This window comes from Pseudochaenichthys georgianus, chromosome 16 (assembly GCF_902827115.2).
Source record: "Pseudochaenichthys georgianus chromosome 16, fPseGeo1.2, whole genome shotgun sequence".
Taxonomy (NCBI): Eukaryota; Metazoa; Chordata; class Actinopteri; order Perciformes; family Channichthyidae; genus Pseudochaenichthys; species Pseudochaenichthys georgianus.
Window position 1 is genome coordinate 13,937,306 of NC_047518.2, and position 72,089 is coordinate 14,009,394.

General features: G+C 41.9%; 1 protein-coding gene and 1 long non-coding RNA gene across 2 annotated transcripts; one reads left to right on the top strand and one right to left on the bottom strand.

The window, feature by feature from the left end:
- Window positions 1-23,248: 23,248 nt before the first annotated feature.
- Window positions 23,249-34,102, bottom strand: LOC117461538 (uncharacterized). The gene is made up of 3 exons (XR_004553709.1): window positions 33,999-34,102; window positions 33,813-33,876; window positions 23,249-23,473 (listed from the first exon to the last, which is right to left on the bottom strand). It is a non-coding gene; the product is annotated as an uncharacterized lncRNA (long non-coding RNA).
- A 2,050-nt stretch (window positions 34,103-36,152) lies between these two features.
- Window positions 36,153-51,051, top strand: LOC117461468 (sal-like protein 3). The gene is given in 6 exon segments (XM_034103347.2): window positions 36,153-37,313; window positions 45,312-47,614; window positions 47,616-48,459; window positions 48,712-48,890; window positions 48,893-49,048; window positions 49,411-51,051. Coding segments are annotated over 6 exon segments (3,996 nt in total). The 5' UTR covers window positions 36,153-37,231; the 3' UTR covers window positions 49,843-51,051.
- The last annotated feature ends 21,038 nt before the right edge of the window (window positions 51,052-72,089 follow it).

Here is a 72,089-nt window from a genome sequence, read left to right on the forward strand (position 1 = left end):
ACTGGGGATATGCATCAGCTGCTTGTGTGAGTCGGACAGTGAATACTTTAGAGCGGCCGCTGCAGTGTGAGCTAACCGGGAGCTAACGGGAGAATAAACTCCTGTGGAAGAGCAGCCAATACTGCAGCGGTCGGTAAATGCTGCAGAAACACATTAATAAACAATGAACCACGGCACTCTGGAGCAAAGCATAAGGTTGGAGAAGTCGTTATTCAATTTATTCTGGCTTCGTGTTATTAACAGCAACACGATCATCGACCCGACGCAGTTGTTGTTGTTGTTGTTGTTGTGAGCGCCGTAATGGCTGCCGTTGGGGAGAAAATCAGCGATGTAAACGGTGACGTCATGACGCAGCAGGGGCAGCTCTGGGGCAGCTCTGGGGCGCCAGTGGGCGGTGTGAACAGAGCGGGAGCTGAAAAGGGAAACCGGAGCTGAACCAGAAAAGCTCCCGCTCGGAGCTTTAAAGGGAAAAGCGCTGGTGTGAAAGCCGCATAAGAGGGGAAACTACAGGTGGACAGGGCAAACATATTAGGTAATGGATACCAACATTAACTTTGGCAATTTATTTGTTTTTGTATGACAAGTTTTTTTCTGAAATGTGGTGATACATATGCAAATTAGGCAATATACTATGGGCTAATTTGCCTTACATATACACAAGAAAGATAAGATAATAATTGTTGCCATATTTTTAGAGAATAACATGTTTTTAAATGAAGCTATGGATTATATGAACATAGCCCACTTAAAAAAAAGAAAGAAAAAAACGTAAATAACTTAAAGGATAAAGAGAGGATTAGAACAGGAACGATTGGTGCTGCTGCAGAATGAGGAAACTAATATTTTTGATAAAACAGCATTCAAGGATCATTAAAATATTGAGTAGTAAAACTCCATACCTTTTGCAAGACACTACAGGTGAATAAGTAAAATGTTTTACCTTTTTTTAAGGTGAACTCTAAGGATGCAAAAGTTAGTTAAATAAATATAAATGTGTATTTTGGATGTTTTTCCTTCCACTAGTCTGAACAAGTTTTACTTTTATGGAGGCAAAATCTTTAATTTGATGTTTGAGTTCTTGAAAAGACTGTTTTTTCCCAGGGTTGTCTGGCCTTAAGCTAATATGAAGACATCTAGACATAATTAAATGAGAAATAATCTAAATACTGTGAGATCTGACATTTAGACTACATACGTTTACACTTAAATGGTGTACTTCTCTGTTTCTCTGCTGTTGATCAAATCCTTCTTTTACATAACACAGCTTACTTTGCTCTTTTCTACCTAGACTACACACAGCTATCTGTCCCAGCTCATAAAGACCTTCCAGCGTCCCATGATCTACACTCACAGATATTAAATGTCATAAATCAGCTTTATAAAGGGTGTCTGAGAGATCCTGTCTTTAAAAAAGGAGAAAATAAAAGAGAAAGAAACCTAAATCCTCGTGATTAATGTACTCTCAAACCCCCACATAGCCATGGTAACCAGGGCACTTTGCCATGGCAGTTAGAGGATCCCGGCGCTGACATTAAAGCAGTATTTTTTTCCAAAGTCTCTCACTGATGCATCTCCTTAGCTTATAAGTCTTAAACAATTCCAAGTCCCCATTGTTGTTTCAAGCAGGGAACAAAACTTTATTCAACTGTTGCATAATAATTTAATAAACAGCAACCGCCTTTATTTAACTTTCAGAGCTCAAATGGGAATGAGAGGCCTTGTGTCTTACTGGAGTCACAACATATTAATCTTTTGAAGGAGGAGAACATTACTGTATTGAGTAAGAGTATTGGATTTGACGTTGGTAATTCTTAATAATCGCATACAGACTAAAACAGATGGCAGACCTGAGATATTTTGGGGAGAATTTTATCAAAGACTAAAAGGCTTTCACAACAGGGAAATGCTGTTGTAAGAAACAATCAGGTAACATATTGACAAACAGAACAGCAAAATATATTTTTTAACCTGAATTTACAAAAAAGTCTTCAAATCTTTTTGTATAAAAAAAACACGTTCGAGAGAAAAAAGGGCAAAAAATGCCAATAAAAATCTATAGATACTGTTTACTGGTAATATATGTCCCTACACTATATACAGGTTTATCAAAAATAAAAGCATTTATGAATAAATTGAATAGTTTGTGTTAAGATTGTGTTAAATTAAGAGCAGTTGTATTGTTTCTTTTTCTACACCCAATACAACGGAATATGTATGCCCACTAAATGCGTGCATTTGAGGTAAAAAAGGCGACATATACGCCTCATAAAGTAGGACATTCTTGAATGGAGAAGGGAATCACTTGGTGTAGAGGCAGAAAAGAGAGGTATAGACATAAAAAGAAATAAAACAGAGGAACTCGACTGCTGCGATTATAAGTTGGAGTTGATGCCTGTGATCTGTCAGCCACCGAATGTGAGTCTCTTTTCATTTACTATGTCAATAACCTCACTATGGAAACCCAGCCAGCATGATAAATGGAGACGTTTTACACAGACTTCGATCCAAAGTGCCAATTGTTGAAAGTAGCAAAAGTTAATAAAAAAAGTACAATTTCTACATCACCGTTCATGCCAACACACTCTCACTCCCTAAGCGTCCAATAGCGACGTTTGGTCAGTGTCCGTGGCGTCCAATTGTGACGCTCCTAGGCTCCTTCAGCGTCATAAAGGGACGCAAATAGCTTTCAACTGATTGCAATGTATTCCCATCTGCGTCGGGATTTGACGCTCATGGTAGCACGGCATTCGTTTATGTCGGCTGCCCTTAAAGGCAATGTGAGCGTCCATTCCCATTGGATAACGGAGAATTGTACACCCGGAAGTAAGTATTCCTCTTACTGTCGATTGATTTTACAGTGATATCTGCACTACTCATCGACTAAAAAACACCAGATTATCCTTGTTAATTACACAACATTGATTGGTTTAAATTGTGTGCAATGCTTTTGTATTTTTCCCCTTCGATTCGGAGAAACAAATATTTTTTCTGAGTAAAGGATGGCAGAAGACACTACACTACCCAGAATCCCCAGCTATCGTTTGGACTACACCATGTGCTCTGTTTGACAAACCCCGTTTTTTTCACCATTCATTCATGGCTGGCGTCTATGTCACATGATCTTCAAATTTTTCCCTGCAGAAAAAGAAAACATGGCCGAACTTCGTTTTATTCTAGGTGGAAAATGCCTATTTTAAAGTTAGTTTGGCCATTAAAATGCGTTTCGATGTCATTTGATGCGAGAAATATGAGTTGTTATTTCAGATTATGTGTGCAGTGGATGTACATGATCTTTAGTTTGCTAGTTATTACGAAGATTACTTCAGGAAATCGCGACGTTTTCATTGTTACCAAGGTGGTTGCTAGGGACGCTGCTATCGATATTATTTCTGTTATGTTGTGTAACTGTTTAATGGTGTTATCTTTATTGCTACCCCCTTCCCCGTCAATGTATAGTGTTGGTCCACAGCCTAAACATATTAGTTTAACAAAATCCGCATCTAAAGATAGCCTACGTTATTTTCCCCCTGTGCAATTCCAGTCTCACATCTCACAGCACATCGTCATTAACAAATACCGGAAACAGACCGAAAACATTTAAAAAAAAATAATAATACTTTATTCCGAGTGTGCTTGCTTTTCTCTTTGAAAGTCATCACATAACGGCATTGTAATACACGGTTCGGCTGCATTACATATTACATATCTTCCGTAGTTCTGTATTTATAGAGCCCTAATGAGAAGACAAACATGAGGAACTGAAAACGTGACGTGGATCATAAATATATCAGCCATTAAACAACATCTTACATTTCTTTTCACACAATACGTCTCCTTGCAGTATCAACACTAATTCGGCTCACTTTTATATTTGATCCAATTGGTAGATAGGCTGTATTTACACCATAAAGGTGCACAGCTGATATAAAGGGACACCTGGTGGTTAAAGCATGTTATTGAATTTAATTATTTTTATTATTAGATATTAATACGATCCCTATAAAGTATATTCATTACTCGTTATTCTCTACTAATAGTTAATTAAAGACTGTATGTAATGACTATTTTGCACATCCCTTTCAAGATTTCAAGATTTCCCAAGGTTTATTGACATATCATATAGGCCTACACAACTGTGGTGTAGTTCTGCACTGAATGAAAAACTTGGGTCGCAGGTTCCTCAATAGTGCATTACAAGACATCTATCAATATTTGTGCATACCTCCAGCAATGTTAACTATGTTGAAGCACTTATTTTAACTGATATTATACATCATTTATTATACTCTTATAAGATGTATGTAGATATTTAATCTCCGGCCTTGTCAGGTATTGAACAATCAATAAATAAAGAACACAGAATTGTTGAATATAAAACACAGAATTTGTGTGATTATACTAAATGATTTTCAAATAAACACAACTGCATATTTAACTGTTACACATGCTGATGTAACGCAAATGTTCCAACTTGGGATCAATAAAGTATATCTTATCTTAAGCTGATCGATGGCTACTGCCATATTTGCAAAATGTACCTCTGAACCTTGACAAGTGCATGTTTCAGGCTTATCAATTAATGTAATGTAATGTTATCACAGGGGTCACACACATAAGACCAGCTGTTAAATAAAGCTATTCTGACCTTAGCTGGCATGTGGGTATATATATTAATACTGCCCATAATGGGCACAAGCAATTTTCACCCATTTATTAATTATATGTTTTAAATGTGAGTGTTTCCTGTCCCCTAAACCTCCAGGGATGTACACAGTTTAATACTGGCAACTTCTTATTATGGGAAATACGAAAACGTCTTTTAAAACTACAACTCCCAGTAGAGACGTGCCACAGAGAACATGTTGCGAAACAGAATAGTCAGCATGTGTAGTTCTGGGGACGGGGTGGGGGAGGGGGGACGCGGTGGACCCGTTCAAATCCAGTTTTGGACAGTCTGCCGTGGTTCCATCCCATTTCAAGTGCTGTTCGAGAATCGGCTTAACCTTCGGAGCACACTCTCCAATCACAGAGCTTGAGGACTATCACGGGGTTTGTCAAACAGGTGTAGTCCAAACGATAGCTGGGGATTCTGGGTAGTGTAGTGTCTTCTGCCATCCTTTACTCCTGGGAATGGACGCTCACATTACCTTTAAGGGCAGCCGACATAAACGAATGCCGTGCTTCCATGAGCGTCAAATCCCGACGCAGATGGGAATACATTGCAATTAGTTGAAAGCTATTTGCGTCCCTTTATGACGCTGAAGGAGCCTAGGAGCGTCACAATTGGACGCCACGGACACTGACCAAACGTCGCTATTGGACGCTTAGGGAGTGAGAGTGTGTTGTTCATGCCGGTGTTCAATTTGAGCTCTTTCCATTTAGGAGACAGCTACATTCTCTTGCAGTAATTAGTAACCACACTCAAGGGTGGATTTAATGCTGTTTGTTTTGAGCTGTACCTGAATAAGTCTGTAGTTTAGGCTGTCGAATTGAAGATCAATGATTAAACTTGAGCGTTTACGTTGTCTGCCGGTTTCTTTGCTAATGATACATAAGGCAAGTAAGGTAAAAACTGTAGGTTATTTACGTAACCCCAGGCATCAGAGCAACATGAAGTGAGATGTCTCACTATGGGATGCGCCTCATCGCGGAGCAAACAGAAGCATCAATCTCATTACGCCAATCCTGATTGGCTGGTAATCTTGACGTCAGCGTCAGGGGAAATCACCCCCTATAAGTAGCTTGCGCCACAATGCATGCGTCATTCAAAAATAAGCACCTCTTCTCGCTTCACCATAGCAAGGAGGGCCGTCTGGTGAGACATCTCACTTCATGTTACTCTGAGCACTGGGGTTACGTAAGTAACACTCTGTTCGATGTCTCACTATGGGAAATTGTAGCTCCCGTATTGCCAGACGAGCTTATCTCGAAAATCACATATCAACCAGAATGTAACAGGTAGAGTCCCGACTCAACAAGGTGCCCAGCACTGCTCGGGCCACGCTTGGAGCGGAGACGTCTAGCCTGTAAAAGCGGACAAAAGTGAGCGACGAGGACCAGCTCGCCGCTGCACAGATGTCTTGGATGGAAACACCCTTGAACAAAGCCCAGGATGTAGCCAGGCCCCGAGTCGAGTGAGCCCGCAGACCCGAAGGTGCTTGCAAATTCTGACTCGTATAGGCCAAAGCAATCACCTCCACAATCCAGTGGGAGGGCCGTTGCTCAGTAACAGGCTTGCCCTTGTGAGGGTTAGCCCAGGACACGAAGAGTTGGTCATTAAGACGAAGCTCCTTTGATCTTTCCATATATGTGTGTAAAGCCCGGACTGGACACAACAGATCCTGCTGCTGCTCCCCGGAGGAAACCAGCGGCAGAGGAAATGCCTCAATGTCAATTGGGGTACACGAACCAACCACCTTTGGTGTAAAGGCAGGGTTGGGCTTCAACAACACTCTCGTTTGCCCTGGGGCGAACTGAGTGCATGAGGGATGTACAGACAGTGCATGAATATCGCTGACCCGCTTGGCGGATGCCAGAGCCAGTAACAGCACTGTCTTGAGTGACAGATCATGTCAGCTCCTTCCAGGGGTTCAAATGGGGTCATTTTAGGAATGATAAAATCACCCCGACAGGACATTGAAAAGAGATGTGTCCTTCTTGAAGGCACCACTCCTCAAACACCCTCCACTTACAGTCGTAAAGATACCTGGTGGAGGAAGCTCTCGCACTCTGAATAGTGTTTATCACCTTCTGAGGGAGTCCCACTGTATTCAGATTGTACCACTCAGGGGTCAGGCCCATAGTGCCCCGCGCTCTGGGCGTGGGTGAAGGATCGCCCCCCCCCCCGCCTGAGACAATCTGTCCCTGCGTGGTGGGGGCTGCCATGGCTGCCCGCACAACAGCTGATATATCTCTGCCAGCCCGTACGTTGTGGGCTAGGGCGGAAACATCAGAGTAAGTGTGTGGCGTTGCTCCTTCACTCTGGCCAGAGTTGGGGGTAACAGAGCCAGGGGTGAGAACGCGTACAGAGGACCCGGAGGTAAATCGTGTACGAGTGCGTCCCCGCCTAACAGTGCATTTAAATCGTGCATTAAAGAGAACAGCTGTCATTGAGCATTTTTTCTTTATGCGAACAGATTTAACGCGGCTTTGCCGTAACGCACCCACAGCGGACTCACGATCCTTGGATGAGGAGTCCAGTCTGCATAGAGTGGTTCACCTCTGGACAGTAGTTCTGTCCCGAGGTGCATCACTCCCGGTACCTGTGTCGCTCTCAGAGAGAGGAGACGTCTGCCGCTCCAAGGGATCAGTTTGTGTGCCAGTGTGTGTGACTGGAGACAATGCAGCCTCCCCTGGCGGTTCATACACAATATCGTGTTGTCTGTCCTCACGAGGACATGGTGTCCTCTGAGAGAAGGCAGGAAGCGTTTTAGGGTGGAGAACACCGCTAAAAGCTCCGGGTGATTTACGTGCGCCCGCTGGAGGTCTCTGCTCTAGAGACCTCTCACCGGGCGACCTTCGTAAATACCCTATCAGCCTGTCTGACATGCGTCCGTGGTGACCACCTTCCGTGAAAGGACAGCACCCGTAGGCGCGTCCCGCACTAGAAAAGTCGGGTGTAGTGCCACTACGCATTACATAATAACCAATACTCTCCGCACGCCGTGGCGCACGGGGTTTAGTTTTATTATGAGACCCATGTTGAGCGGGTGCTTTACGAGGACATTTGTCTGCGTAATCTGACTCTGCTCGGCGGGCATTATAGGGGCATTATCTTTCTAGGAGAGAGAGAACGTCTCTCTCCAGAATATGGGTTGACTCTCTCTGGGCTTGTGAAAACAGATAATGTGTAACTGTTTTGAGAAACCCAGGCAGATGTCGTGAGTATCTCCTGCTGTATGCTCCTTACGGCCCCTATACACGGCGGCGTGCGTTGCCGCTTGGCGGTGGGCGTGTCTTGAGCTTGGGGAGTCAACGCGAGCAGCCCGACCAACAACCAACCACATGAATGTCCCGCCCCGGACATACAAAGCAAAGCATTCATGCTACATCCATGCTGGCTAAATATACTGTCTATGCTTGCTAGCTGTCCATTCAAACGAAATACACTGGATATAAACTCCCCAAACAAGCGAAAACCTACCAGTTTCCCCCACTGTCTTTGCCACCTCCCCCCATGCCTGGCTCCTCCGGTTTGTATCCCTGTATGTTCCCTACCGCCACGATCATTTTCTCCTCCTTTTGTTGACATATGGGAAATAACTGCGGTCTGGCTCTCCCAACATACACCGGTTTGATTGGCTACTGCTTGTACTGTCAGATTTACATACGAGGGATTTGATTGGCTGACGCCTCCGTCGAGGCGGCAAAAGTAGAACATTGCTCTACTTTTGCAGCGAGCACCTCGAGAGAAGCTACGCTTTGCTCCCACAATGCAGTTCGGCGAATCGTGACGTCACCCCATTCAAAGTGAATGGGCAGAAGCGTTGAAGCGGCAACGCACGCCGCCGTGTGTAGGGGCCGTTACGGCCCGTCCACACAGCGGCGTGCGTTGACGCTTTGAATGGGGTGACGTCACTTTTAGCCGAAATGCATCGTGGGAAGCGACGCGGAGCGTAGCTGGCGTGGCTCGCTGCAAAAGTTGAGCAATGTTCAACTTTTGACACCTCGTCAGAAGCGTCAGCCAATCGAATCATATGCCAGTACAAGCTCTAGCCAATCAAACCGCTGCTTGTGTGTCAGGGGCGGGAGATTCATATGATTGGTTGTTGGTCGAGTTTCAGACACGCCCGCCGGCAAGCGTCAGCGCACGCCGCTGTGTGGACGGGCCGTTAGAGCCAGCTGAGATGTCACGCTTACGGCTCCAGCTGGCACTGCGCTTGCGTGTGCCGGTGGTGCCTTTACAGCAGTGACCACCAACTGGCGGCCCGCGGGCCACATCCGGCCCGCCAGACATTCTCATCCGGCCCGCACGACGGGGGTGACTGTGGCGTTGGCGGAGTGGTTACTGCGTTCGCCCCCCACCCATGTATTTGTTTACAACGTCTCGTGAGTAAGGTGCAGTACCGTAGTCCAACAGAGAGGCAGCAGCTGCGGGAGAGTAGACTGCGTACTGCGAAACCTTCCCTCCCCTGAAGAAGAAGTTATCCTTCGTTGTGAAGAGTCTGGTTAATGCGCTCCGCACCACAGCAGTAGCCCCGCTGCGACAGAGTCCAACAGAGAGGCTGGAGCTGCGGGACAGTAGCCTAGAAGCAGGGTTGGGTTGTAACGGAATACATAACGGCGTTACGTAATCAGAATACAAAAATCAAGTAGGTTAACTGTATTCAGCTGGTGTTACATTTGAAAAACGAGTAATCTGATTACAGTTAGTTTCGTAAACCTGAAGTGAATACATTTTGGAATACTTATTGGAATTATTGGTGGAAAAGTTTCCTCACAAAATGTAATATTAATTACCGGCAGAACTGTGTGCATGCACACCGCACAGCGCTGCAGCATGTCTGTGAGCGAGAGAGAGATGCAGCGTGTCTGTGAGGCCCCGCCCCCGCACGCAGATGAGAGAGAGAGATCTCTTTTAAAATATATTGAAAGTTAGAAACGGAGATGGTTGGATAAAATGTGCAAGATAACATTTATGTAGCATTTCTTTATTGTCGAAATGATGACATTTCATAACGGGATGAAATCAAAGTGAATGGCCTGCTGCTGCTGAATGCATGGGGCAAGTGACTGGAAAAAGTTTTAAAAGTTATTACATCGTTTCAGATAATAAATAATAATGATAATTCATTCTATTTAGGGGCGCCTTTCAAATCACCCAAGGACACCTTACAATTCATATTCCAAGGAAAGGTTTTAAGACAGTACAAAGAATGTAGTCCGGGTGATGTTTTTTATGTGGGGTGCAGATGAGAGAGCTGTCCAGAATGACACCAAGATGTCGTGTTCTTGATAAGCCATGAAAACAGTACAAGAAGTGTCTCCTGTTCACTAAAACATACCCATCTGTTATGGAACAAAAAAGTATTCCAAAAGTAATCTGAATACTATTTATACAATTCTGGGCTATATAAAAATCGCTGGCCCGCGATAGTGTCTATTGGTTACATGTCGGCCCTTGGACAAATGTAGTTGGTGATCCCTGCTTTACAGCTCCAGCTGGCACTGCGCCTGCGCGTGCCGGTGGTGCCTTTACAGCTCCAGCCGGCACTGAGCATGCGTGTGACGGTGGAGCCTTCACGACCCCAGCCGGCACTGCGCATGTGCGTGACGGTGGTGCCTTTACAGCTCCAGCCGGCACTGCGCATGCGCGTGGCGGTGGTGCCTTCACAGACCCGTCAATAATCCGCCTTTTGAGAGATGCCGTAGCTGCTCTCAAAAGGGGAAAAAATTGGCGGGCTGTTTATTGGTTTTATTGATTTTCTTTTCATCTTTTTGAGCTGCGCCCTCGGCCTGAAGCCTGGATGCGTCAGCGGCAAATGTTTTATGACAGAGGAATCAATCAACGTGTGACATGTGTTTGTGCGGACTTGAGGATGGTGTTTAGGCATCTCTCGAGACGGCGGGAACACATTCACGGAGGGAAGAAGGAGGGGCTGTCACGCCGCTCGCTTCTTCTTCCTCAACTGCTGGCCGAAATTCTGGGTTGGCTGAGCCTGAGGTGCAGCCGGAACCGGAGAATTTCTAGGCCAGCTTGCCCCTTGTCTCCAGCCTGGGTTGGGGACTCGGGGTGGGCTGCTGCCTCTGCGTCTTCTGTGCTTTAAACCGAGCAGAGTTCGAGGCAGCCTGGGCAGAGGACTGCCGCTGCGAAAGCAGCGGCTGGACCCTTCGAGGGAGGCAGAGGTGGAGTGCCTCGTCCTCCCTCTTTTTCGTCTCACACCTCCTTTGCATGGAGGCGAGAGCGGAGCCGAAAATTCCCTCGGGAACGATGGGCATATCCAGCACATCCTCCTTTTCCCGGTCTGGGTGAGTGGTGAGGTTGAGCCATCTCGCTCTTTACTGCACCACCATGATCCCCATTACCTTGGCTGGACGGCGCAGCGTTGGACACAGAGACAAATGTCCGTGACTGCTGCCATCTCGTCCAGAGTGGCTGCCCCCGGGTTACCCGACAGGTCCTCGCAGAGCTTCGCTTGGTAGGCGGTTAGCAGCGAGGACACATTCAGGGCCCTGGCGGACAACGCTGCAGCTTTGTAGGACTTTTCAGTGATTGTAGACTGAAAGCGGTCCGACTTTGCTGGCAGCATGGGGTTCCTGCTTGGTGACGGGCCCACCTTTGGTAGAAGGTGAGCCGCTACCAGCGGTTCCATGGGCGGCATACGGAGCAGGCCGAGCTTCTCCATTCCGTCGCAGTCTAGGGAGGAGGCACCCTGGATTGGGACCTTGTTGCTGAAGGGCCGGTCTCTCCACGAGACCGACACTTCATCCAACATTTCCGGGAAGACCGGGAGGAGTTGCCTCTTTTTGCCCGCTGCTTGGGGAAGGTGTTTCCCCTCGTAGCGGGACCTGGAGGTCTCCTTGGCCATTTCAGGCCACGGAACGTTGAGTCTGACCGCAGCGCGTTTGCACACGGCCTGCAGGTCCAAGCTCAGACCGGGCGAAGCTGGTGCGCTATCGCCCGGGAGAGCAGCACTTGCCTCAGGCTTTGCAGCCTGAGCCGGTGACATGAAGGTGTCCTCTTCCTGTTCATCCGATTCGGACAGGAGGAACGCCAAGGCGTCCTCCTCTTCGTCCTCCTCGTAGTCCAGCCCGAGGACATCCTCCGCGGGTGAGACCATGGTGAGGTCTAACCGGGAGCCCCAGCTTGGTGGAGCTTGGTGTCTTGCCGTCACCGGGTCCCGGCCTGCCAGGGCGCGGGATTCCGGTTCTATAGCCATAGCAGATAGTGAGCCCCAGACCGACACGGAGAGGGGTTCACTCTCTGTGGCGGACGCCCCCATGTCTTGACTGCCGGCCGGCGGGTCCGTGGACATGGGGGGGTCCTGTTCCGACAGGCTAGCTTGTCTTGCTAACCGTCGCCGGAGGCTCGTAACGGTGAAGCGGACACAATGTCGGGGTTGTCGATCTTTGTCGATCGCGCCTCGGGCGTGTTCCAGCCTGGTGTGTGTCTGTGCCCGAGATCTTCAAGCCGCAGAGTCGAGCCACCGAGTCCCTGACTCCTCTGGTGTGAGAGAGAGGGGCGTCCATCTTGGTCGCCTCGTGGCGTGGAGAGGGCCCGCTCTCGACAGGTGGGACGGGAGAAAAAGGTATTACCACCTTGTCCTTAATCTGGAGAAAAAGGACGGTGTGGGTTTTTTATTCTTGGAGAATACTGACTGGTGTGGCAGTATGCTCCTTTTTAATCCTTTTCCCCTCCGTGGAGAAGAGAAAAGAGAAAACTTCCTCGCTACCGTGGTGTCGGTAGAGAGGGAGCGAGCTAGCAACAGGTGTGCTGCTAGCTTAAAAAAATCGGACCTACCTTACTTTCCCGGGAAGAAAAGGGCGAGGTCGATTTTAAATACTAACAGCGTTAGTACTACCGTCTTCCTGCGAAGCAGAAGGAGTAGCCGGCGAGCACCCGTTGACCGAAATGGGTATTTGGGTTCAGTCTGTGGACAGTGAAGCTTGCCCGGCTACTGTGAGATGTGCTCTGAAGCGAGAAGAGGTGTTTGAATGACGCATGCGTCGTGGCGCAAGCTACTTATAGGGGGTGATTTCCCCTGACGCTGACGTCAAGATCACCAGCCAATCAGGATTGGCGTAATGAGATTGATGCTTCTGTTTGCTCCGCGATGAGGCGCATCCCATAGTGAGACATCGAACGGAGTGTTATGAATGAGAACAGGAAAAGTCCTTCATTCATTTGTGGGAAAATGCAGAAAATCTAAAGTGAAATTGTTTAGATGCCGACATTACTAGCCACATTAGGTTGACTGAACATCGCCATGGCAGAAAGCAGTTTGAAAAGTTTGATTTACCTCCATTACGGCAAAGGATAGGCTGTTTTTCTTAGTCAAAAGGTCTTGACAGGCCACAAAGTTCAATTAAAGAGTGGACAGGTGTGCATTGATTTAAAAGACTGTATTTCAAACTGCACCCCAGAGTACAGGGCAGGACCCTCACACTGATGACACTAATTATTCTGGGAAATGCATGTAAGTTGGTGTCTAGACGTTTTATTACTTGGCCAAAGCACCAAACAATGGCTATCCCCCTATTTCAAAGATTGTGCAGCCTATAGAGGCATTCAAGTTCTGGAATAATTGACATCTTCAATCCTTCATTCTGTGCAATTTAGATTTCTAGCTATTTGAGAATCAGAGGTATCCTGATCAACTTGTATACATTTAACATGAAGTCCTCAGAAGATTGTATGCTACTGTTAAACCACCAGAACTGCAGTGAGATTATGTCCAATCATTGTGTTATATATACATAGTCAACACTTCTGCAGGTAGACATCTCACTTTCCTCATTTGAATTTTAGTCTTGTGTGGACTGCACACATGTAATCAAATATTGGAGGTAAAAACTCAGGAAAGCATGCTAAAGGACCACCAACAAACGATGTATGATAATCACGTCAATGATGCAGCAAACTTAAAAAAAAAAGGTTGGCACTAGTCAGGTTTCGATTTGAACTGTACATTTAAATTAATTAATTAATTTAACATAGATAACATACTAGAAACTCAAAGTATGACCAAACCAGGTAGTTTTGTTAACCAAAACTCGGACTATTCCAGGAGAAGAAGTCAGTCAAACAATACAGTGCACAATGAAAAACAAAGCAGTAAACACAAAACACTATTTTTGATCTATGTGAATCATACGTTTGCGTAACAAAGAAGTTACATGCTTATGCCCTATGATCTATGCCGCATAATGTTTTTGCGATACACCAACTTTTCCCCCCTATCTGAAGCTAAAAACTTTGCAATAGCTCCCCACTGTGTTTGCCTGTGCAAATGTTTGTAGTACAAAGCTCATTTCTAATTGTGACCCCTTGTGTCTATGAGTGGTGACCATGTCAAACAAAGTGAGGAAAGTGAGGCCTTCAAAGGTAAATATGGACATTGTGTATAAAGAAATAGTAAAGACAATTTAGAAAAGAAGCCATTTACTCTTCCTTCATTCTCGCATCAATCACAATGTAAACATCTCTTGTATACTTTTTATAAACAACTAATGTACTGGATGCCAATGGAAGTCTCTTTCCAGACTGTTTGCTTAGGCACTTAAAATTAATTTTTTTCGGAAAGGAGTCTTTGGAAATATAAAACACTTTGAACACAAAAAAGGATTTAAAAAAAACTATTATCAACAATTCCAACAACAAAGTACTCAGAGTTGTATTGCCACTAAGAGATTGAAAAACACACAGTAATTTAGGAAATAAGTTGAAATGTGGCTTTAAATAGAGATACCATTTCACTAAAGGCTTTCATTTATTTTGTTCATAGAGAGACACAGACTTCAAAACACACACACACACACACACACACACACACACACACACACACACACACACACACACACACACACACACACACACACACACTCAAGTTGATTAGCCGAGCTCCTGTGAGAGTGTGTCACGTTTTAGTGGAAAATTACAGCTCTTTTAACAATTCCTCAGTCGGAATCCCATTCTAAAGTGGATTTTATCTGCAAATCACAATTATTTTGTTCATGCTCTGTTTTAATGGGCCCACCCGCTGGGCTGAAGAAGACACTTCTCTATTCATAAATGTATTACTGCTGGGGAATCATTAACTTATTGTTAGCGGTGCGACTGATGGCTTATTGACATGACTACATTCAAGCAACACTTTTGTTTTTGAGCCGTGCATCCATATCAGTGAAAACAATGTCATCTACCCCATTTTCAACCCTCCCCTTGTGTGTTTGAGCTTAGTGGAAGGCTTTTCAGTGACCGGGGGGAGAAAAAAAACAGCAAGAGATAAGTGTAGGCTGCGTTTCTGGAAAGACTTGGAGAGGTTTTTCTTTATTACGAGGAATAAGAAAAACAAAAGCACCCACAGTAAATAGAACGGAAGGGTGTGAGATGATGGTAGACAGGAATCACCGTTTGGAGAAAATGACAGACTACCTCTGTTTGCCTCGATTTAAGAGAACAGCGATAAAAGCCTAAATAGTGGCAAAACAGAGTAGAGGACGATAAATTCCCGTGTGTGTATTATCTGAGAAGTGAAGCGCCGTCTGATATTTATGGCTGGAGATGCAGGAGAGTCATAGAAAGCAGACAGTTTGCACAGATGGTGGCCATCCTCGGTCAACATTCAAATAAAAAACGGAATGAGCGTCTCCCTCTGTGTCCAGCTATTCCTCTTGCTCTGAGAATGCAGACGCAGATAAAAGGAGGGGTGTAAAAGTGTTTAAGTAGTCAGAAGTTGTAAAGGAGAAAAAAGCAGAATCGCTATTTGCTGCTTGTGCAATCCTTTCTGCCTTGTTGAACTTTATTAAATTCTGTCGTTCTCTTCTTCCCGTCTGGCTCCCTTTGTCAGCTTCTTCTCATGCGTAACTCTGATTTTGTTTCTTTACAGAGGTGTTGTGGAGGGCATTCAGGCTGAAAGAATGTGTTGGTGATAATCATACCACAGTGTACCAATAAGAATCCCACTGAGATGAATCATCGTCAAATGGTCTGGAGTGGGGAGTTTGAATGTGGACTGCTTATTGTTAAAGAAATGTCTGACTTACTGAGGGTTTCTTTATCTTAAAATATACCAGGGGCTGGGTTCTACATGCTGGAGTTTTTTAAGAATAGAATAGAATCGGAGGGATGAAACCCTCTTTAATGGCCACACATGCAGAGCACACAGAACACACAGTGAAATGTGTTCTCTGCATTCAACCCATCCTAGTACCAGGAGTCTAGTACTAGGAGCAGTGGGCAGCTATTGTACAGCGCCCAGGGAGCAATGTGAGTGGGGGGGAAGGGGGTTGTCCTGTGCCTTGCTCAAGGGCACCACGGCAGAACAGGAGGTGAACTGGGACGTCTCCAAGTAGCAGTCCACACTCCATATTTAGGTCTGGTCCGGGACTAATAGTCCAAGCCCCTACCGACTGAGCTACTGCCGGGTAATATTGTACCTTATGTCAATATACTTCACGACAATTTTCACCAGATGGACATGCAAAGGCCAAAATAGTAATGAAAAAATAACACATTTGTACTTGTTTTCATCACATTTTCAGCATATGGCATCTCGTTTGGATGACTCAAGACTCAACTGAAATTAAAAAGATGTATCACTCGTTAGGGTTAGACTATGGGTTAATACTGAATGCATGTTACCACTAACTTCAAGATACCAATTTCTTATCATGACAACATTGATTACTGCATGACTACTAACATGATAATTGGTGTCCAACACATTAAGTATCACAGGGAATAAGCGCCATTTAATGCAAGAAATGTTTGAATTAAATTAGACAATCGCGGATTGGTAAAAACTCAAAATTAGGGGAAAAAAACTATAAGATTCTCTGAGAATATGAAATCATAAAAATGCTGGTTTTTCTTTAGAAATTATGTGTTTTTTTAGTCACTTCACTTTGCAAAGTTGGATAGTTAACATAGAGGACGTGTTAGTATGGGACATGTAGAAAAAGTGTCCATTTGTAGTCTTTTCTAGGCAAACTGTAAATACTTAAAAATGAGTCCATGAATATATATTTTCCTAGTGGCCGTCATGTTTATAAAATTAACATTTTACCAAAATAAACGGATATCTCTCTTCCCAAAGTAACTATAACTTATCACATATTGCGGATTTGAACCCCACTTCTCAGTGTCTGATCTCACCGCCTCTTTGTGTATCACATATTGTGTTCCTTGCAAAAAATGTAACTTTTCAATGTAAAATCATTGCCACTAAACATTATACGTAAAACGATTATTTTCCTGTCAACACATATCTAAAAAGACAAATTAGTCTGTGATTTTAGGATATGGGTTTACATTTCAAGTATTTTATATTATGGCCCCAAAATAGACATATTTAACCACAGATCTCTGAGTTTTTGTGTAAGTCTGTAAGAGAAATGACATCGCTGTTTAGGATACCTGTGTAAATAACTACTTGGCCATCTTTCTTTTTTTCTTTTTCCGTCTAGGAGACAAGTTGAGTCTGGAAGTATGTCTGTAGTCTGCCCATTGATTACAGCAGCTATGAAAGCCCGGCTAATGGATATGAAAGTCCAATCAATTGTCCAGGAAAGGGAGATTAGGGAGGGATGAGTCACCATATTCCTCCTTCTTGACAACCATGTCATTCCTTGCAGCCTCTCCAGAGACGCGCTGATTGATGCCTATCTTTCATCAGTCTGCCTTTAATCTGACGTCCCACGCGCTTCATAATCATATCAGCAAAAACAAATCCATACCCCATCTTCCTCTCCTTCTCCATTCCACCTGTGGAGCACAATATACTTTTGATCATATGGAGAAGTGGCAAAGCTGACAGTAGCAATATGCACTTCTTTATCTATTGATCACAAACTTAAAATAAAATAAAAAAGAGGAGAAGGAGACGGAGGGGTAAAAAAAGGCTGTTCCGTAAAACAAACAGTGATTGTGAAGTGACATTCGGGTAAGAAGTGGCAGGCTCTGGTGGCGTCCACACAAACAAACAGAGGAGCGAGACAAAGTGCAATCACTGACCTTTGTTCAAAGAAGCCATCTAATCTGTTTCCACTTTACTTAATTAGAAAAAACAGAGGGATTTTTAATGTGCGTGGTGTTAATGGGAAACAGCTCACAGGTGCTAATTAAAAAGGAAAAGAAAAACTGATCTCCTTGGTAACTTTGAGTCCATTAATCTATATATTCATTCCTCAGGAACTTATCTTTTGTTGAAGCCAAACATTAACCAAAATATTATACATTGTTGCCAGTTTTTAAGGTAATAAATAAATGTTAGACATTTGTGAATTGCAGGGTCTGGCCTTTAAATCCAAGAGCTTGCTGGTAATTTAAGCTCTTTCTCTCCATGGCTGATGGCTTTCCCCCACTGAAGGCTACAGCTTTATGCAGACAGTGATTAACCACTGCTTTACAGGTTCCACTGAGGTACCTACCATGTGTGCCCTTGAGGTGGCAAATACATTCATTTCCTCTTTCACTTTGACTGTTAAAAGGAGCCGGTACTGAGCTGCCAAAACACTGGTTCATGTCGTGTGATCCAGGAAGCGTTTGATGGAAGGCAGGAGGTGGACGGCTTTCATATCAACTACAATTTATTAAAATGGCTCAAATAATGTTATACCAAAATGATGAGCTTGGAATTAGTAATAATATTTATTCTAAAACTGCTTTCGAAAAACAAAAAAGTGTGAATGTTTGTGTACACACACACACATTCATATACACCCACTCACACACACGTCTGAAGTACCTCAATATAATCTCCTAAATCTGTTAAGTAATATTTTCTAACTATACATTTATAAAAGAGGTAAACAAATACATTACAATATATTACATTACAAACACAATTCCTTTGACTGTACACAACTTTACATTAGTCCTGTTACATTCACCTCAAATATCCAATACATATTAACAGTATTTTTGCTTTGCAATGTAATTACAAGAATATCTTTCGAAATAATGTTTGACAGTTGTGTTTTTGAACTGCAACAACTTTTAAATTCTGCTTACATATACATGGATAACTGATACTAATATAATGTGCATTGATCTAACAATGACAGGGGCCCTGTTGCATGGCAAGTACTTTTACTTTGCCACTTTCTTTGGTAGATAATGAACAGGGTTTACTTAAACGCCCAAAATCAAATGTTCTCAAGCTGTACTATGAGTGATCTGAACACTATTTGAGGTTTTGATATTTCATGATACATTTTTTTATTATTTTTTTATGTTCTTTGTCTGTGCTCTCCTAGTTTGAAGTGTGCAGGGGGCTATTGTAATGGTAGATCGTATGTACCCATCAATATTTAGCAAAAACAATTCAAAATCTTAACAAAAAGGTTGGATTTGAATGGATAATACTTAAATATGATTTTTTATTATATATGATAATATAATAAAAAAAACATTTCCTGTTTGAATACAGGACTTTTACTTTTATCGCAACCATGTCACTTTTACTTCATTATGTTTATTCATCATGTTCTAAACCTAATGCAAGCTGTTATATTAGGGTGCTTTATTTACCTAATTATATATCAAATTGTTTTTATTTATTCAATATTTGTCAATTAAAACAACAAGCAATAAAATCAGTTTTCTCTTAAAATATTCCTTAAAAACTTTGATACAACATCTGCATTAACTTTAGGTTGTTATCTTAATATTCAAGACGGTCCGATTGTTGCTTCCTATAGTGATATACTGTAAGCCAGTAGCTGATGAGCTCAGCACCATGCTATTCACCCCCCCTTAACCACATGAAAGCCCCTCCTGCATGGGCAGTGTGTGGTCTGCCTCTCAGGGACGGCAGGGGACGCAGGAAACAAATTAGCTTTCTTGACCTTGGCCCAAGTTTTCCTTTCCACCCGTCACCCCTCCCCCTCCCTGCCCTTCATCTGGCCACTTCAAGGGTCAGCTGGATGACAACACGCCTCTGGTGTCCTCCACAGTGGGGATATATTCAGATCAGAAGCTCCTATGGGTCTGACGTGCATCGTGGGAAACAGGGTTCAGTTTATACATGAGGTCAACTGGATGTGGTCAAAATGATTACCATGCAGTTGTACAAAATTGTGCAAAAACACATTTAATTTGGAAATACGGGAAGCATATAAAAAGAGGTTAAATCATCTGTTTTGGGTCTCTGGAATCTGAGGAACAAGCAAGGGTTAAAATTAGGCGCTAAATGAAGACGGCAAAATTTCAGCATGCGTTTAAAGAGCAAATTCCCTTGAAGACGGAACATTTCCTGACAACATCAAGCAGCCTTAATCTTTTATCACCCTCTGTCTCAAGATCAAGATTTATGTCACACACACACACACACACACACACACACACACACACACACACACACACACACACACACACACACACACACACACACACACACACACACACACACACACACACACACACACAGACACACACACACACACACGCACGCACGCCAATACGGCCTCACCTAAAACAAGAGACCTTTGGCTGTAGGAGTGAAAATAATCCTTCCAATGATAGATATTGGATTGTAACACCAACAGGCAAATCTAATTCTCCCACTGCACGCAAAAGCACGTCTATGCGCATCAGCATGAGAGCAAAAACAACCTGGAGTGTCCTGGGGAGGGAACTAGCAGACACCATATTAAAGCTCATGCTCTTCATTGATCTACGAGGACTCCTTAATCTCGCGGGCAGCTTCCTCCTACATATATTTCATAATGTGATACATCGTGCATCGATAACACCGGTAAGGGCCTATGCTTTTTTCTCATGCTGGCTCACAGCGCTTATCGATCCCGGAATGAAGTAAACATGTCTTTAACACACGGGCCTGTCAGTCCTTGGAGATATAGCAAAATTGTCAAGCCACGGTCCTCGTTATTACACAAATGATGGTGGGAATCAATAGTTACCATGACAAGATATCATCTGCAAAGTTAATAACTGTCTAGAACGAGAGCAGGGGGAAGGTTGAAAAAGGCACTTGCAGTTAAAGCAAAGCAAACACATGCTCGAGACACATGTTTATTGCTCACCTCCTTAAACTCTCCGCGCTGGGGATTATTTATTTGCCGTATGATTCAACTGGTGTTCTGGGAATGGATGACAAAAAATACATACAGTAAAAGGACTCAGGGGCACAGCTTTGGCATAGAACCAAATTGACCATATCCTTATGACTAAACGGTAGCTTAAACCCGAGCAATTTACTCTGCATTTTCTGCAGGCAGCCATGTAAAAATGATTGTAGGTGTGAGTTAAAGTCAGGCGGTGTGGGTTTAAGACAGCCAAAGCTTCTGGGTCCTGGCTTTTTCTTTCCTTCTTTATGCTTACTGCCATAATATGTTTTGCTTGTACATTTTTCAAGCTTACATTGAGTATTTTTTCATAATAAAATGTACTAAGTGATAACTGGACTAGTCGTTGTTAGACCTCACACTTCTATTTGCATTTGTATTCATATTTATTTGAATGATTTAACATGTAATTAAAGTTTGTGATTTTTAAACATATTACTGATTAACAGGCGTGTATATGACTAGTTTATATTAGTTAGTCACAATAATACGAGCAAAGCATGTTAAGACTGAGAACTGATATTGGCGAGGAAACATTGGGCCACCAGTTGCTGATGACAGTGACAAGTGTGTGTGTGTGTGTGTGTGTGTGTGTGTGTGTGTGTGTGTGTGTGTGTGTGTGTGTGTGTGTGTGTGTGTATGTGTGTGTGTGTGAATGTGTGTGGTTTGTTTTTTTCATTCCTTTAGGGCCTCTAAAAAGGGGGTCCCCATATGTGATAATCAAAGATGTGGTCCCCAATGCAAATAAAAACAAGTATGTGTGTGTGTTGTGGCTGCGTGTGGATTCCTCTAAAGTGAGGTCACATGGCCGTCAGTCTCAGGCCAGACAGTATGAAGTGAAAGTGCTACAGCAGCCACAACACAGGTCACCACTCAAACGCGCCTTTCCGTTGTACAGTGCAATCACTCTTCTCGTTTTACTCACAGAGCTGCGTAAGGTTTTTGAAGACCAAGGACAGAGGATGAGCCCCAGTTTTAATGATGTAACAAGACGACAAGGAACAAGAAACTGTGAACATGCACTCCAAGTTCAAGAGCCTGCATGAGAAATGTAAAGAAACTCCCTAGAATAACCGCCAGTTATATTAAGAGATACTAATACATGAACAGACATAGGAAAATAAATATACGCTTATTTAACTATTTGAACCACTACTTTATTGTCAATTGAATTATAACTGCTGATAACATCAACAAAGTCAGGGGAATCATTTTAATCAAAAAGAAGAACAAAACTCTTATTAAAGTATTATCAGCGTTTAAAAAAAGTTACGTTTGTTCTTAGTTGTTGAGCATGTTTGTGTTATACAAATAAAAAGGACTTGACGCTGTGCTCACTGCGACAATAGATGCTAATTTTTTTCTGCAGTTTAATGAGCTGAACCTTGGAGGTGTTTTTAGGGGAAAAAAGGGAAGCACTCCGGGTTACTCAGTTTGATTTGATTTTGTCATTGTGTCTGACATCAAGGGAGGGAGAGAAGGGCAAACTGGAGGTTTGACAGTGTGAAAAATAAAACGAGAGTGGAGCTATTTGTGTGCAATGAAGAAAGACATAAAAAACAGCCTCGCACTGAGATAGTTGCTCTAAATGAAATACCTGGAGATTGCATGTTGCTTTGCATTTGCAGGGGTATTCAATTTTAATTAGGGTTTTGGAGACATCTTTTATCAGACTGTCACTAATCTCTCTCTGTCAACCCCCCCTTTCCAAACCCCCTCTCTCTCAGGCACACACACACACACACACACACACACACACACACACACACACACACACACACACACACACACACACACACACACACACACACACACACATCCTCTTATCCCAATGAATGCTAAAACATAGCCACAAGAAAAATAAAAATAAATAAAAAGATGTATGGAAAAGTACAACAATGTGTCTGATTATCAAAAAGCAATGAATTGGCATCAAAACCATTGTCCCATTTCATTTTGAAGAAAAAACCATTACCTCAACTTTTTAATTGCATTTCTTTGGGGCAAAGGTGATCAGGGACAATCACATGAACCAGCAACAAGAATATACAAAATATTGTAAATTGTATTCTTGCCTTTAGTCCCAGAATAACTCAATTTCACCATTGGAACTCTATGAAAACATATTGTGGGATGGTTTAAAAGAAAATGATACATTTTGCTCAGCTGCACAATACATGTTCACATTTAAAATTGAACAAATGTGGAGAAAATAGTGAATCCAAGTGCACAACGTTTTACAGATTACAGTTTAACCTCAAAATCATCAGAAACATCAGACTTTAGAAAAACCTAAAATATTTAAAACAAATTGTTATTCTGCATTAGCATTTCCCAGAGAGGACCCTTTCTTCTCTTTACTTAAATTAGTATGATGATTAAATATTTATGAATAACCTTTTTCTTTTTTTATAAATGTAATTAAATAAAAAGAGGGTGTTAATTCTCAATACATACCTTTGTATGCTTACCACAATCTGAAATGTGTTACTTCCTAAATACAATCAAGTAAAAGCAGCTCTTAACCCACGCTGAAGCACAACGTAGATGTAAATAAATGAAAACTTCTATCTATAAAATGTCCTTCCCTTTCACCTCCTTGTTTCTATCTGTGTGTGGTGCGGTGGTTAGCTTGTCTCCCTCTCTTCATTCCTGGCCCTCTTCCATTGTTGGTCACCTTGTTTATTGGCTGGAGCAGCTGTGGCGTACTGGACATCATCTGAAACTACAAACGACAGGATGCAATAAGCTGGAGAATAGCAGCAATCGGAGGAAAGTTCTCCATTCACCAGAGCTCCCTAACTCTCTGTCTTCTTATCCTGGGCAGAAAATAAAAAAATCAATACGGGCTCACCTAGCTTGATAAAAGTGCTGGACAGGGAGAGAAGCAACGCTGGATATAGTAAATTAAAATGATCAAAATGTTTCAGTCGACTCAGCCCACAGCCTACATAAACTAACAACACTGTCTCCACAACTGTCCGTCACCCTTCTCCCCCCACCGTCTTCATTCTGTCCTTGAACTTTATTTCAAATGTACCGTTTTACAGTTTTTTTCATGCTCACCTATTTTTCCTTGTTTTTATTTTTAAATTCTATGACATTATTGTGGAAATGTAACATATGTATTGGCGTAACAGTTGACATTGGCAGACAATAATTTAGCTCTGTTTTGGTCTCCACCCGCTCTTGAGGGAAATATCTGGCTCTTCAGCTGTTAAACTCACTATACAATTCACCAAAGATTTTGGCAAAGATTTGAACAAGAGAATCGAGACTCAATCATAATACTGGGCCATAAAACCAAAACAATATCATTTAAGGAAGCTAAACTAAAACAAGCTAACTTTAGGAAAGATGGGCATAAAATGAGTTAATGTCAACTGTGCAGTGAAAAAACCTGATTTGTCAATGTTAACCATGTATCCAATGCCTTGAGGTAATAATCTTATTTAATGACATGTAGTCATTCATTTGTGAATGTGAGAATGCTTTCACATGCAACCCAGAAGTCAAGTTAAAAGATTACCATAGCCAATGCTTTGCAATACATGCCTTCACCTGTTAGAAGTGTGTCCTACCACACAAACACTAATTCAATTACAGTAATGCCAGCAGCAGCTGACTCACTCTGCTAACACACATCCCATGCCAGCCCTGCACCGGGCCCTTGGCACCTTTCCGTGGGGGGTAAAAAGGGATTAATAGGGATTGGCCGATCCAGCCCAGTCTCACGGTACGTGAGCTTTACCACTCAGCTAAGCTGACATGCCAGTAACACTGACAACTTCAATTTAATGACTCTGTACTGTAGTGAGTAAGATCATTTTCCAGCTATTGAATTTTCACAATTTTCTATCATCATATCAAGATTATGATGTAAACTGATGGATTTCCTAGGATTCCCGCCGCCATTTACGGACTTCTTTAACGTAATTACATTGACATATCAGTGTTGGTGACTTACCCAATAACTACTGTACATCTTATACCAACCCAAGCTCCTAAAATGAGCTTATAATACAACTAAACATCATTATGTCAAAGGAAACAAAATTACATTTTGAGGAAAACTATTTCTCGTCTTTGGCAGTCAAAGTTGTAATCCTGTGGTGATGTAAATTAGGGCAAATTAAACAAAAAATGTTTTAAAATACATACGTTTGTTACGTTATGTACACAAAGTAAAATAAGTCAACAATTGACCTTTGGTTCCCCCCATGTCCATCATATACGCCCTAACCTTAACATAATTCAAAACTTCCCTTGGAACACAATCGACAATGCAGTTTCTTTGTATGGAAACCTACTTTTTTAGGAAACCAGGCTGGTAAAACACTGACTAATCTCTAAAAAAATATTTGTTTGGATAACTTCCTAGATCTAGGTCATCAAATCAAATCAAATCAAGTTTTATTTATATAGCACATTTATAAACGATTTTTGGTGGAGCCAAAGTGCTGTACATAAAATAAAAATAGCCTACAGTAGAGACACTTTACAGCAAATACAACAGCACAGATTGTTCAGAATATCAGTATGAGAAAAACGACACCCTCTATCCTTAGACCCTCCGTCCTTAGACCCTCTGTCCTTAGACCCTCTGTCCTTAGACCCTCACATCGTACAAGGAAAAACTTCCAGAGAAAAACCCACAGTTTAAGGGAAAAAATGGGAGAAACCTCAGGGAGAGCAACAGAGGAGGGATCCCTCTCCCAGGACGGACAGACGTGCAATAGATGCCGTGTGTAAATCGAAGAGATAATACATTTGACAGCATATAGACCGAATGTTAGGAAATGCATGTGTCTGTAATAAGAAGATGAATCCACGAGGATGTCAGCTACAATCCTGTGGAAGCCATCAGGGAAGCAGCATGACGAGACCCAAGGCAGGACCGCAGAGAGCGGTTCAGCCACGACCCGAAGTCCACGACTTAATCCAGAACTCAGGATAGAGGATCCAAGACACAGGACTACAGCAAGAGGATCAGCCTGGACTCCGGTCATTGGGGCTAATGCCAAGCGTATCCCAAACTAACACCCAAGCTGCCTGAACCTCTGCTTTAGGTTTACGTGTGTCTTCCTGTTTGTGCCAGTGGATATGTGTGTCAGGGATCAGCGCAGAAGAAACACCAACCACTTGGGCCAGCACTTCGCCGTGGCCTTATATCCTGTTGACTGGGGTCTGGCGGCAGACAACCTTGGGACACTTATATCCAGACTTAACTGTGAGTAACTTGCACATGTCCTGTTCGCTCTAATCACAGCTTGACTTTGCAGAAAGCTGGGAGCCACTGTGGCATTTTACCAAATCTACTCAGTCCCTCCATTCTCCTCTTCCGATGGTAAAAACATATAAAAACAGTGACTTAGTTCACAAATATTATCTTACCCTATGGAAAATACTTAGCTAATTTGGTGGTCAAACTTCGGACAACAATTGTTTTATGTCTTCTGTGTAACATTAATATAGTTTAATTATTATGTTGGTACTAAGTGTCAGGATTAGGGTTATAAAATAATACTTTATATCTTTTTTAAATGTTTTATTAATGTACAGGTTCATTTGAATTGAGAACAGTGGAAGTCAACAGAAGTCAAATGCACTAGTTCAAAGTAGGATTAACACATAATCCTGTTTATCTATCTGGTATTAATCTTGTTTTAGCCCGTCTGTTTCTATATTTATCTTATTTTAATCTCTTTATAAAGGAAAAGGATTCCAATTGCAAATCAGTTGGCAGTCCTGCTTTTAACACGTAAAACCTTAAGAAAGATTACAGAGAGGGGCATCGCGTGCATCGAGATGCAATGACTTAAATGCATCGCTCTAAAACTATTTGCCTAAGCGTTTCTGTCAGAGTTGCAGAGCAGCCAATTAATTGCAGGTCTTTACTGTATGCAGCCATAAACCCCCCTGAAGCCACGCAACAAGAAACCTGTTAGCATGCAGGAGTGTGAAGATTAGGAGTACCGCATTCAGGATGTAGAAACAGCATGTGTTGCATTGTGAAGCAAACCTCAAGCATTAAAACAATATTCCAAAGATGTGTGTGATATCATATTTCTTACTTGTTATCCAACACATGATGTTAGTGTGTGATCTTTGCAGCAGGTGCTTCTGAAGCTCATCCCTTTAAAGCATGATCGATAAGCACAATGCCATGTAAACACACACATCTATACCTCCCATATGCATTGCCCACACACAAACACATGCACACACACTCACACTGAGCTTGATTTTGAAGGGTCCTTAATCACAACTAAGCAATTGACGGATCAATGACAGATATGAGGAACAACTGTGGAATGCAAACAGCACCACCCTAGCTTTTTTTTATCAGTTCCTTTACTTAGGCCTGTTTTTAATAACAGATTATATTTCTCTCAGCGTTAACAGGCTCCGAGAGCCACAGAGGTATTAATTAAAATCTAAATACTAAATATTGATTGATACGTTATCAGGGCATAGCAGTTGGTCCGCAGGCTATTGATCCAGCCTGTGATTTATTATCATATTTAAGAAAAATCATTTTGCGTGATTATACGAGGTAATGGATTTTCAGCGAGGGGTGTAATTATTTTCTTCTTTTTTTTGTATCGCGTTTGTTATGTGGAAGGTGGAGCAGATTTCTCAATTGCATTCGGAGATCACTGATATCCTTGGTACTGCACCCCCTTGATACACCCACCCCCCCCAAACCCCATCCTCCCATGGCCTGTGAGGGGCTAAAGCTTGTGTAAGAGAACGATCCCCGCTCTTGTCATTGGGAATAATGGGTATTGGGATTACCTCTTTAATCACAACACAGATTAACAGATGGTATGAGAACAGTTATTAGCAAACATCTTGCACTCATCAAATCAATAAGATGATTTGTAATCAGGCTGTCTGCGCGAGTGAAAAGGGAGCCGGGGCCGCTCCCAGTGAAAGATCCTGGCAATCAGAGGCTACTGTGTAGCAATTACCTCTCCACAAAATAGGTGCTCTTCCTCCACTGGCTGGCAGTCCTCCAAAACACACGCCAGACTGATAGCAACATAGGGCATTAACACGGCAAAACACAAAACACTGCATGGGTAACCTTGTATTTGATCAGGTGTTAGGTTGCTCCGTGATTTCATTTCACTTTGTGTCTTTTAATTTGGTGGATCTCGCCGTGTACTTGAGGGGAAGAAAAAAAATCTAAATGTTTACACGTGCTGTCTCGGTACAAAAGACCGTATAGCTCATTAGCGGGTTACCATAAATAAGTCAATGTAGGGACAAAGAGGGGACAGCATAACACGGAGGAGGGTTCACTGCGCAAATATTTCTCCGTGGAGACGGGAGATGGAGAGAGAAAGGCTGAAGCACTGGAGACATGCCGGTGCATTGAGGACTGTAAATGGTGGAATGTCAAATCTGTGTATAGCCAAAGCTAACTCTCTCTGACAGCAATAAAGACTTTAGTGTCTCCTGTTTTAAAAGCTTTGTTTGTTCTCACAATAGCTTCACTTTGTCCTGGCAATGACACACAGCCACACAGAGGTGTTTTCTGTCAGGCATATAGCACGCAGGTATCTGTAACATCTGAACATTGTCCTGCGGTCTAATTAAATTTGGTTTCTGTGCATTTTTCTTTCATCAGCATTTTATTCATTCATTCAGCATTCATAGCACCTTTTTTCATTTTGTTTCACTTATTGAGTCATAAACAATAATACCAGGCCAACAGAGAAAGATCATGCACAACCTAGTCCCAATTTGTCTTCATTTATTCCACAACAAAAGTCAGAATTGGCCCTTTTTAGTTTCATTTAGAGGCAGAACAATACTGTTTCTACTTTAAGGACACCTGACTTAAGGTATCACTTTAACTCTAATTGCTGCTCTTACAGCTTGCAGCCCTTTTGCAATCGACTATCCTACTTTGCATTGTACGCATCTTTGTTGTGGGAACAGCGAGATCAAACTCTCTGGAAGATAGTGTTGTCTGAAAGGAAGCAGTCATTTCAGGAGCTGATGCATAAACAAACATTTCTGACCTTAGTGGGATTTGTTAGAACTTGGCTGGCTTTGTATACTGTATGTGCGGAACCTTGTGAACGGTATTGTCTTTTGTTTCCCGCCTTTTCTTTCCTTTTTAAATGGCATAAGGACCCTCACTTACTCGCACACTCCTCATGGCAGAGGAATCACAACCAAGGATGTGCAACGGTAGCAGCAGCTGCAAATAGTGGTGGAAAGTAACATTTACTCAAGAACTGTACTAAGTAACATACAGTTTTGAGGTGTTTCTATACTTCCATTCAGAGGGAATTTAGAGCTCAAGTTGCTTGTGGCTTTTAAAAGGATTGTTTCACACAATGGATAATATTACAAGCTGGTAAAATATAATACCTTGGGAAAGATTAGTCCAGTAGTTTCCAATCTTTTAAGCTATTGATGAAAAAAAAGCAGTGTGTTTTCACATAACAGATGTCTATTGTAACTGGTAATAGATCAACATATATTTTCATATCACTTGATGTTTAAATGATCCAATACTAAAACTAGAATATAAAAATTGTACTTTTACTTTAATACTTTAATTACATTTTGCGGCTTACCCTACGTTATGACATTTGCATGCAGGACTTGTACTTGTTATGGAGTTTTTACACACTTCTGTATTGGTACTTTTTCTTAATTTCACTAGATTTGAATCATTGTGCAACATCTCCACACACACACACACCCACCCACACACACACATACACACCTATACGCTGTCAGTAAGACAGTGTAGATATGCACTTACCAGGATTAAGCAAGGCAAATGGTGCCAAAACAGTGACAGTATGAAGTAACTGATGCTGTTTAAAAATGCAAAGGCCTCTATTGAACAGACACTGTGGCACACATATCACTGGGCCAACAGATCCCTGCAGCCCACTGGTCTGGCTGCAGGCTGCTCCCAAGCACACGCATAGCCCCGAAGCCACCCCCCATACTTTTCTTACTCAGCATTACTCAAAAGGCTTTTAATGTTGTTTTATTTAAATAATTTGCACAACAAAACACTTTTTTTTATAATTAATATTTTAAAACAGAAATGAGTACAGATATTGAGTGCGCCTAAGAGATGTAATTGTTTCCCAAAACAAGGTTGATTTTTCAGAAAATTGACAAATAATTGCGTTCTCATGAGGGACAGGCATCAGATGAAAACATCATTTGTTGTTTAATCCTTAACTTATAACACTTGTATATGCTACTATAGAGGATATACAGTATAGCCCAGATAAAGAAACTGTAATACTTTACGGACAATACGGCACATACCGCATCCCCTCCTTCTGTTCAAACATTTCAAAAATAAAACCCTAGACTGCAAAACTACACTGCAAACTTTTGACAAGAGTACTCAAATTAACGTGAAGTTCATTAGCATTTTGCTAAAAAGGAAACTCAATAAAACAGAGAAAGATATGAAGTCCGCTGTATAGGTAAATCAGTTTGAATATTTGATTGAACAAGCGTTGAATTTGTTGCATATTTTGCCGGTATGAATAGTTTAGACGCAAAATGTTTGCACATTCATCATATCACATCCCTGGTGTGTAAAGGCCTTGAAGATTCTCCTGTGTTTACTTCAGAACACTAACACCAATACATACCCACATGCACAACCTGCAATCACACATACCGACAGAGACACACAGGCACCACTCCCCCCCCCCCCCCCCCCCCCCACACACACACATACCATGTACATCACTTCAGGGGACATTACATTGACTTACATGCATTTCCTGGACACTTATCCTAACCTTAACCATAACCAACACATGCCTAACCCTAACCCTAACCCTAACCCTTACCCTAACCCTAAACCTAACCAAGTCTTCACCCTAAAATGAATGATCCCCCTCATGGGGACTTCCAATTTGTCCCCATAAGGGAGGCGAGTCCCCACACGTGACTGTGTAAACATATATAGGTCCCCACAAGTATAGTAATACTAGGCCACACACACACACACACACACACACACACACACACACACACACACACACACACACACACACACACACACACACACACAGGCACTTGTCGAGTGGCTAATGTCTTTCCAAGGTCAAACCTGACAAGGAATTCCAATGAGATTAAGTGTCATCAGTGCGACTTGTTCTGCTCATTGTTCTTGGAAATGCCATTACACCCTCAAGATGACCAAGGCCTTATTGGAGCAGTAAAGCCTTTTCCCTTCCTGTGAGGGCCAAATTGATATGTGAGATATTTGATACAGGGCAGCGAAATGTATGTTCTAACATATATCTTTATAGAATAGAATAATGGGAGGGATGAAACCCTCTTTAATGGTCACATGAAGAGCACACAGCACACAGTGAAATGCAGCCTCTGCATTTAACCCATCCTAGTACCAGGAGTCTAGCACTAGGAGCAGTGGGCAGCTATTGCACAGCGCCCGAGGAGCAATGGGAGTCAGGGGGGAAGGGGGTTGTCTGGTGCCTTGCTCATGGGCATCATGGCAGGGCAGGAGGTGAACTGGGACCTCCCCAAGTAGCAGTCGACACTCCATATTTAGGTCTGTTCGGGGACTTGAACCGGCGACCCTACAGCTTATCTAGGAGGGTAAGGACGATATATCTGTTGCAAGTATCAGGCTGCAATAGAATATCAGATATCAGCCGATAGCGTTAGTGACTTTTGACTACAATAGACTTTTATTTGATTGCCTTTAACTGTTGGTTCTTTATTTATTAATTTGGATTTTTATACTGAGCTGAGTTATAAATAATGTAGTACTTTTGGAGTTTTAAGTTCCCAGGAAAACAGAAATATGGAACTATTATTGTTATTATGTCTTTATTCAACAAGAGTAATGCATAAAACACATTAAGAAAGGAGGAGTTATGCCGAATGTAGCTATTAGCTCATTTCCATGTAGTCCCTGTTCAGGTACACCCGTAACAATCAAACAAGTCCCTATTACACTATCAATTGTAAATGCAGATCAAAGCATTGATCAACTTATCAGTTCAACTTAAAAAATAACAATTGTACCTAAACAAATCTAACTATACTGGTTGCCAAATATCTGTGTTTTTGCACCACGGGGAAAACAAGTTGTTGCATGTTTTAAGATCAACTTGATATGCACTACAGTGAATATGCTTAATTCCACACTTTCTGCATATGTTGTCATTCCCATCATTTTAACAGATTACCCTCCATATTTGGCCGTGTTTCAGTCTGACAAATAATGTGAGGGTTTTGTTTGTCGTCTCCTCTGGTGAGGCGCCATGTCAACGTGTCAGCCAGCATTTGGCGAGCCGCCTTTCACACTGAATCTGACACATAGTCTTTTGGTGGCAGCAATGAGCTTTTCGTCATCTCCTCTCTCGAGTGCCAACTCGATGTCCAATTACACCCCGGCTACTAATTTAATTACAGTAGCAGAAGAAATGGGTTGATTCAATTCATTTCAATTAGGCCTGATTGGAGCAGTCAGATCACATTTTACTCATCTCAGGTACGAGCAGCCTGTCACATTTCGTCTCAGCCGGCCTCATTTGAGGGGAGGAGATAAGCAGGTCATGATATGATAACAGGAAAAATGTGTGGTCTGATGTGAAAACAGTTCACACGTGATTCAAACGCCTTCCTAATCTGTGACTCTGGGATAAATGTGAGAGTAAAACACTTTCAGAGCAGGATCACAGCCAGTTGCCACTTAATAGAGCCCCAGCTACAATAGTCATTACTTATGCATGATGTCCACAATTATGTATCAAATTGTGTGTGCACACGTGTGTGTTTTACATAATACAACTAATGGGTGTGTAGCGAAGAGAAAAAAGCTAGAAAACATGTCAGGAAAAGAAAAAAAACATTCTCTCACATGACATGTCAGCTGCTATAGTTGCACTCAGTGTCTAATAATACAACACACACACACACAGACACACACACACACACAAACACACACACAAACACACGTACATACACACACATTTTGCATGGCTTCTTAAATGGAAAGAGTTTTTGTTTATCACCCAACACACTAACAAGTTACCAGTAATCTTTAAAACAACTAAATTATGCTATTTAAAAAAAAAAGTCAGTATTTAAATATTTTAGGAATTTTATAAAAATATAACTGTCTCTAAGTACCATCAGTGCATCTACAAAATGCCACCCGAGGACAAATTAAGTGTTTTATTTGATTTTAATTGAATGAAAACTCACACTGTAATACAGTCCCTAACGAGCATGTGGTTTCATAATCCTAATAGTGTGTAATACACCATAAGAAATATTAGAATCATATACTTACGCAGAGAAAAATCTGGGATCATTTGAAACTCACTCAAGTCCTGGTGACACAATATTTAGTAAGTGTTTTCATATATAATTAATATATAACAATTTAGTAGATCCATAACATCCAACATGTCATCATAAGTTGACATAAACCTATATACAATTAGCCTATTTTGTCTAAAGGAATGTCACAATAAAACCATAAAAAGTATCAACTTCACTAAATGTAATACCATACACAACAGTATTATAAAGTTAGAAGAAATAAAGCAATGCCGCATCTCTTATAATAAACATACACAATAATAACTATCAACCCAGCAGGGACTACTGTCATGATCATCCGATAGTAGGAAAAAAAGTTACAAGTCGCCTCTGATTGGTGCAGATCAAAGACTTTATGAGTGTGCCATAGGCTGCTACATTAGCCTGCGGTGTGCGCGTGCGTGTGTGCGTGTGTGTGTGTGTGTGTGTGTGTGAGTGTGAGTGTGAGTGAACGCGTCTTGGCACCAGTTGCGGCGGCGCAAAGACGTCTGATTGGAAACTGACGGACACTGAGGAACGCGGTTTCTCATCCTCCGCTTCTCTATCGATGTAATCGCCTGCTTTAAAATCCACAATAGATTACCAAAAAAACTCGTATTAAAATATATCTGATGGAGAACTTTAGTGCTGGCACATTTTTTTTTTTTTTTTTTTACAATCCGCGACGATAAAATGATAAATCAAAAGCGTGCGTAATTTACCTCTTGGTGACTTCCTCGCGGTCCGGCCTCCCCTTTTTCCGATTCCCGCAGTGAGAGACAGATGCTGCAGAGTGAGAGAGAGGGGAGAGGAAAAGGAGAGGAGTTCTTAGAGAAGTCAGCCGGTGCACTATAGGATGCACACTAGAGAGGGCCAGCATTAGGAGCCAAGTAGCCCCTTTTTCTTACCTTGCGACACGGAACCAGAGGGGGTTAACAAATACGAGAAAAAAAACGGTTGTTTGGGTGATTACAGGTTTTCTCCCTCCTTCCTCCACCCCCACCGCCGCTTCTCCTCCACCAGCAGCTCTCTCTCTCCTCTCCCGGTGAATGGAGAGAGACTGGCCCCGCTGAAATAGCCCTCTTCGGGGGGCTCCAGCTATGCAGCAGAAACAGCCTTCTTACTTAAGGTTAAAAGATGCCGCTGGGGCGCATCCGGTGTCAGCTGTGTCGTAAAACAAACGTGCTTTTCTTTTTACTCTTCTTCTGCAGAGCTATTCATTTGGTGATATTTCCCAAATCCATAGTCTTTTTTAATAGTTCCAGGGAGGTGGGTCTTTTTATTTTTCACTAGAATTGGTGTGGAGACTCTAAAATCAGCAAAACCCTTTCTGCCACTTGTACAAAATCATACCAAATGAATGACTTTCCCAGAAGTCCAAGCTGTTTGGCAGACCTAATCACTCTGGATCTCCCCCCTCCTTCCTTTCCTGTATGTGTGTCTATACCGGATTAAATGGCAGCTCGTTTTAAATGGCACCTTGCCTCGTTTCCCCTCTCCTTTCATCATCAGCAAAATAAAGATTAGGCCTTACAGAGGGGAGATTGTAAAGGCTCTCCTTTTTTATTTCTTTTTTTTTTGTAGAGGCGCAGGGATCTTCATTCCTCCGCCTTTGTGATGATATTGATGATGATGATGGCCAAGTGGACAGTTTGATTTTTGTGTGGCGAGCTTGTTATAAAGAATCAATATTATATCAAGGGGGTAACTTTTGTGATAAAGGACTTCAGCCACTCTGGCTATTCATCATAAGTCTGTAGCAAGCAGATAGGTCAAAAGAAATTATATTGCTCTAAAGAGTGTGTCTCCTTATCTCGCAGCAGCAGGGGAGTGGAGGACACGCCGATCGATACAGTAGCTGCCGTATACTCCTTGCAATTATCAATAGCTGATTTTGTCTTCCTGGGGCTGAATCTATTAATACCAGATAATAACAGGCTTTTTTTGGACATAACTTCTAAAGGAGGTGATGGAGGAGGAAGAGTGGGAAATGGGGGGGGGGGAGAAGAAAGTTTGCGCGCGGGGCGACCTTGTTGACAACAGATTTGTCTCTCATATGAGGTGCACACAGGGGAATAGACAAGTCAAACAGACACGAGGGAGAGGGAGGGGGAGGCAGGGGGGAGAGAGAGGAGGGGGGAGCTCTAACCGAACCCCCCTCCCTAACTGAAAAAAAGCTCATCGTTACAGTAAAAAAAGGTTTCTTATGTATCTAGAATTGCACGTTTTACCACATTTTCCATTCACATAAAATATTACATTAACAATTACGTAATCTAAAGCCCTATTTTAGGATACATTACAACGTTTAAAATGCAAAAAGAAAATACATTCAAATAATGAATATCAATGTATATATATCAATAACATGTATGCACGTTTTGCCCGTTTTATTTACATGCCAGTTGGCCTCGAATATCTTAATCCCTCCAATCCCCTTCCCATTAATGTGACCTCATGCATCCGGAGACTTTAATGCAAATAGCAATTCACCACGTGAAGGGTTAATGTGTTTATTCAGCAACACAATGAGTTCACACCGACACAACATCGTTTCTCCTTATTTACGTATTTTACTTTTAAGCAAAAAGCAAAAAGTGCAAGGTATAGTGTTTACATATAGGCTATATTAAAAATAATAAACTAACTGTAGGCTACGATATACAATAATTTAAATGTGTAATGCAGTAAATCACTTGGACCAGCAAAGGACACAGTTTTACACTGTGCGTATTTCTTTTTTTACATTAAAGTGAACCTAAATGTATGAAAAAGCCAACGTAAAGCCACACAATCTCCCCTCATAAATCAAATACACTGCGAGATCAATATGATATATGTATCCCTATCTCCATGTCTATCTCTAACAAAAACAGATTGGTGTGAGATATTGTATGATGGGAGGTCAAATCTGGGTGTTCACTGGAGTCTGAGGACGATCCATTGAACAGTAACGTGGTGGTACATCCTAGTGGTGGCTCGAAGCAATGGGCTGAACCTCAGCTTGGGGGTTAACTCTCACACACAGCGCAGTCCCTACACACACCGAGCCGTGCCCGACACCGAGACACCGGAGCGGTCTGCCACAAGATAACTTCCAAAGTTGGCTTCCATATAAGCCGGCAGAAGGGAAGACACTGAGTGATGCTTTAATTTGGAAGAAAGCAGCCGCGTTTCAGTGTTTGTATCCCGAAAAAAAGGTACTTTTTTTTTGGAAGAGCGCACCGAGGCGAAGGCGCAACCGGGAGCTAAAGGAGGAGGAAGAGGTGGACTTCATCGCGAGGAGAAGCGACTTCTTCTGGGACGAATGAGTGTTTGATGTTGGAGGCTGCTTATCCACTTTCTCGCCACAAAGTTTGAACACGATTCAAAAAGAGGAACAAGAAAACCCTGCGAACAATTTGCTGCTTTTGTGAATAACTTTTACACATCAACCGGTTTATGATTACCGGAAACGTGTCCATGAAGAGACAACTTTAAAGAGTCCAATTCAGGAGGAGTAAAAGTTACCTATAACGGAGCAGAACTCTCGAGACTTTATGAGAAGATGGGATCATAAAGGTCAAAGTGATGAAGATGATACTCGGAGAAGAAACGCTGTGAATCCTCAGTGAAAGGAGGCAGGGGTTTTGACGTTCCCTTGTTGAAGACCCCCCCGTGAGCCCGGGCATAACAAGAGATTTGGTGTGTAGTGTTGTGGGGGGGAGAGAGGTTGGATAGTAAAGAGAAAAAGAGACGGATAAAGTCTGAGAGTGAAGCTGCTAATTGCTCAGTCGGTCCCTCATTACCATATCCAATGCGCGTCCGCTGGACTCCAGCCAATCCTCCCCACCTTCACATGGTGCCATTAATCGCGAGGCATTATTCACTATCGTAATTATTATACCGACATGCGCAATCCGACGCACAGCAACAGCAGCGACGGCAGCAGCAGCAGCAACGGCTAATTTACTGAACATTTTTCCTTTTTTGCGTCCCCCTCCTTTCCTCTCTCTCAGCTATATCAGACTATTTGCGAACTTTTTTTTTTAAGTGTGTGTGCGTGTTGATTCATTCGCTCTCCGCTGATGTATCTGCAAAACGCAGAGGCATCACGGAGCGCAAAAGCAGCAGCAGCAGCGACATCCACGCCAGCAGCAGCATGTCCCGACGCAAGCAAGCCAAGCCGCAGCACCTCAAGTCGGACGAGGATCCCGCAATAGCCGGGGTGATTTCCGAGCACGGTGAGTGGAATTAACCAGCTGAGTTCTCCTCTTTCCAAAACAAGACAACTTCCCCTGTCACTGCTACACTTTACACTAGCTGTGTTTTCTTTATTTCACTCTGTTTCAGCAGCTTTTAAACTTCTTTAAGTTCGACTTTAAATGGAAACTGGATCCGGATTTATAATAAGATTTATTTCTTAAATATGGAATTTTGACATCTGCGTTATTAAGTCAGAAATGGGTCTCTTAGTAGACAAGCAAGTGTAGGATTGTTGTTTTAAAAAGTCGAGTTAGTTTTATCCCCTAAACATCAGTCTAACCTGCATCTGGTCACATTATCGGCAACTTTTAGGATTCAAGTGTTTAATGCATAAATGTATTCATTTTAAACAATTTTGAAATATGTGCATGAGGCCTTTTTGAAAGCCTTTCTTCAAAATATAACTATTTTAATATTAATATTTATGTAAAAAATTGGAGGCTCCTTTGTAAATTCGTCTTTGAAATCTTACAGTTGACTTGTGCATCATGCACACACAATTTAAGAACTTGGAAATATTTGACATTCTTTTACATCTTTTACATTCTTAATTCGGCGAAAGAAAGACATGCAACGATTTATATTTTTAATTAAATGAATACAGATAAAACCCGTTAAAAAAGATATACATTTGATTTTGAATCAGTCTTTTGTCCCCCTGCGCCTGTCTGGCTCTCCTAGGAGCGACGTGCGGATTCTGTTGCAGGTCGAAGCCTGCGTTTTGTTATGGAAATGTTTTTGTTTACCCCCCTCACATAAATTTAGCACACTTGATTTGTTCCCTTTTGCTCACAATGTCGACAACATCGGTTGACAGGACTCGTCCTCGCCATGTGAGAGAGAGAAAAAAAGGCTCATTCATCTTGTATTCTGTACTCAGCCTTTTGCGCAATAAAACGATCATTATAGTGCTAAAGTCACATCTTCAGAAAGCCGTTGGAATTATAGGAACAACCGTAGAAATAGTACTTTATTTTCAAAAATCCTGTTGAACATGATGTTTTTCTAAATGTTACGATTCTTTCAAATTCAAGTATTTGTAATTGCTGTATTTTATAAAACAACATTGAATAAAAGGAGGAAGAAATCTAATTTTGTATCTAAGTACTTAATTTAATAATTTCATAGATGAACCAACAGTCACAATAATATAGTGTTTTAATATTAACATAATCACTTGTTTACTCTAAAATGTGTATTTATTTTAAAGTTGATACTTCCAAAAAGAAAGAAAATCACTGCTATTATTTATACCTCTCCATTTGTCTCATGTTGGCCAACGCACACCCAGTCACACACACTCACACACTTTGCAGGGCTTCTTTACAATAGAAATGCGTGATGTAATCTCTGGGGAGCAGCTCTCTTTGCATGGGGAAACGTTGGTGTGAGGGCTTTGGGGAATCACACTGATGACTCTTGGCTCTTTTTGTCCGATTTGCTTGATTTTCTCCAGGGCCATTTGACATTCGAACAGTGTGTCTGTTTTAATGTGGAGGTAACCCGTTGGTAGATTTTGCTGAAAGATACAAAGTATCCATCAGGTTGTTCTCCTGTAGGATCATGGAAGGAAAAACCCTTTTTTAGTCATGACATTTGGATGATTTTAATTTCAGTTAAACAATATTCCTGCAATTTGTGATAAAGAAAGCAGAACATTCAGAACTCCACACATTCTTTGATCATTTGTACACCTTTCTGCATGGATGTGTACCATTAAAATAAAGCAAACACACTGCCTTGTAACCTATACGCCATTGTGCTTAACACTGGAAGTGCCCGAGGAATGTTCGTGCATGTCCACATCGGAGCACTATACTGGCTCGCTTGTTTCCATGACAGACGTACGTTACAGTGAAACAATCCCAAGCCTTTGGTAGAGCACAGCGAGCCCATACACTTAGATAAACCCAATAACACTCATTGAAAGCTGCCTTACGGACGATTGTCACGACTGCGGTGTATCACTGCAGCGTGATCAGACTCTCTGGTGCCCGTGCTGCAGCTCCTGACCATCAATCGTCTTGACAAATCATTGCATATAACGTCGAAGGAACTCGAAGGTTCCAATTGTTATTCAGACTTGAAATCTATATTATGTGGAGCTGGTTTTAGGGAGCAAGTCAAGCATTCGGATGGCGTTCAAATTGAGCCGAAGGACACTCTGTCCGGGGCACATTTCGTGAAACATCGAGCAGGAAAAATAGTCCCCGGATTAGGGAACTAGGACGTAAACCGGTCCTTCTGTGTTCTTTATTTTTTGATCGGACCTCTGTGAGTGGATGTCTTTCACTCTGCTGCAGCTCAGTCAGGATCCCTTTAATGTGCCAATAAAGATGAAAAACTAAAATCAAGTGCCAACAAGCTCTTGTCTGGCATATCATCTCCCCCTCAGGCCTTCCCGACACTTGCCCCCTGAGGGCATTGGGGGTTGTGTGTGTGTTCAGATAGGGACAGAAGGGGGGAGGGGGGTCTGCTTAGGAGTGCTTTTACAAAGCTTGCTGACTTAACCTTTGTCTAGCCCCGGTCGGACAGGCCCTGCCGTTTGATGTCAAGCTCCTCGTACAATTAGAACATGTCTGCCGTTGACCTTGGCAGCGCAGCATACTCGTGTCCTAGAAAGTGTGAACAGCGACGGGCTTTTCATCCGGCCACCGCCTCCTCCTCTGCATCCAGTGCCGTTCAAGGTGTGCATGTGGAATGTGTGGGAAGTGGTGGCGTACATATTGCACTGTGATACACTTGTGTTCAGAGGAATGTTGAAAAGAGACATTTCTTCAGACGTACATGATCAATTTCAACCAAGAAAAGAACAGTTTCATAATGTTATTTGTTGGAAAAAATGACATTTTCTTCATTTTAGGAGACACTTTATGATAGTCATGTCGATCATTTTAGAAAGGAGCATACATGTATGCTTTAGTTTTGATGCTTTTTCACAGATATGTCTCATTACCGTCTTTATTGAATTCTCAAACACACTCCCGATGTTTAAGTTTCCCTTTCTCGCAAACATAATCTTCAAATCAGGAATGTCCGTGGTTATGAGGTTCCAAACATATGGAATACAGTGAGGAAATCCCTGCTGACAGTGACAACACGGTCCCCCTGCAGTGGGGCTTTTGTTTGGCTTTTGTTTTAATCCCCTCTCACCATTGGGTGCAGGCCCCTGGACCACCCACACAGTTGTGCCAAAGAAGGCACTCAGATATGGCCGTGTCCAAATGACTCCCCTGCGCTGAAAAACACACACAAACAAGAAATATCCTGATTGAGAGGAAGGACTTGACAGGACTGTTTTGATATTAAGCAGATTTAAGAGACTGAAGAGGCACATATCGTCATTAGTGATTATTTTTGTTTAGGTGATTTTAGCTTTTCAAAAAGTGAAGCCATGGACCAACAGTTTGACAGTTGAGGTGTTTTGTTTGTTTTACTTGAAAATATAACCATTTGATTTTAGCTGAAGCAAACCCATGTACAAAAAAGACCATTCAATATGACCTGCTGCAAGATGAGCTTCCATGAAAGCCTCCTCATCTCCAACTCTTTTGTAAAACCACATCCAGAGAGAGCCATCTTGCCGGGTGACACACTCCTCTGGACAGAGTGCCGTCATTGAATACTGTATTGCAAATGCTTGCACAAACAAATCGTTAATGTTTTGGCTGCCGCACATCTGCAGGCAATGACAAAAGGCCTCTCTGTTAGTGCAGATATGACTGCACCACTCTGCAGAGCGGCTGACCAGGCCGGTGACACACACACACACACACACACACACACACACACACACACACACACACACACACACACACACACACACACACACACACACACACACACATTAAACACACACACAGGCAGAGCAGTGTTGAGGGCGCTCGAGCCTCTGCATGATGCATAGGATCATTTGATGAGATGCCTCATGCGTTCAGATGCGTTTACTTTTCAGGTGCAGACAAACCTATGTTTGAACAATCCGCTGTTTTACACACACATATTATAAGATAATATTAGAATAATCAATGCAATGCTTCAACAATGTGAAAACAGATTCAGTATTTAAAATGGGAATTTACATGTCACAAAAGTCAATATACGTCAGTCAAAACTTAAAAAATATGATTTAAAATAATACATTTCCCCGAGAATAGAGTTGTGGATGTGTGATCCAGAGGCCTGTATCTTTTGGCCCTCCCCTCCCAACATGGGCAGGACCCACAGTGATGCATCTCTCTTTAAGGGTCCTGAGCTATCCCCAGATGCTCGAGAATAATGCTTTTTGAAGAGGCAGAAGGAGGGGGCGGTTCTAGTGAGGCGAGAGATTACTGTAGGTTAATAAAAAAAGGCACAGTTTGACAAATAGGAATAGGAAATGGAAGATACAAAACACTTGAAATCCCTTTAGACACCATTGACTTTACCGTAACATGTTACCAGTATCATTGTGTGTGAGTGTGCGTGTGTGTGTGTGTGTGTGTGTGTGTGTGTGTGTGTGTGTGTGTGTGTGTGTGTGTGTGTGTGTGTGTGTGTGTGTGTGTGTGTGTGTGTGTGTGTGTGTGTGTGTGTGTGTGTGTGTGTGTGTGTGTGTGTGTGTGTGTGTGTGTGTGTGCTCATTAAGTGGATCTTGAAATTGTTAAGAATTTGACATTTGAAATTGATCAACGCTCGGCTCTGTGGCTTGTCAGATTAGCCGTTACAGTTAGCATGACAACGATTATTGAGCAAGACACACGGATCCAATGTCCTCAATCCCGCTATTATCCTTCAGCTTAATATTTGCATCTGAGTAAATGAAGACTCTTGGAAGAATGGAAAACGGATTGGATTTTTCTTTTCATCCTTTCCTTTCTCATGCTATAGGAAAATCAATACAACCCCCTACACTCACACACTAGTGCACACACACTCTCACTGTCTTACAAATACATAACAACACAAAATGTCGCTTTTACACAGCTGCGATGGCGTCCCACTGTTTCAGGAGAGAATGGTAATTATGAATGCAAATTGTATCATTTTAAGCTTATTGGCATGTACAGTGGGAAACAGGGAAATTGCTGTAGCCTGTCTTGTAATATTGAGTTATTGTAGCAATATTGAAATTGTCAGAAGCCACATCCAAAATACACATCCAAGAATTGTATTGAGGCATTTTTTTAATGGCAATGTTGAGCTATTGAGGCTATAGTATTCTTTAAAATATAGTTTTTAAACACAACTGAAAATGCCCCGTAAAAAGAATATTTTCAAAAATTGATTTATTTTTCAAATAAAAACAATGAAATGTACAATTCATATTAGAAACAATATCACTTCGCAGAGGAAACTTGCTAAGATAGGCCTGCCCAAGCAGACATGTACACACACGACAGTTATTTATCTGCAGTGGCCGCAAAAAGCATGTGTTTGTCATGTCATTTGTGCGTCAACATATGTGTGAAAGAACGTATCGGTGTGTGTTTGTGTGTGTGAGGTCAGAGGCATACAAAGGCCCCCCCTTGTAAGTGTGTGAATGAATAAAAGAGATTGACAGTAATACCATTCTAATAACTAATCAGCTCAACACAATGCCTACTCATTTGCGCTGACCTTTCAACCCCCAATTACGGAAATGAGTTCTGCTGTCCGCTGCCGGCCTAAGGAGACTTGAAGCCTTTTGTCACGTGTCCCTGACGTTTCTTCTCACTTGGTGTAAATAATATGATAATCATTTTGGGAAAACATTTTTTTTTAATGCAATTGTTATAATGATTTTGCACTGGATAATCAAGGGGGGAAGTAACATTGATAATTAAAGAACCGTCACAGATTTAGATTTATTTTATATTGCTAAATTAAAAAAAAATCGGATTTCTAATTTAACCTTACACGATTAAGTCAAATAATATCGTGTTTTGTCAGCCCCAGCCCATTGAGGATGGGAACGCGGAGCCTGTCCAAAGCCTTTCTGTTGATAATGAATTGAGTTACAGTCACCACACCTTGATAGCTCCTGCCCCCTTTGGCCATTCGAGTGATGCATTTCTTTACTAATGAGTCACTGTAATTGGCATGAATGCTTCATGTCTGCCTCACCGGGGCTCGCTCCGTTTTAACCTTTGTAATGAGCGTGAGCACTGGGTGAATCTCACTGTAGCTCACTCGCAACACATAGGAAGACCTGTAGTGTTGAGTGAATATGTGAAATCTTCCATGGCAGTATTTATCTTAGCTGTTCTTAGATGTTATGTCACCATCTACGACTACGTGTCATTTTATCTTTTATATTGACAGATCAGGCTTGTTGGCTTATTGGTTGAGCTTCACTGTTATGATTAGTGGTAGAACATTTGCGTAAATTAAATACATTGCTAACTTTATTCAGGAACGTTTGCTTGTGTGTGTGTGTGTGTGTGTGTGTGTGTGTGTGTGTGTGTGTGTGTGTGTGTGTGTGTGTGTGTGTGTGTGTGTGTGTGTGCGTGCGTGTGTGTGTGTGTGTGTGTGTGTGTGTGCACGTGTGTGTGTATTATACACAGATATGCAGTTGCACCGTTTACAAATAATTACAATCCAATTTTTTGGCACTTTTTGTAGCTCTGATTCTATTTTGGCAAAATGATAAAGTCATCAATCAACTTTGTTTTATAAAGTGTCTTTATAGGGAAAGTATTTTTGTGTAATAAATCACCCTTTCGGCAATAATGCCCATTAAATTGTCCTCTTTTATAGTTTTAAGTAATAAATAAAAGTACATAATTCATTTTGTAGCTAAATAATGGTATCGCCAGAATTATCCTGGGTATTTGACTAAATACCGGACAGGAGACTCTGAAATAGAGTATGTGCAGGTTGCTGTGGCAGTGATTGAGCTCACTTCCCACTCATTATGAAAGGGAAATGTATATAGGGCCAAGAAAGACATATACACACACATAGAGTATAACCATGTTTAAACGAAAAAAATAAACAAAAATGGGAGGGCATTTTTGCACGGTTTTGATCAGGTGTGAATTTGGTCTTTGCTCAGAGCGTGTGGCGTCGGTTTGTTTGACTCTTGATGGTTGCGTATGGAAGAGGAAGTGGCTTCCTACAACTGTGATTAAACATGTGTAACTAATCAAGAGACTGCGCTGCCATGGCACTAGCATGTAATTTGTTGAGTCTCATTTTAGAGAGCATAGGAGAAGGAGGGAAAGAAAGACAGATACATTTCTTAACTGAAAGGCAATGTTGTATATTTCAAAACATTTCCAAAAGCATTTGAAAGTGGGCATGATATGTATCATTTGTATGTGTATACATTGGTAACATACATTGTAAATGGTCAAATTAAAGGCGAATGGTACAGGACATTTTTAAGTGCTACATTTTCATCCGATTTCTGCTTTTGCAACACTGACAAATCACTCTTCCTGACATCATAAGAAAAGAGTATTCCAGTATAGTCCCTTGCTTAGATTCAAGGCTAAAGTATTACCTTTGCAATGCTAAATGAAAAGGCCCAGGAATTTGAAATTCAGGTGGAAATGACTGGGCTTGATAGCAGAGGGGAATCCTAATAGGTCCATCAAAGTCCTGATTTGTACCCAACAGATGAGGCAGCCGCAAATTGTATGAAATATTGGAAATCAATAGGTTCTATGGAATTTCATTAAGCGGCAGTATCCACAATTGATAGGCCCTCATAATTTGATGGATTGCACAAAGAAAATTATTAGCTGCTCTATGGAGAGGGTGTGAAGGCACACACCTGGGTCTTGAGAATTGGTGAACTAGGGCAATTTGTTAGGAGTAAAAAAATAAAAAGAATATTGATTTTGTTTATGTTAAAAGAGAGGGAAAAAATGAAAGGTTACATCTGTGCAGCACTGCACTGCAAAATATGTTTGGATTCTTTATCGATTATTTATTCATTAATTCTTCTTTTTTTGCCCTCTCCTCCCTCTTTTCCATTCCCCCTCCATTCTCCTGACCCCCTCCACTCCCTTTAGCCCTAGGTGAGGTGCTGGAAGACGCAGACAGTGGGAATGAGAGCCGCAGCGGCAGTGAGGAGACACACATTTGTGAGAAGTGCTGCGCTGAGTTCTTCAAGTGGTCAGACTTCTGTGAACATTTAAAATGTTGCACCAAAAGCCCCCTGGTGCTCATAGTTAATGACAATGAGAACACACCTATCCCCTCCCAAGAATATACTACAGAGCTCTCCCCTGTACCCAGCTGCTCTAGCGAACAGGCTGACAGCGAGGACCCGAGGGAGGGCAACCACAGTCTCGTTGGTGAGGGGGAGGACATCCCAGAGACAGCAACCCTAAGTGGGGTCAATCTCCAAGAAAACGAGGATGAGCAGATGGAGCTAGAGCTTTCACCAGAAAAAAATATGGATTTCGACGAGACAGATGTGACATCCCCTGAACCAGACGGCTCCCTACCTCAGCTCAATGATGTGGTCCCCTCCGCTGTTACAAGCTACGCCATGCCAAGCACCAATGTTACCTTGGAGACCCTGCATGGCACCCGGGTTGCAGTCGCCCAGTTTTCACAGAGCGTAAGGGCAGCAGTGGGCAGTGGGGTTTCCACCATGGCTATTCCCATGATCCTGGACCAGCTGATGGCCCTCCAGCAGCAGCAGATACACCAGCTGCAGCTGATAGAACAGATAAGCAGTCAGGTGGCACTGATGAACCGGCAGTCTGCCTCACAGCCTGCTCTAAACAACCATCACAGCAATGCTGCTGGAAACCAAGGGCCTGTTTCCTCCTGTGCCCCTCCTATCGCAAGTCAGCTTCAACTACACAACTTCATCACTCCCCCTGTCCATCAGATGCCTGTGAGGTTGCCAGCCACGCTCAGCGCTCAAGGCCCTTCACCCTTGACCTCAGGGATGGAAGGGCCCCTCTCTCAAACACCCAGTAGCTGTCAGCAATCTAACTCTTCAATACCCAACACGTGCTCAAATAACTTGGTGTTTCCCTCGTCCAGTGGCAACGGATTGTCATCTCTACTCCCCTCCTGTTCATCATCAGTCACAAACAACATTAGCAGTAGTATAACAGGAGGTGGTGGCATCAGCAGCTCAGCTCTGTCCAGGAACTCCATCACCCCTCCTTCGCTCAGCCACAGCAGCCTCATGAGCTCTGCCTCCAATCTCCCGCTGATACCTCACAGCTCATCCAGCAGCGTGATCTTCCCCAACCCGCTGGCCAGCATAGCAGCCACAGCCAATGCGCTTGACCCCCTCTCTGCTATGATGAAGCACCGCAAGGGGAAGCCCCCAAATGTGTCTGTGTTTGACACGAAGCCCAGCTCTGAGGACCCCTTCTTCAAGCATAAGTGTCGGTTCTGTGCCAAGGTGTTTGGCAGTGACAGCGCCCTACAGATCCACCTGCGTTCACACACTGGAGAAAGGCCCTTCAAATGCAACATATGTGGAAACCGTTTCTCCACTAAGGGAAATCTGAAAGTCCACTTCCAGAGGCACAAAGATAAATACCCACATGTTCAGATGAACCCCTACCCTGTGCCAGAGTACTTGGACAACGTACCCACAAGCTCAGGCATCCCGTATGGAATGTCTTTTCCCCCGGAAAAACCTGTAACCACATGGCTCGACAGTAAACAGATCCTCTCCACAAATCCCACCTCCGTTGGGCTCCAGCTGCCTCCTACGCTGCCGAGTATGATGGGAGGTTATGGTGAGTCTCTAAGCCTCACACCGCTTAACAGGTCCCCTCAAGGGTATTCTCCACCATTAAGCGACTGTGCATCTTTGTCCCCTAATATTGCTATTGACTCTGGCATGACCACTATGTCCCCCTCCCCAAAGCCCAGTCTAGGTAGTGATGCACCTCCTTTCTTGAAACCTGAAGGTGTTCTCCTTCCCCCAAGCTGCTCTACTAGGCCAGGAGAGAACACCACCACCACCACAACTACACTAACTCAAGTGGTCCTTTCCTCCACTGTCACCTCAACCTCATCGTCCAGTAGTGGCCAGTTCACTGAACCCATCACTAGCCCAAGCTCAATTTCTAGCCCCGTCTCCCATCCTGTCCTTCCCATGCTCTCAGACCAGTTTAAGGCCAAGTTTCCCTTTGGAGGCCTCCTAGACTCTATGCAAACCTCGGAGACATCAAAGTTGCAGCAGCTTGTCGAGAACATTGACAAGAAGATGACTGATCCAAACCAGTGTGTCATCTGCCATCGCGTTCTGAGCTGCCAGAGTGCCCTCAAGATGCACTACCGTATCCACACTGGCGAGAGGCCTTTCAAATGCAAGATATGTGGGCGGGCATTCACCTACAAAGGGAAACCTGAAGACACACTTTGGTGTCCATAGATCCAAACCACCACTCCGGGTCCAACACTCCTGCCCTATCTGTCAGAAGAAGTTCACCAATGCCGTCGTGCTGCAGCAACACATTCGTATGCACATGGGAGGGCAGATATCAAACACCCCTGTCCCAGAAAGCCTGCAGGAGATGGACACTGACCTCTCCTTTGATGAGAGGAGCATGGATGCGATGAGTAGTTATGATGACGACCTTCTGGATGAAATGGAGCAAGCTATGGAAGATGAACCCGACTTCAAAGAGGGAGAAGTAGACCCATGTAAACCCTATTCACCTGGGTGCTCCCCACCAACTTCCATAATTTCAAGCATTGCGGCAATGGAGAACCAGATGAAGATGATCGACTCCACTGCCAACATGACCCGTTCGTTTGGTCAGAAGCCTACGCAGAACGGCTTCAGCTTTGGAGGAGAAACTGATTGCTTTGCCACTGATTCCCTCTCTGCTGTGGGGGATGCTGAAGGTCAAAGCTTGGGGAGCCCTGCTTTGTCTGAGTCCTCCGGCTCGATGCAGCATTTTTCCCCAGCTCACAGCAATTCCGAGAGCCTGCGATCCAAATCCCCAGCTGCATTCAACAGTAACATCAACGGCAACAGCGCCACGATAGTAGGAGAGGGCCAGGAGAACAATTTGTCCGGCTTTGCAACAGTGAAGTCGGAAAAATCAGAGACCCCATCTCCGCTCTCTGCAACTGAAGGCACCGGGGCCCTTGACCTGACTGCCACTCAACCTGGCAGGCACTTTATCAAGGAGGAGAGCCACTTCAGCATGCTGTTTCTAAATAGAGATCGAGGTGTGTATGTGCAAAATGAACTTAAACATGATGCATCATTTAAGTTGAACAAAATGTAGTTTCAAAATATAAATAGACAAACAAGTGTTATTAGCCCTAAATAATGCAGTGGGGTTTTACAAAGAGGTGTAATTTCTATGTTTTCAAGTCTAATGTATACATCTGGTAGCCATATCTCACAGTTTAAAAAACGTGACTGTGTAACTCTAATGCTATAGCATTCTAACATGCATTTCAATTCTCTGTTTTAAGGTCTGAGCACTCCTAATTTGGCCAGCACTGCATCGAACATGATCAAAATGGAAATGAACGGACACGGGAGGTCGATGTCTCTGAGCGACAACTCTCACTATCCGGCGGGCATCCATGTTCCTGCTGCAGCGCCCCAGAGCACCATGAGCCCCAGCATCAACCCGATGTTGGCTCCCCCACTCCACGACGCACTCCAAAGCAGCACAACTGCCACGCCTGTGGGAAGAATTTCTCCTCAGCCAGTGCTCTGCAAATCCACGAGCGCACACACACCGGGGAAAAACCTTTCGCCTGCTCTATTTGTGGAAGGGCTTTCACCACAAAGGGCAATCTGAAGGTATGATCCAGTTTAATACAGCATCACTTAGGATTTTACCTGAATCTTTGTGGTTGAAAAAATGCATACTATGTAACAAGTAATACTCTGGGATCGACTAAAGACCTTTGTACTTTATGTCCCCACCCTCTTGCCACCACGGTTTGTGTCTGGTTCTGGTCTTCTGGCCAAAATGTAGCTGCTTCTTTACTGTTTTTTTGTTATCTGTGCACTTTATGTACATTTAAACATTTGCTTTCATATAAAATGATGTACCACAACCTTTCCCATCCATAACATGTGTGCATCTCGTATTTGCCTTGAACTGTTAAGGTCTCCCAATAACACCCATGATGTTCTTTTTATTCTCTTGCTAATTGTAGGTACACATGGGAACACACATGTGGAACAACGCTCCAGCCCGAAGGGGTCGGCGACTGTCCGTAGAGAATCCCATGGCCCTCTTGGGTGGGGACGCCATGAAGTTCAGCGAGATGTTCCAGAAGGATCTCGCGGCTCGGGCCATGAACGTCGATCCGGGCTTCTGGAACCAGTACGCCGCCGCAATCACCAACGGGCTTGCCATGAAGAACAATGAGATCTCTGTGATCCAGAATGGAGGCATCAACCAGCTGCCCGTCAGCCTCGGCGGCCCACGAATCACTTCATTGGGACCCATGCCGGGAGGAATGGACCGTGTTCACACCGGAAACAGCCCTTCCATGACGGGTATGGAGAAGGCTGGTATGGATGTCGGGTCCGTCCGTCCGTTCGCCAGATTTATGGAGGAGAACAAAGAGATTGGGATCAATTAAAAATACTTTTCTGTATTATTCCAAGGTAGGCGTTTGGCAAAGACTAAGAGTCTTACAAGAAGGAAATAAACTGCTGATCCAGTCTGAACTCATGCGTACTATATTATGTACAGATTAAATATTTTTGGTTTGGTTTTGGAAATATAGTATTTAGTATTGATTAGAGGTCTTTGCCTTTCATCCATTCCCTCTTCACTTGATATTTCGCCTATACGAAGAATATTTTGTCTCTTGTTTGAGAATATGTCGTCTTGCAAGATTTGCATGGTACTTATTGGTTTTTATCAGTATGTTTGACTGCTTTTATGAATTATTTTGAAAACCAAGATCCTGCCTCATTTATAATGGGCAAGAATCTTGTCTGGACTAAAACAGAAGAGTTTAAAGACAGTATGGCCTTTGTCTGGCAACCTTGTTTATGATTGCTCTTTTAAATATAAAAGGGCCATGGATAGACTGAAGAAAAGACTGAAATATAGTGTTTCTGTGCTCGCCTGATATTCTTTTTCTCATGAACTAGAAAACTTGAAAAAAATAATGTTTGAACTATTTTAATCTTTACATTTAGTCTCCCAGCATTGTCTTATAATATTGTCCTGTGTCTTTAGTATTTATGATATTGACAAAAAAGCGGGTATACAAAAATATATTTAATGGCCCAAGCGTTTTATTGATCCATTTATTTTCTAAACTGCAGGCTTCACTGATGAATATCTCTTTCAATAAAGACGGTATGTCGTTTTGAGTTGAACAACAGAGAAAATCGTAGGTTTGTATTTGGATATCTGTTGAGACTATGTGTATCTCGTTACATGGTAAAGAGGCTAGAGATATCCGAAGCTGCTATGACCACAACCCTGCTTTTAACCTTTGTAAAAAGAAAAAAAGTGATCCTTTTGAAGAAATATCTATGTATAGAAATACAGACAAATCTAAAAACAGGTATGCATATTTTGTATCACATAAAAATAGACATCATGAGTTGAGAGTATTTGTCATGTTTGTGAATGCACTTTTTAAAAACAAGACGTTTTGTCTGTGAGTTACCGTTAACCTTTTGACTGAGCTATCTATCACGTGCTGTTTTCATTGTTTTCATTGTTTCCAGCGTACCACTCCTACAATTTGCAGAGTCGGTTCTCTGTTATTGCATCTGTGCTACTCGTCAGAGTGCAAACTCATCACTCAATCAAAACCTTCTTAAATAAAAAAAAAGAGAACATGTGTGCGTTTCAATGGTTTTATTTTTCTGCGATATGTCTTCCTTTTCTCTGTCAACTTTGTATTTCCATAAATGAACTCTGAAATAGCCGACACATATAATTAAATCAATGACGGGGAGTCTTTATTATCATTATAATAGTTATTTAAAATTCTATAAATCACTTTTGTTTAATTTACGCATATAGCACACTATTTTGAGCTTAAAATAGAAAAGCAAGAACTCTTTTTCTGTGGGGTGGGACTAATTTAAAACCAATTTCTGATTCTTAATAAATAGTATTAATAAAGAATATTATTGTGTCATTTATTTCAAATAATGTAAATGTATGCAAACAATGACTTTTGTAGTTGGATTCCACTCGTAATACAATATATTAGGTTAATTTATTTGGTAGAAAATTGCAGTTCACTTTTAAAGTCAGCTTTGTTTTCTAGATGCTTCTTGATTATGCCGTAGTAGAAATATATTATGGTGGCTTGGGAACAATTCTTAAAAGACCCATCATCAAAACTACCCATTTCATTTCCTGCCTTTGTTACATCTTTTTTATTTATGTTGTTGCTATGCATCACCCACTTTTCTAATTTGCAAAAGAATATGTTTGTATTTACCAATACTATTTATGTGAGTGTAGGGTCGTATGGGTTGCAGTGTGATTGCATGTTGTTTGTGTGTGCGTGCGTGTGTGTGTGTGTGTGTGTGTGTGTGTGTGTGTGTGTGTGTGTGTGTGTGTGTGTGTGTGTGTGTGTGTGTGTGTGTGTGTGTGTGTGTGTGTGTGTGTGTGTGTGTGTGTGTGTGTGTGTGTGTGTGTGTGTGTGTGTGTGTGTGTGTGTGTGTGTGTGTGTGTGTGAATTCAAAATGATATCCCACATTTCCTGCTGAAATTGGTTGGCCTTCCATTACACTCTCTCAATCTCCTGATCTCGATTTTAATATATTAAACAATGACAAAATATAATATCTCAGTCATATATATATATAATTCAGACACAAACGTATTGTTACATTACCAACAACAACACACTATTAATAATAATATAAATAATCATAATAGACATAATGATAATCAGAATCAGGTTTATTGCTTTGGTATCTGGTGGTGCGATAATGATAATAATAATAATAATAATAATAATAATAATAATAATAATACAAATAATAATAATAATAATAATAATAAGGAACGAGATGCTGTATTAAGAAAATGCTGTATTTAAAAAAAATAGAAGCTGTCATCCCATATAAAAATCATAAACACTCAAACACACTTTTATATAGTATATTTAGTATGACTAGGATCATAATCTACATGTTTCCTATCATAATACTTATTTTATAATAGGCATGATTTCGTGTTTAACTAAGCTAATGTAAAATCCATGATGAAACACCACGTTAATACCTTAAACTTGCAATTCCTGTTGTATAATATAATCGTAGATTGGGAAATCACGGGTAAGGGTGTGAGACAATCAGTTTGTCAGTGTGCCAAAGCATTTTATTTCATAACTCCTCCAGGATGCCTTCCTGTGCTGATGTGGCCGCATAGACGTGTGAAGCTGGGTAGTGGTGTGTGGGATTCAGTGAAATCATTGTGTGTGTGTGTGTGTGTGTGTGTGTGTGCGTGCATGTGTGTGTGCGCGTGCGCGTGTGTGTGTTTGTGAACGGTAAAGCGATGGTAGCCTCCTCCCAGCATTCAGCCCCCCGATGCTGCAGTATGTTTGACACATGGTCCGCATGTGTATGAACACACACACATTCTCTGACACAAACACCCATGTACTCCCTTTCCCGAACATAAAGAAATACAACATGTTTTTTGGAGAGGAATGAACAACATGAAACCACATCAGGTGCAAGATGAGAGTTAATGTTGCTTACCGAGAAAGAAAGAGGTTTTTGAGCTTATCTGTGGGAAATGGGCTGGCAGATGTTAACACAGCCTTGATCCATGGATTCCTCACTGTATAAAGTAAGATTACAGTGACTTGCACTCATTTTCACGTCAGTCTTTAGAACACGGCAATACATCATTCTTGGAGGCACAAATACAATAGTTAAAAATCAACAAATCTGAAGATCTGATTTTCATGCTTCCAATCCACCACATATGTCAATTTAAATTACCCCCTGCATGGTTTCTACCAGTTTCTTGCACACGTCAGCTTGCACAGCTGACTTGCGTGCAAGCTCCATCTATTTGGTCTAATTATTATCATTCAGGAAATCTTAAAGGGGCCCTATTGTGCTAATTCTCAGGTTTCATATTTGTATTTTGTGCCTATCCTGTGACATGTTTCCTTGCTTTAATGTTAAAAAAGCTCATTATGTTTCTCATACTGCCTGTGCCGCAGCATCTCTTTCCCCCCTCTATCCAAAACTAGAGCTGAGTCTGCTCTGATTGGTTAGCTGGCCAGCCCTGTTGTGATTGGTCAACCGCTTAGAGATGTCCCACACCTTAGCATATCAGGTAGATTGTATTGGAGCATTAGTCAATAGAAGTGCGAGTGTGACATAGTGATGTCACTTAGTTATGGGCCTTTCAAAGTGTGTATTCACATGCACATAAACATATATATCACACTAAAGAGAAGGGACAACCCCAAAAAGCATAATAGGGCCTCTTGAAGATATGAAAACATGTATTGGTAAAAAAGATAAATGATCAGGGCAAGCATGAACTCCATTTGTCAAGCCAGTGGGCCAACAGGAACATTATCCACTACAGCGATGATAGGTCCATCAAAGTCCAGCTTACATCAGCTCTCAACCGCTGAGCCATAAGTGTTTATTTTTGTGTTATTTTTCTCTCGACTTCTACACACATATTACTTTTCATGTTGACGAACGGGAGTTAAGTCTGCCCTGGGGAGCTCTCCGGGGCTGATGCGGTAATGCTTTCTGCCGTTTGTAAGCCCATTGTTTGACATTGCACTGTCAGCTGATAGCGCGGGCTTAGTCAGTGGAATTGTCAAGTAATGAAGAAATTTCATACTGACTGTTTTTCTCTATGAAGGCATTTACTTTGCTCGTATTTGGGAAGAGGCAAAATACATTCCACTCATTCTTGGACTCGTGTGTTCACATTTAGCAAATTATTTTGCAGACGGCAAATATATATGCATGTAAAGTCTGTTGTTTGACATTTTACTGCTGATTATTCTCGAACATATAATATAATTGAATACACAATTGCTGCAGCTTCGTATAAGTGCTCAGTACAAAGGGCTGCTTTACCCTAAATGAATGGAATCAGGATACGTTCCCAGCTCAACGTAGGGTTACTTGAGGTTATTAATATGGCTCCGTTGTTGATTGTTATTTCCATAACAAAACCCCAGCATGTTATCCGCATTTCTTTCTGCCATTATGTCATTTCTTTTTCCATTAAGCAATACATTACAGCGGAATGTCTAACATGTGAAGACCAATTTCATTTTACTGTCCAAAACAGAGTGTTTATGAGCAAGCAGGGGAACGCAGACAAGGATGAGGTGTGTCAATTTAAGAGAATTTTTAACAAGAATACTTTTAGAGTGTTACTGGCTAATTATCTAAAAAGTTAACATAACATGCCTTTCCGTCTCTCTCGGATATATGTTGTTATCTTGAAATGTGTTCCTCTTTGTTCAGCACACCGAGCAAATTGCCTGGCTTTGTTTATTTTATTTTTGTTTTATCTGCACTTCACTCGTGTTTGTGCTACCTGTTTGAAGTGAATATGTGTGACATTTGGGCATGGCACAGTGTGAACAGACAGGCCATCATTGGGACGGGGCTGTCGGCTGTTTGTTTAATGCCCTGCCTACTGTGAAAGTCTCCCTGAAACAGGCGCAGTAAATATCCCCATTGATCCGGAGGCAGGGGGCCCTACGATGATGTAGTGGCGAAGAGCCACAGGAGTAAATCTAACCGACAGTAATCCAATCCCATTCTCAAGGCTCTGGGATCTGAGATAGGTGCTTTAAATCCAAAAGTATGCCTTTTTGCACAATTCCTCCGCCTTTGTTGGTGCAGCTCTTCTTGTTCTCTTACTTCCATGCATCAGCTCTTGAGTCAATCCATAGCTTGCCGGGGTGCTTCCCTTGCTATCCTATATATTTGTTTCAAATCAAAGTCCTGTAATGAACGTCATGCCCGTTCCACATTACCCCCGCACTTTACTGTTGACTGTCCAAAGCATGTGCATCCACCTGAAGTACAAACTCCAAAGTTAAGAGAGTGTGAAAGATGTGTGTGTGTGCGCGTGTGCGTGTGTGTGTGTGTGTGTGTGTGTGTGTGTGTGTGTGTGTGTGTGTGTGTGTGTGTGTGTGTGTGTGTGTGTGTGTGTGTGTGTGTGTGTGTGTGTGTGTGTGTGTGTGTGTGTGTGTGTGTGTGTGTGTTAACACTCCTCAGGTAATCGTGTTCTAGGGATACACTGGAAACTCTGAAACCCCATTAGGCTGGAATTTCCCTTTGAAGACCAAGAGCTGCCTACCTAGCGCTTGACTGGTTGCTTGGCTGCTCCGGAAAGTGTTAGTTTTCATGCAGGCTCTCAAGATGACAAAGTTACGCACTCCAGATCCCCTGGAATAGGATGATGTGGTAAAAAAAAAAAATCAAATTTGTTCCTGTATGGATTGTTGAGACTTGCTGAAGTGTGGTGCATTATACCCCGGTGAGCAATTCGAAACATTAACAGTTTGCTGCGGAGAGGGATGAACAGTTCGGTATTGCTCACCAAACTAGGGGGTTACTGGTTCAGCAACACATATTTTAAATGTACTCTACTGCTTGTATCCAACAGTAGTCAGTGGTTATTATGACCTGAATGTAACACCACTCACCACAGAGGGATAAGGGAGTGAGAACTATCCCGAATGTTAGGGGGAAACTATCGCTATTAATTTCGATCAGAAAAACCACTGTACTAATAGGCATTAGTCCTGTGACAGCTTTTAACATCAATTTACATCTGAGTATAAAACATGTTTTTAGAAATGTGTGTATTTTAGTTCAACTGCTCCATCTCTTTGAGGAATGTGAACGTAGACTTGACTTTTACTCACTTCTCATAATACTTTTAAGTTGATACGCCTAAGTAGGCCTCTACACTAACAAAGGAGCACTGTATATCCATCTCTGGAAGTCTTACTGGCTGGACAGAAACCGGTTGAAGGACACTCCTCTTGCCATGTCGCAGAGGTCTAGTCGAGGTGGGTTGGGTGTTTAAAGAAAGCGGGAAAAACAAGTCTGGATAAAGGAGGGGGTGTTTTGGAAAATCAATGCATGCGTTGAACATAGTGGTGGTCCACCTGAAAGGGAACACGTCATCAATTAAACAAACTTAGTGAACAGGGCCTATTCATCAGAGAGCAGCGTGGATCAGCTATTGGGTTCAGCTTCGACGTGACAAATGCCGGACCTCCTCTGTGTGCCCAAGGTTGCCGATCGATAGAGATCATCATTGTGATGTGGCCTTTTATCTCACAACCTGCTCCTTCAAGCCTTATATTGTTCTATTCCCAACACAGGGATCTCAAAGGAGGAGGAGGGGTGAGCACAGGCCTGATTGTATCTTTTATTCTCAGAATGCGTGGGCAAGATTTGTTCCGACTGTTTTCATGGCTATCGATAATTACGCTTGTCATGAAGCAGGAAGGTTTTGACGGTTCTTATGAGGTTTTGTACCTACCGTTGATGCTTGTTCTTCTTGGGATCATTCCTCAGCCGATGAATATCACTCTGGTTAACATGTCATTGCTCGCTGAGGGATTGAGTCCTCTCAACATAAGCCTGCACCCCCTCAGCGGCACTTATTCAAATGTGTCAAATCCGGCTGGAGAGGAAAGCCTCCTGGGTTGCTATTGATCTGCACCATTATGGAATTCTATGCCAATAAACTGTCATGACTTACTGTAACAGTCCAATGATTAGGCTCCACTTCAATCACATGACCATGGAGAGCTTCCTCATTATCAGAGGCCATTATGAGAAAATTGAGTTTTGCAATTGAGTTATCCAATGGTAAATATTGACTTATTTCAGCTTTAATCGGCTGGTTTAACTGTGTTATTGGTGAATGGGCCTATAGAGTTGCCAGTAATTGTAGTGTTGTTATGTGCATTGCGATCCACACTTTTTTTTAATGTAATATTACATCAGAAATAAAGAAAAAAGAAAATGTTCATAAAGATTTGGATCAGGTTTGAATTTTAGAAACACACCGACTAACATGTACTGTTTTTTTTTGGCAATTTTCTTTGTATAAGAATACTTGCCAGACTCATTCTCTGTTCAACGGGACCTAGTGTGTTTTAGGGTTATGAAGGGTTCCTGTGGACAATGTAATCTCATCCCTCCTCATCATAGTTTGCGGTTTTGCCGCCAGGTGCCTTCCAAACTGTATTGATGCCGGGGGCCTCTTTTTGAATTGCATTCTGAAGGAAGGTTTGCTCTTTGACAACGTCACGTCTAAGTAACGTTGCGTCATGTGTTTTAACATCGCAGTTAGGTCAAGGCAACAAAACCACCTGGTCATGATCAGAATAGGTCATAGTTTGGGTCCAACCAAGCTATGGATGATACGTCATGTGACCTAGTGATGGAGCATCATGACATCTTCATGGGAAATAACGTCAGTGAAAATAAGTGAATGGTCTCATATTCAACACGAATGTTGGTTTGTTGGAAAAAAATAAGTTTTTGTCTGGCCCATTCACCAACTCCTAATTCAAGGCCTTTGCATTGTCCGTCTAGTAATGATGCAGATAGGTTAACATTGGAGTATTTTGCATTGTTGTGTTGTGCTTCTCATACAGAGGACTGATATGAGGCTTATGCGTCATTATCAAGACATCGCTGCCCACTGCCCAAGGGTCGGAATTTGATGCAATGAAACTAAAATGCTCCGAAATAAACAGCATAACTGGGAAATATAGTAGCTTGCATGTAATGAAGAACACCAAAGTGCCAGTAGCAAACAGATTATGCAGATTTCGACATTTGGTTTCAACCATATTTTTTTTCAGTTTCAGTCTATATATTCTCATTTCCTACATGTCCAACAGTCTAACTTTGTCAAATCTGTTCAGCTCCTTGCAAGTGCTGTAACTTTACACCTGGGCTGAATTGTAAAATATGCATGTGGACACGATCAGTTACATGCTTCTGGCCTGCTCCAGCTGGGAGAAATTGAGGATATTAGAACTCACTCTGTGTTTCACCAGCCAGCCCCAGTTTCCCAACACTGATTTGAACTAGTCTCTGCTATCTGCTCTTCATTAGAAGAAATGTCAGCCCCGCTAGCAGCTGCAGGAACGAATAAAGGTAGGCCTTGCAAAACTACTCCAGCAGTAGCACTGGACAAATATGGAGTGGGCTCTTGTTCTGTTTCCATTGAAATCAAACACTAACATTTTCAGCTTAACATATAGCTGATGTTATTTCAACAGCTTTGGTTTCAAATATCAAAAGGTCCCCATAACACGTTTACTTTACGATGACTGATTCTCTTTTAAGATTTGTTAACAGTTTCAATATAGTTCACTGTAATATTGATCATTTTCTTAAAGATTACAGGATATGAGTTAATACATGTTGTCATCAATCCACCCTTGTTTACAATATATGTTTGGGATATATTTTTTTTTTCTATTTACTTTTTTTTTGCAAGATTGAAATTAAATGAATGATGCACAGCACTGACATCACACTGAGCATTGAAATACATTACAGGGTGCATTCAAATAAGCCCGGTCTCAGCAGATCCTGCAAGACACTCACAATGTGTTTGACGCAGCCAGATTGTTAACAGTACTTGCTGATGTATGGAATTTGAAGAGTTCAGAGTTGTCAATGTCAGTGATTGACATGATGAGAGGATCAATGTGAAAGCTTTCCTGCCAAGTAATAATCCATCCAAACTGATCACGCTTAAAATTGCCTGGGGGTATTGATTACATGTGCAGGCCCAGAAAACACAGTAAGCACTGTGCAATAACAATCAAGTTGGCTAAGGAGGCATATTTTTTTCCCTCCTTTCCTCTTTGACAATGTTCATGTTCTTATGCACTGTGCATTACACGATTTTCACTTACACAAGCAAGGTTAGTTACTAGGTTACTTTGCCCAGTTTGTGGGAGATTGTCTCAGAAATCCATGTGTGTTCATGGTAATACATTCACATGAAGTAAGAATGCAGACGAACAATACACTAGCAAACAAAACTGAAAGTTCTACCAAGAAGACTTTTGTTCGGAAACATTACCAAGGGAGTTCTTTAAGTAATTCATGATACATTATTAAGAATCATGTATTAAAGTTTCCAATTACATCTTTCCACTTGATGTAAATGAGTTAATAAAATGAAAAGCACAATCAAATGTGTCATGGTTTGGAGTTTGCTGTTTAAATGTATCACCCTTAATTAGTTTGCTTGTTTGTGTTCTAGCTCTGCTGTCATGTCAGACACTGCCACTCCCTTTTGCTTTCCTCTTGTTAGTAGATTCACTACACCTGCTCATCCTCTCCTCTCACCTGACCTGCTCCACATTCCCTCATCAGCTCCCTAGAAAACACACCAGCCCACTTCCAAAAGCTGCCAGATTGTCTTTGTTCCACAGCCTTCCGGTATTTGTACCACAGCCTGCCAGTAACTGTTTTAAACCCAGGTTTGTAATGTGCGTGTTTTCCTCTGACTCTGAAGTCCTATACTTTGTTAGCCTTCCTGGATTTTTGTTTCTTCTTTTGTTAATCAACCTTGCACCTGCCTTTCTCAAGCCTGTAAAAAGCTGATGAAGAATACATGAGACGCGTCGCTACAGACCCGGTTGCCTTAACAAACCCTTGTGTAAAGGGATAAAAGCAGGCTCTTGCCTACTTTTTTGGCTTCCTCGGACAATACTGAAATTGACCATGTAATGTCTAAATGGAAACACAAAGATAACATGAATATGGTGCAAAACAAGAGCAGAGGCCAAGTGTGACGTACTGAAGGTGCTTGGTGTTTGGCAATGTGTCTCTGTGCGACTGTGGCCTAACTTTAAACATTTGGAATAGAGATCATCAAACTTTGAAAGTTTACAGAAACTTATCAGGATCACTGTTTTAGAAATTCCATTTTCTTTATATCCCTCACTATAATTTCTCAACATGTTGAATGCTAAATATTTAGCATGCATGGAACGTAGCTGTTTCCCAGTGGTCCCAATGCTATTATATGCTTTTACTAGAGGACAAATTAGACAGTGTACTGTGAATTGTCTCAACTCCTACTTCTATTTCTCTGAAATATCCACATGCCACAGGTTGAGATACATGGATATGAGTGTTGCTATTTGGCAGAGGTGGGGACTCGAGCCACATGATTTGACTCGAGTCGCATATTTTTGGACTTGAGACTTGCTTGACTAACATTGATAAAATACTTGACTTGACTTTGACTTGGTATTCATGACATGAGACTTGACTTAAGCTTGAGACAGATGACTTGAAAGGACTTTTTAAAATTAAATATTTGCGTTTGTTTTTGTATTGGTATTACGTTTAGTTTTTTCGAAATGTGATTGGGTGATTATAGCGCCATGCGCGCAAACCTGGCAACCCACTAGAAGGCAGGAGTGTCAGTTAACATGGCAGCGGCTAGCGTTACTCCAAAAATAGTGAAGTTTGGATTCAAGGATTATTTTGTCGATGACGGTAATAAGAAGAGAACAGCGGTATGCAGGGTCTGCAGCATAAAGATCAGTGACACGACCACCACAACATCCAACTTCATTCGTCACTACAAAAAAACCCACAGAGAAAGGTAGGCTGACGTGCATGTGTTGTGTTAGCTAGAAAGCTAACGTTAAGTTTAAGCTACGTTAGACTTGGTTTCAAATAGATTAAGCATTGCAAAGAGAAGACAAAACGGTAAATTAACACTAGAACCGCCAAGGGAATCATTTTGACTAACCCTGATACTGACGGGCTGTCAGGAGAGGGAGGGAGAGAGAGGAAAAGAGATGCCTCGTTTATTTGCCCTGTTATTATCAGAAGTTACTGTAAACTTTTGAATAATGTAGTTCATCTACTTTTAGTAGTTTGTTTAAATGTTTTAATTATGTTGTTTTTGTTTGTAGAAGTGCATCATTCTTTTATTTATTGTAAAATGAATCTGAACTTTTTGATCTGTTATGATTAAGTGAGTTTTAAATTGTCCTACTTAGTTTATAAGGAAATTATGAAGAGGAACAAATTAAATGATTTGAAAATGATATCTATGTAGGTGCTGACGCTGTTGGCGGTTCTAGTGTTAACAGACATTTAAATTAAATATGTGTAATGGCAAATGCCATATGATTTTCTTACCTGGAATTCTGCCTTTTTGAACAGACTTTTTGATTGAGCCTAGCTATATTGTCTGCAGTTCTAGGGTTAATATTAATCTAATATGATTGTCATCTATCTAAATTAGATTTCAAATGATTAACTGTGTATGACGATCATAGTGTGGGTTAAATCCATTTTCATAACCACTGTCTTTTAACTGATTTAAATGCAGAAACTGGGCTTATTGTCAGAATTTTGTATGACTTGACTTGCTTGACCTGAGCAATGACTTGACTTGCTTGACTCTCACCACAGTGATTTGAGACTTTCTTGATACTTGTAGGTCAAGACTTGAGACTTGCATGACTTGCACATGCAGGACTTACTCCCACCTCTGCTATTTGGCACCGTATAACCAGCCATGTACTGACTTCTTAAACCAAAGGCTAAATAAGTACATTAAATGTGATACAGCAGGTTGCCACCTTAGCAGCCTGCCATACAGTATGCAGGACAACGCTGTTCATGATCACAGTAGACCATTGCATTACACCTTATCATTTCCTCTGGAGCTGAAACTCAAACTGACACTCATCAATAATGTACCAATGATCTCCCATTCAGAAGATCTCAATGGCAGATCAAGCTCCTGTAGCATCCCCTCTCCGCCTCGACTTCTTCCAGATACTTTCCTTTAAGCAATGTCCATATATGTAAATTCCCTTAACTGACCACAATCTCCTCACTAATGACTCCAAATGTCCAGGACCCTCGTTTGGGAGTTTGGTTTTCCGCATAGATTTTCCATTAGTCCCGTGCCTACGATTCATTCTGTCTTTATTATTAAAGCCCCCAACAAATGGATGCCTCCATAATGAGTTTTTTTAGACCACAGCAATATAATGTCAACCGTTGTCTGTGGACAAAATGATATCCCTGACTATATTGGGTGAGAGATGCTCCTCTATTCATCTCTCTTACCCTCTAACTGAATTATTAAATACGCAGAATCTGGTTAAGCAGTATACATTTTCCTAAAGGTCAGAAAGTTCATTAACTATGGACTACCATTGATTGTATCCTTGCGTGGTTGTAGGTTTTCGAAACCTGGTTATAAAGAATATACTGCAACAGCAAGACTACCACTGCTACTGCAACAACCACTATGAATATAAACATATGATGTAGTCCTGTTGTGTTGTGTGGAAAATACACTTTTTATCAGTAAAATCTGGTTTTATCAATAACACTTTGATTTCAGAAGTGTTAAAGGTAACAGTTTAAAACGTTATCCTTTTATCCCCCGAGTGAATCTGAGCCAGGTTTTTAATCCACAGCACTTTTGCTGGCTAAAGAACATTTCAGCTTTGAGGCCATATGCTTCCCCCTCCCCTAGCTGTTTCTTTAAACAGAAAAATCCATAATGACCATGACAGCCGCAGTATCTGTTTCACAACAGTCCGCTCATGTCAATCAGCATGATGCCGATAAAGATCTGTATTTTGATTGAACGTGTACAAAACTACTCATACTTTACACAAGTGACTTTGATGTTAAACCATTTGAAATCATATCAGATGCTACGCGGCCGAAAGAGCAACCCAATCAGCAGAGATGATTTCATATAGAGGGCTCTTGGGTTTCACCGTCATAAATAACTCATGGTAATCCCATATTTCTCTGACTTCTCTCATTTGAGTTTGGGATGGAAAGAGGGCAGTTGTGACAAACATTGTTAGTGCGGCTGCCAAGCCATTCTGACACGGCTTTATGTGTCTTGGCTACTCTGGTTTCTCTGTGAAAGGACCTATGAGGTGATGTCCCAAGCTATCCGTATCCTTACCTTTTTAAACCCATTACGTACTAGCATATAAAAAGGTTGAGCTTCAAGGAAGATTTGTAATGCAACCACAACATTGTGTTTTGCCTTTTTAGGCATACTAGCAGATTGTATATCTCTTTGCTCTTTCAAGTAGCGCTGCTGTTTTTGAAAGCTTGTTTCATAATAATAATAACGCACACATGTGCCGCCCTGTAGGGATTCTTTTGAAAATGCCTTGATTCATAAGTCGTGAGTTCCCCCTGCCGAGACCTCTTCCTACATGGGTAATTTTACGAAGCCAGCCACTCACCGAGCAATAATTATGCTGAAGTTTTCAATTACACTCCTTCCATTTCATTAGCAAAAATGTTTTGGCTATTGTATAATTAGACATATGAGCTTACCACCTACATTTAACATAGCCACTGCAGCAACTTGATGGAAAACAGAGGGAGGTTTGAGCATGTGTGCATTCACGGCGGTTTAGTAGTCTATAAAGTGAAATCAGCTAGACGTTATGCAGCAGACGCTCCCCTCCTTTTTTCCATCGTTTGCCAAGGTCCTGTAATCTACAAGAAGTATACAGACCTATAATTGAGTATTATAAGATGTTTGATGGTGCATGGGAGGTTCTGTTAACAAGCAAAGTACACATGTACACATGAACCACGTGTGCAGTAAACGGAGTTTTAGTTACTTTACCTTTATTCACAGTAGGCCCTGGAAAAATACTTTTTAATTTCCATTAAACAATCGTACAGAAGGTTTTACACTTGAAACCTAAACTTCTGCACAGTTTAACCCGTAGATGATATTATATCAAAAGATCAAACTGTCCATCATCCCGGCTATCTGGCCATCTTAAGTGGCTGTACCCTGTTACCACACAGGCTTGAGTTTCAGGGCAATGCAATACAAGCCACAGAAAGTCTCCTCAGTGCTGTCATTTTGTCTGTTCCCTTTCACATCCCTCGCAACAGGTTTCCACTGGAGGCCAAGATTGTTCTCAGTTAAGAGGTATGCGTTGCTGCTCTACCTACATTAGCAGAAACCCACTGAGCTTATTGTGACTGAACTCTTTGATTTCACGTCCGCAGCAGGTATTTCAAAGACTCGCTGGAGCTTGATGGCCAATTCAAACTCAATATGGAGGTTTCTACATTGTATAAGGTATTGTTCACTTGAGATGGGGCTGACCTAGTTGCGTGCATCGCTCATGGATAGCAACGCCTCTGGGAGTGTCTGTGATGTCAAAAAAGCTGAGTGAGGCCGTGCTGGAGACCAAAAAGAAAGGAGGGAAGAGTGATCTGATGACGCAGAGATAAAGTCAGCAGGGGGCACAGTTTTAATGAGGCTGGCTTCTCATTGGAGATGTTCAGTGATGGGCTGTAAAGTGATCCCGACCTGATATTCTCCGGCCCTGTGACAGAAGTATTAAAAGCTCATCCTCTTAATGTGTCTCCACAGTGTCACCTTTCACAGGTCCTGAGAGAACACTTGCCCAACAATAGGTCTGTTTTTTTTTTTGCAACAGGTCAATTGGCATATAACTGACAAGCACTGAATCCAACATCAGCGACAGTGCCTGGCGACGGTAAATTGATCCCTCTCACCACAACTTGCAACACGACTCGCTTTCAGCCACACTTAATGCTCTTTTCTATCCGTCAAAGTTAGACATGAGTATTATGTATATGAGCCCCTAATTCCCTGTCATTAGTGATACTAATTGCATTATGGTGGTCATCAGTTGCAAAAATGTTCTGAAAGTGGTGTCCATTTTTAAGGCAATTTTGATACTAAATGGATTTTGTCTCTTTGTGCGTAGGAGCAAGTCCCCTCAAGCCTGTACTAATTACATCTATAATCAAATGCGTTCTGTGCCTTCTTGTTAATGACATTGATCTTTTGGAATATCCGAGCCATATTCTGTGAGATTATTGGATAAAGTGCAGGGCGAAGTCTGCATGACCCCAGGAGGAAGACGTCGCTGCAGACATAAGTGGGTATTAAATGGATATAATTAACAGTGACCCTTCCTGGCACTCTGCGCTGCCGAGGCCTCTGGTCCATGGATCATACAGCAGAGGGGATGAATTAGCATGGGTTAGGAAAGGGAAAATAAAAATTAAGAAAAGGGAGATGGGCTGAAAGATGGATCAATGTTGAGCCAGTGGGCTTATCAGCTGATGGGGGCCACAGACGCAGTGGTCAGGTTTCACAGAGGAGACGAAATCCATCATTTTGAAACTCCTGCCCTTAATCTCACACTAAACTTCCGCAAAAGCATCAGATACTTGGATGGATTCGGATGAATTATTTTCATTTGTGTTTGCATCAGCAACCGTATATGCAGCCTGGGTGGGCATTGACTATGTTTGCTTATTGATCATTCAAAGGTCATGACCTTATAGCCCTAATCCATTGTGATGATGTATACAGATGATTTAGAGTGTGATGAATCCAACCTTGCAACATACGATAAGAGTTTTTCTCCTCACAATATAAAGGCTAAGCATGTATTGAAACATGTATGCAAATGCGTCTCATTGTCGAGCGGAGTACTTCCATCTCTGTCATACACTGACCTCTCTTTACAAGTGTCTCTGGCAGTCGTTCCACCCCTGCACAGGTGGGTCCCATTGTGATGTGTGCTGTTTGCGTTTCTGCTGTCATGTTGGCATGATGAGGGTAATTGGAGTGTTGGTCTGCTGAATCAGTGCCAGCCTGGGTGGGCAGATTGCATATGATGATCATGTTCTGACCAGATGGCTAGCTGGCACCAGAGCTCGGATTGGCAGGGTGTGTGTGTGTGTGTGTGTGTGTGTGTGTGTGTGTGTGTGTGTGTGTGTGTGTGTGTGTGTGTGTGTGTGTGTGTGTGTGTGTGTGTGTGTGTGTGTGTGTGTGTGTGTGTGTGTGTGTGTGTGTGTGTGTGTGTGTGTGTGTGTGTGTGTGTGTGTGTGTGTGTGTGTGTGTGTGTGTGTGTGTGTGTGTGTGTGACTGTGTGTGTGTGACTGCTCATCTAGAAACATATATTGAAACTGTAGGATTATGCATACAAAGATATGGGCCTCGTGCAAAAACCACAGGTACAAAAAAGACGTGTGAGTGCTTTAAGAACATTTTGTTGAATTTAATTAACATTTCGTTGAATTAATGAACACATGTTTGTGTTCCTGTTGTACAAGTCATTGTCACTACATGTGAAGAAAATGTGTACATTATGATACGGAATCAACTTAGATATGTTAAAATAACGTAATGCTATTTTCTTTGCATACACATTTTCAGGAATTTCCCATTTACTGATTTGTTGTTGTTGTATGTGATCAATTTAAATATCATGCTTGCATGCTCACGCTGGATAACCAAGTGGTCTGTACTCTCTGCTTTGATTACATTGGAGTGGCAGGTTACTTAGTTTACGTGTTGTAATGTAATAATGAATGTTTGTTTCACCTGCCGTAGTGTCCACTGACTTTTTATTTATTGTTGGTCAATTTCTGTTGAATTGTTTGAGCTTTCCCTCTTATCTGGTTAATTCTGCTAAGGATAACCTGAGGAAAGCACTAGTAGGGAACTTTGACTATTGTCACCACATAACAGATATGCAGTTTATGTGCCATAGGTACAATTGTGCAAAGAGGTATAGAGAAAGAAAGCAAATGTATGGAAAGGCACTTTCTTTCACACAACTTTGATATACATTTTAAGACGCCTCCCTCTGCATCCAAACAGTGGACCACTAGCAGACCACATTGCGGTGGCCAGTCTCATGTTCTTGTCTAAAATCCAAGCCACTTGGAAATGTATTACTTTTGAAGATGACAAATGGCTCCAGCAAAGTTTTGCACATGCGGCCGGATAAAGTTTATCTTTAGGGCATGTGCAGCTGCCAACAGTGCTTCCAGAAAACTTTAATCTTTCCTTTCAGAGGCTCACTTCCTATTTCTGAGCAGGGGACTTGATGGGAGGCAGACCAGGGGTGTTTTGACACCCGTCTGAGGAAACGATCGCAGTGAGTGGGCCTGCTGCTGCTGGAGCACTGCAGCCTGTCTCCTGTGGTTCCCGCTGGTTGTTTCTCTGTAACTTAGCGCCCTGGATACTTAATTAGAGCTTTACGTTGGGCGAAAAGACCCCAGTGGTAGCAGAGCATCTCTCTCAGTAAACCAGCCGTGTCGCTCTCGCCAACTAGTTGATGCTTTTATTGAGAATAATCATAAGTGTGATCTGATGAGTAGCTGATAAATGATTAACCTACAGGATGAAGCGCTTATAACGTTTTACAGTTCCGCGTGCAGGGAGATATTACACGGGGGTGAGTGGCGCGCCCTCACATGTCAGCGAGGGAAAACATCATTACAGTGATGCTGTACTGCTGCACACCAAACAAATGCATTAAAACAAGGAAAGAGCAAAGCAAACTGGCAACAGTAAACACTATTGATGCGGCCGGCAGATTTCATTACAACACTCTGCTGTTTCAACTAATGACTAACTTCTTCAGCAAAATCTAACATTGTGAGAGCAGCAGCGGAGAGAGAGAGATAGAGAGGGAGGGAGGGAGGGAGGGAGGGAGGGAGAGAGCATTACTGGTGTTGCTGTCAGTAGGGGGCTCAGGCCAAGTGGGGAAACGTCAGCACTGTCAATGGGAAGGAGGGCTTGATGTTGCAATGATAGGCCTATGTAATGGGCACTTTGAAAGAACAATCAGTGCCTTCTGTGAATCATATAGCTCGGCATGTAATTCATGTTTGCGTCTGTGAATGAGAACAAAAACTATTTGTAGTCTGTAAGCTTAAGGTTATGCATGTCCTTTTCTAAGAGTCACAGGCTGATGGTCTGACTCATATGAGATTTGAGACCATTTAAAAAAAAAAAAAAGAAGCTTTTTATAGTCTAATTTTATGCAAAATAATATCCTGGTACAAGACTTTGTGTATTTGGGAGGTATCCGTTTCGAAGGATGGTAACGTAAAGTATCTTCACGTTATATTGGGAACATTTTAAGCTTATTAGAGCAGATGAAAAAATGAACTACCAAAAGCATGTCACTGCCAATGTATCACATTCTTGGTGGGAAGGGTCTCGACTGATGACATCATAGACGAGTGTCAGCACAGTATTTTGATCACCAGGATGTAAGTAAGGGACAACCTGCAGGTCTAAAAAGTAAAAGCAATGCAGAAGTGCCTCAAACTGGCATTATTTCTATAGCCAGCAGGAGGTCATTCCACTAGGTGGGAATGAAGGCCGATTGCAGAGAAGTCTAAAAGAAAATAACACTTACTTATGGTCACATTTAGAATGATTAAGCATGTGGCTCATGTCACTTCTAGTTCCAAAAAAGGAAAGAATGCGACAGACAAAAACAAGGTTGCAAAAAGAAAATTTTTCTAAATGTATTTCAGTACTGTGTGCGTCCAAATACCTTTCAGTTTAAAAATCCATTCAAATTAAAAATGTGTGTCACATAATGGGCAGTGTCAATTAAAAGGGTAATAATAGGGGCTGTGGGACAATAACAAACTGCATGGCATAGAACATATTAATACAAAGTAATGTCACAATATGTCCTGCAACAACAAAACAAAAGATGGAAGACAGCAATTAATAATAGATGTGGTCTTCCCCGTCCAATTTCACCGTACAGACAGGAAAAGACAGATCTCTATTGCTTAACCCCCCTGCTCCTCCTAGCAGATTAAACATTCATAACATACATTGAATTGGTGCCGGAACCCCAAAATATATGCAATTTGATCAGGTGGGGATTACAAATGTCATTGTGCTTGTCAATAATTGTTGGTGGCAACGTGGCGGTATCACATTGACTGCTGCGTATTAATACTTAGTATCCTATTGGGCCTTCAACTGATTGTTTGGAATGTAAATGATGCTGCTGATGGCTCCGGTGACTGATGGCTTAAATTCCAATTAATCAATTGCTTCATCAGTTTCCCTAATTCAGATCAAATATCTCCTGAGTGCACACTCTTCTTTCAGTGGTATTAGAAGAAATAAATGCTCTGGAAGTAATTTTCATCAATCTCGTGTACATGCCAATATCCCTCAAGAGCCCAGTCCAGGTTGAGGACTTAATGTCTTAAGTGTGTGTACGTGTGGGTGTGTGTGTGTGAGAGGGGGATTTGCATATTAGGAATGGAATGTAAATAAGGGAAATAGGGCTACTTATTTGTGCCTATGTGATTACTTTTTTGGATTATTTTACTTTGTTATTTTCTTCATTGTTTTCAAGGCTATTCAATAAGACGTTAGAACTTACATATTTTGAACATTCCATTTGTATTGCTTTTGCTAGGAAGATCGTGATAGAATTGTCTGTCACGCATTCAACAAATAACAAACGCTAGTAGGGATGTCCCGATCACCTTTTTTTGCTCCCGATCCGATTCTGATCATTTGATTTTGACAATCTGCCGATACCGATTTTTCCCGATCCGATCTTTATGCAATGCATTAAGAGAAAAAAAAGGTAACAGATAACGGCTGGTCATCCAACGCGATGAATTCAGCTATCTTGGCTGTGTTTTTTGTGGCCTTTTCACTGTTCTGGGGCAGTTTCTCTTTCCTTTTAAAAGTCTCTGAAAGTGTCGGTTGTTTCAGTGCCGTTACCTGAGTTCCCGCTGTGTACTCGTCGTGTTGTTGTTGGTGTTTGTTTCTCAGGTAGCGTATTAGATTGGTCGTGTTGAACGTAGCTCTGTTCTTTCCACCACGCGGGACCTCTGCCTTGCAAACATTGCATCTGGCTGTTACACTGCCTTCGTTTTCAATTTTATAATACTTCCAAACTCCTGATATTTTCTCTGTCCCGACTCCCGAGTCACCAGCTGAACGTAGCCTCTCGTTAGCTTACTGCTACTATTAGACACTGTGCCCACTCTGTTGCCAGATTCAGAGAGATAAGCAACCAGGTCTATGAAAACAAGCCCAAAGAAAGCAACACATACATGATGTTGTGTAATTTTAAACCAAAACTAAGTCCTCAGGATGACTTTAAGATGTGAACATGGTCATTTTTGTTTTGTAACATTAAATAAAATAATACAAATATTTTCTTAAACATTTTTTTTTTTTAAAAATTCCCGATCCCCGATTTTTTCCTCCCGATTCCGATCTTTTGAAAATCACGTGATCGGCTCCGATCCCCGATCACGTGATCGGATCGCGACATCTCTAAACGCTACCTTATTTTCCATGGCTTCATAAAGCGGTTATGACAGGTCATAAGATCCCTTCTGTAAAGAAACCAACCAACCGCAATAAATGAACCTGATGCTAGCTGGCCTTTTGTACCACGGGCCTATACATATCGCCCGCATCTCAAAACCCAAGCTGCCACGGAAGGCCCCACTGTGCGATAAGCCTTGTCAATTATACAAAATAAAATCAACTATTCATAAGTAGGCTGTAATAGGATATTGGCTGACAGATTTAATAATTCAGTTTTGCTGAGGCTTAACCGGTATTAGTTTGTAGCTAATGGTCGCCTTTGTTAAATATTCATTGGAGACAATGCTGGAGTGAGAAGATACACATAATTATGCCTACTTCATTTACTTTAGGTCCCCCCCATGCCATTTAAAAGCGACTCCTAAAGAGTCCTCGGACTGTTTAAGCATGCAGAAGCAAAGGTACTGTAATTTGATTTATGAATTTGATCCCACCCACCCCCTATTTTAATTCATCAATGTTTCAGAAGGAGCAATTATGCATTGTGCTACAGCTCTTCATAGCTCCATTATCTTGCCTGAATATCTTTGTCAGAGGGTGTGTAATGGTATTGCTACATATTCCATAATGGCCAGACGGGGCCTAGTCCCTCACACCCATTATTAGTGTGTCCTTCCCCCTTAAATTGAACTTTTGACAACGGCAGATAACGAGGACACGAGTGAAGAGGCTGTGCACAGCTATGCACTCAAGGACTTGGATGTGTGTTTTTCCTGCTCTTTTGTTTCATGTTAATAACAAATATGCCATTTGCCAAACTAAAAGCCTTGTTTGATGTGGCCTCTGCCGGCTGGTGTATGAGGCTCTAGTGATTATGCATAATAATTTCAGCGATCCATTTCACATAGCTTTTTAATTTGCTCCTAGTGGAATAACATTTTTGTTAGAATGGCTCCATCCATTCATTTAATCCAATTATTTGTGAGTCCTTGTGTGTTTGCTTGGCTACGCAATGTGCAGCGGGTGGCCAACCAAAAGTAGCTATCAGGCCTCTGAGAACAAGCAGCGGTGCATACAACCAACCATCCAACCACCCCCCCCCCCACCACCACCACCACTTCATCCACCACCCCTCGACAAATGCTCAGCGGTCGTGAACTACATCGATCTGGGGTATAATTCTCTATGAAATTGATGGATGAGGGCAGCCATTGACAGAAAGGGTAAAGACCACTTTGAGATGTCCCCTGTGAATAAGTATGATGGAAAATAGATTGTTGAAGAAGATTTATGTTTGTTCTCCACTGCCACAGGAGAGGGCTCCCCCTACACACCAACCACCCACCCCAGCTCCGACCAATCAAACATGTCATTGTGGTCAGATTAAACTCACTGGCTCTTTTCAGCTGCCAACTTTGTGCAGATTAGCTCATTCTCAAAATGCAAAATAGGCAGAATCCCTTTGCTTTCTTTTCATAGGGGCATGCCATCTTCTCTATTACTGTTATGACAAGTGATGTAGTGGGGAAACCAGTTAATGATTGAATGACCTTCGTAACAAACATAATTACATAAAACATATATAATTATGTTATAATTAGTGCTGTAAAAATTATCGCGTTAACGGCGGTAATTAATTTTTTGAATTAATTGCGTTAAAATATTTAACGCATGTGCAGAATGGCCCGCCCCATACGTGCCACCAGTGGCAGC